We start from the raw sequence: 72,089 nt of genomic DNA, 5'->3' as shown, positions 1-72,089 counted from the left end.
CTAAATTCTGTCATCTTTGGGTGTGTCTTGTTTCTACGGTGTACATGCTGCTACAAAAATGACCTGATAAATTTAGTATTGTAGTATTCATAGTGACCCATAGAATATAGTTTTTCCTTTTTTGCTGTACTTAATTTTTTTTCAAAGATATTTAATTTTAAAAAATTATTTTCTGCTGCCAACTTCTGACAGCTATAACTTTATTTTTTCGTTGACATACCTATGAGATGTCTCATTTTGTGCAAGACGTCCCGTAGTTCCTGGAGTACATACGACTTTTTGATCGCTTTTTATTGCATTTTTTCTTGTAGACAAAGCGACCAAAAAAGCGCAATTCTGGCGTTTGTTTTTTTTTCTGAATTGAGGCCAAAAAATTCAATCTTGGTTACATCAGACCAGAGAATCTTGTTTTTTTCCATTAGGTGCTTTTTGGCAAACTCCAAGCAGGTTTTTAGGTGTCTTTTTCTGGCCACTCTGCCATAAAGCCCAGATTGGTGGAGTGCTGCAGTGACGGTTAACCTACTGAAAGTTTCTTCTATCTGCACACAGGATCTTTGAAGCTCAGCCAGAGTGACCATTAGGTTCTTGCTCACCTCTCTAACCCAGGCCCTTCATCCTCGATTACTTAGTTTGGTGGGACAGCCAGCTCCAGAAGTCCTGCTTGTTCAAAACTTGACCCATGTAAGAATTATGAAGGCCGCTGAGCTCTTGGGAGCTTTCAGTGCAGCAGAATTTTTTTGTAGCCTTCTCCAGATCTGTGTCTCCACACAATCCTGTCTCTGAGCTCTAGCAGCAGTTCTTTCCTCCTGATGGCTTGGTTTTCGCTCTGATATGCATTGTGAGCTGTGAAACCTCATATAGACAAGGGTGTATATTTTAAAATTATGTCCAATCAACTGGATTTAACAGAGGTGGATTCCAAGCAAGGTAAACGGGAACCCCCCAGAGTTAAATTTTAATTGTCATACCAAAGGGTCTGAATCCTTATGTCAATTCACTGGGAAAATGTCCTGCAGTACAGATTTTAAATTTAAAGCATGTCATTCGTTTGTTGGGGATTTTCACAGTGAAAATCACCCCTTTAAATGAGCATGGTGAATTCCGAGGCAAATCTGCAGCAAAATCCACAACAAAGCTGCAGGCAACACGTGGATTTTGTTTTGGATTTGATGCAGAATTGCAATAAAATCTGTGATGGAATTTCCGCTGGTGAGATTTCACCACGTGTGGCTGTACAGTTATACCCGGTTCACATGACAATATTATGTGGAATAGATTTTGACTCATTTGTATGCGAATCCACGGCAGCTGCAATAGAAATCCTCAGATTTTACCAAGAATCTGATGTGGATTGGAGACATTTACTTCTACTGAGATGTGCATCAGATTTTTCTGATGCGGATCTTAACCCTTAGGCTGTGAATCACAGCCCGATTTTCCGCTCGCAAACATGCATTTTCCCTGCGGATGCGAGGAGTTGGTTTTTTTTTCTCAAAACAGTCTTGTATTACTTCGGGAAGTTCCAATCCTCTGCCACGGCCCTATTGAAAACAATGGGAGATGCAATACAAGAGCGCGCACAAAGATAGGACATGCTGCAATTTGTTTCCCGCACTGCATCGCGGTGTGATGTGGAAAACCCCCCGAAAAATGCTGTAATCTGTAAGGCCGTGTGAAGCCGGACTTAGAGAGACTGTAGTGCATCATCAGTCCATTTCAGTCCACTAAAAAGATGCCGGGTTTTCTGACACAATATGTGTAAACTACAGTATCTATTCACTACTAAGTGAAAACTATAATAAGGTCGCTACCACATGGCCGAGAAAAAAAAAAAAAGAAGGGAACAAAATCTTGCATGAATATTAACCCCATTATTTTGAATGGAGTCATATACATGATCAGTTTTCGTGTTCCATAGAACGCATCGCCCACTGTTTTCAATGGGACTTAGCACGGCCTGCAATGTGCACGTGAGTGCGATGTGAGATTTCCCATTGAGAACAATGGTAAACAGTTGCCGATCCTCCGGCGTCACTGAAGTGATGGGAAGCCTTTAAAAAAAAAAAAAAACAACAAAAAAAAACGCCTCACATCCACGGGCAGGTCGCACTTTGGCGAGCACATCGTCGGCCCTAGTTTCACGGTAAGACATCGCGCTCGCCCTTGTGTAGGAAGCCTTAAGCTGAGAATCACTGCTAACGTATCATTATGGTACTTTTAAGTAAGAAACCCCATCATTAAGAAAAAGTCTTAGCATTAAGCTTTTAGAATGAATGCTAATTCATATACCTTCCAAGTCTCGCTGTCATGATGTTCTCATACTCTCATTTTCCAGAAAGCAACACTGAAAATGGAATTCACGGTAAATAAGAACAGAGTGATGTTACAATTCAAGTCAACCGGGTAGGTGTGGATCTTAAGACGGATTAGCTAATAATGACCATCTTCATCAACGTCTTCTCTAAACCTATCCACTGATGCAGCCTACATTGCCAGCAATTAGCCATTTGGATCAAGTTCTAGAAAAGATGGAAGAACTCCTTACTACACCTTACAGATGTTCTGTGTGGCTGTCGTTGGTGACCCGGCACATGTCAAGTTGGTAGTCCAGTTCTGCCCAGCATATCCTGTATTATTGACGGTACTGCAGTGGAAATGCATTGTTGGGTGATCCAATGTCACCAATGGTGCCCACATCGAATATTTGTACTGGGCATTAAAAAACTTGAAGAGTTCTTCCATGTTTTTATGCCATTCTGGCTGTTGTATGTCAGTTCATGTATGCATAAATCAGCTATACTTTTGCATTATTCTTTTTGAATCGCCCTCTATATTTTGTGGTGTGATGATTCTGTAGTTATCATGACATGTCTATATATACATTTTGATAATATACACTTACGGGCTTGTATTGGGACTGAGTGGCGTGGCTTGCCTGTACTGCCCCCTATGATGCACATTAGCAACAGTTCTATGAAGGACCTATTACTAGTTGCACATAACACAGTCAAAGGGAGTTCAATTTGGGATATTTCGGTCCTTCCGATCACTAGTCACTTCTAATCATTTTTTTCCAAGTTAAGTTATATTGATTTCAGTGCATTCTTGTATTTTAGAGATCAAGTTGTACTGAGCTGGAAAAGCAATATTGGAAAGTCTGGAGAACCTGATGTAAGTGACAAATGTAGGATGATGGCATTAAGCCAGTTTCACACAGGCGTGGAATTCACGCGAGTTTTGCACAATGCAGGAGGGAGTGAAAACGCGGAATTATGAAACCAATGATTTTCAATGGTTTCATTCTCATTTGCGATGCTTTCACTCATGCGATGCTGCGTGGAAAAAAGAAACTGCAGCATGTTCTATGTTTTTGCAATATCACCCATTGTTTTCAATGGGGCCGGCGAAAGCAGCACTGGCTCCATTGAAAGCAATGGGAGAACTCGGCGATCCTCTCTCTTCATCCCTGTGGGAATCCCTTCAATCACAGGGGGGGGATCCCTTCATCACATAGGGATGAAGAGATTCCCCCCCATAGGGATGCGAAGCGGTTTTCACATAAAAACTCCTTACATTCATGGGGCTTTTACATGGTAGAAAGTGTGATATTGGGTCGTGAATCACCTTCACCTGTGTGAAACTAGCCTAATTCAGAGCATTCAGTATGTGTCCAAGTTAGGACCACCCCATTTCTTGTCCTAGAAAAGCCATTTGAGATTTCACAAGGTGAAATACCCGATAATCATTCTTCTTTTCTTTTCTAAAAGCTATTTTAACCCCTTCTTGTAGCAAGACAAATATATAACCTCAATGGGAAGCAGTTCCCGCGAACAGACATACATTTATTTCCTATGGATAATGTGGACTCAAAAGCCAAGCCCACACCATCCTTAGTCGGAACCGGCTGTGACTGACAGCTGGCCTCAAACAGCAACAGTGAGGATTGGTAAGGACACCAATCCCTATTGTTAACCCCTTACATGCCGTGACCCATGTTGATCACAGTGAAGTCATTGGCCCTCTGACATGTCATCGCGGAGGGCCAATGGGTTGTCCGGGTCTACTATGGCTTGTGATCGCTATCAGTAGCGATAATGCATTGGAGTATTCAAATACTGCAATGTATTGTCAATGCGATTACAGCATCACAAGTTTTTTTAAAAAAAGTAAAATAAAAATAAATGGTATAGAAAAACACGCAATAGTTAAAAAATAAATGCTGCCCTTTTTACTTTTTTCAACAAATTCTGCCCTTGTTGAAAAAACAAAAAAGGAAAATTAAAAACCGGTATGTTTGGTATCATCACTTTCATAGCGACCCGCACAATAAACTGAACACACTTTGTATAGCATGGCAAACCCTATTGAAAAAAAAACTGAGCCAAAATATTTTTTTCTTCATTTCGCCTCTAAAAAAACACAAACAAATTAATCAAAAAAGCCATATATATCCCAAGATGGTACCAATAGAAAATGCAGCTTGTCAGACAAAACACAAGGGCTCACAGAGAATGGAAAAATAAAGTAGTTATGTGACGTTAAATGCAGCAATGCAAAAAATATATATCTTCCAAATAAAAGGGTTTTTATAGTGTGAAAGTAGAAAAACCCAAAAAAATAATAAATAATTTTGATATAGTAGTAATCGTACCAAAAGGCTAAAACAATTATGCTGCATAATTAACACCGTAAAAAAAATTGCAAAATAGATGGGGTTTATTTGGAGGGCAGATAGATAAAAATTATACGATACATTAGGTGTACACAAAAAAGGGTACCAATAAAAACTACAGCTTGCCACGCAAAAAAAAGCCCTCATGTAGCCACATCAACAGAAATATAAAAAAGTTATGCTTTTGAAATGTGGAGATGAAAATCTCCCCAAAAATCGTTGTGACCTTAAGTCCAAAATAGGCCTTGTCCCTAAGGGTGGACACCCACTGGCGATATTTTCTTTCTTGCGCTACGAGAGCACGGGAAAACTCTCGCCTCGCAGAGCGAGAAAGACGCCGGAATAGAACCGGCATATCGCTAGTGCTTTCAATGGGGCCAGCGGACCCATGGGGGCAGCTGAGAATACTCACCCCGGTCCTCCACGATGTCCCCTGCTGATCTGGTCCTCTGGGACCAGACGCCGGCCTTCTATGCATTCTGCTCTGGTATCCATTCTCGGGTGAAAGTCTTCATTTATATGTGTGCTGTACAAAAAAAAAATGTTTTTAAAATGACACAATTGCCCAAAAAAAAGAAAATCATATTTATTTCCTTCTGCTTTGCTTAGATTCATTCAAAAACTGTGGAGTCAAAATACGCAGTACACCCCTAGATAAATTCATTAAGGGGTCTAGTTTTCAAAATGTGGTAATTTGTCGGGGTTCTCCATCGTTTTGGCCGCTCAATGGCTCTACAAGTGGGCAAAGGGGCTTGGAATTTATTCAGTTGTGCCCTGAAATCCAACGGGTGTTCCTTCCATTATAGGCCTAGCCATGTGCCCTGTAAGTAGATTAGGGCCACAATGGGTACGTTTCTGATCACGGCACAAACAGGGGTATCCATTTTGGGGTACAAGTCTTCATTTATATGTGTGCTGTACAAAAAAAGCTGTTTTTAAATTGACACAATTGCCAAAAACATGAAAATCGTAATTATTTCCTTATGCTTTGCTAAGGTTCATTCAAAAACTGTAGAATCAAAATACTCCTTAATAAATTCGTTAAGGGGTCTAGTTTTCAAAATGGGGTCATTTGTGGGGGTTCTCCATTGTTTTGGCCGCTCAATAACTCTACAAGTGTGCAATGGGGCCTGAAACACCTTCAAGCAAAATGTCTGTTTTGAAAGCCACCGGCTGCTCCTTTCATTTTGGGCCCCGTTGTGCATACAGATATAAAATTAGGGCCACAATGGGGATGTTTCTGAATACTGGACAAACGGGGGTATCCATTTTGGGGTGCAAGTCTTTATTCATGTGTGTACTGTACAAAATAACAGTTTTTAAAATGACACAATTGCCAAAAAAATTGAAAATCGTAATTTTTTTCCCACTGCTTTGCTGAGATTCATTCACAAAAATGTGGGGTAAAAATATGCAGTGCACCCCTAGATGAATTCATTAAGGTGTCTAGTATTCATAATGGGGTCATTTGTGGGGGGTCTCCATCGTTTTGCTGGCTCAAGGACTCTACAAGTGGACAATGGGGCCTAAATCACCTTCAAGCAAAATTGCTGTTCTGAAAGCCAACGGCTGCTCCTTTCATTTTGGGCCCCGCTGTGCATCCAGACATAAGATTAGGGCCACAATAGGTATGTTTCTGAACACTGGACAAACAAAGGTATCCAATTTGGGGTATACGTCTTCATTCATATGTGTGCTGTACAAACAAAACTGTTTATAAAATGACACAATAGCCAAAAAAATAAAAATCACAATTTTTTCCTTCTGCTTTGCTTAGATTCATTCAAAAACTGTGGGGTAAAAATACACAGTACACCCCTAGATGATCTCATTAAGGGGTCTAGTTTTCCTTTCGGTTTGGGCCCCGTTGTGCATACGGACGTAAAATTAGGACCACGATGGGTATGTTTCTGAACACTGGACAAACAGGGGGATCCATTTTGGGGTGTAAATTCTCATTTTCATGTGCACTCTAGAAAAAAAACTGCCTGTAAAATGACATATTTGCAAAAATAGGAAATTTTATTTTTTCTCCTCTAAATTGCATTAACTCCTGAAAAAAAGCTGTGGGGTCAAAATACTCATGAGCCCCCCTCAGTGAATACAGTAAGGGGTGTAGTTTTTTTTTAAAAGGGTTCATTTGTGGGGGAATCTATTATTTTGACACCTCTGAGGCTTTGCAATCTTGGCTTGGTGCAAATAAACAAAGTGTTCCTTAAGATGTTGATAATCAAAAAAACACAGTGATATCCTGTGAAAAAGACACGCCAAAAAAAATGCAAGTGTGTATTCACCCTAAGGGATTAATGTTTTTGCCCAAACTTTGTTTTCACGTTGTCTGGTTTTACATGATCCCCCACACGCTTTGTGTTTACAGTATGGTAACGTTCACACATTCACAGAGAATTTCACCAGTGAAACACTTGTGTCCACCTTGAATGGTAAGTTTATAAACACATTCTATAGAGTTTTTACCCATTTAGAATCCAAGTGTCTCCAAAGTTATTGTGGTTCTTTCTACAGATTTACGACTGAGTTTAGGGATACCCTATTGGAACCTTCCATCAACTCTATCTGTTAAACCGGTAAGAGCTAGTTTATATTGTTAGGCGAGAATTTATACTGAATGTATTTGATTGAAGGGGTTGTCCGCCTGTAAACTATTGATGGCCTATCCTTGGGATCGGAGAGGGTCTGCCACACAGGACCCCTGTCAATCAGCTGTATGCTGGACTGATGCACTCATGCACAGAGCTGTTGTGTTCGCAGACAGTTCCGATCCCGCTGCAGTGGCTTATCTTGGTATTACACGCAAAGTTTCCATTCGTTTTAATGGGAACTTTGCATGTAATACCAAACTGGGCCACTGCAGCGGGATCAGAACTGTCCGCTTCTGGCAGAAATCGGCTCCAGTCAGTAGCACTGATCGCTGGGGGCCCTAGGTGGCGGAACCCTGCTGATCTACTATTGATAGTCTATACTGAGGCTAGACTATCAATAGTTTACAGCTGAATAACCCCTATAAACAAAATATAATCCTTAGCAATATTTTCCAGCTCAATAACTTGATAAAAAAAATAATCAATTCTTGTGCTATACTCCACAAATGCACGCATTTTATCTACAAAATGGGGACACTGCACCAATAAAATACAAAAGCAAAAAGGATTACAAATTGCTCTTTAGACAAAGTTCACATTAGATTGAGCATTAGACTATGACAAGTTAGAGAAAGGTATCTTCACACATGGCAGAATTGGTGCCGACTCTCCACAGTGGAATATCTAGACCAGGAAAAATAAAAATAAAAAAAATCGGCATCACAATCAGTGCCAGAACATGCACCATTGGTGTGGATTGACGCAGATCCACAGCAGACTTCATCCCTTCAACTTGAATCTACTACAGACCCACATCAAAATCCACCACGTGTAAACGCATTTTGGTGCGGATCTGCACAAAAATCCACTAGATGTAAATGCATCCTAAAGGGGATGAAGTAACTTTAAAATATATCCACAATCACTAAATTCATTTATGGGGACATGAGACCCTCATTTTTGTGATCCTTTGAAGTCCCAGCTGTCAGATCCCCACCAATCAGTCACTTATCCTGTGTCCATAAGGTAGGGGAAAAGTGTCTGATCAACGGGAGTCAAACAGCTGGGACCCTCACAGATCACAAGAATGGGGGTCTGGTTTTCCTCCTAAGCCAAAAGAGCAGCCGTTAAGCATGCACATTACCACTCAATTCATCGCAGTGGTTGGGACCCCCACTGATCAGATACGTAAGGCCCATTTAGACAATGATTATTGCTCAAAAGCCATCTTTTGAGCGATAATCGTTGCATGTAAATGTGTGCCCATCTTTCACTTTTCTGCCAAACGATGAATTTCAGTTTGGTATGAAATCCATCATTTGGCAGAACAGCTGATAAGCAAGACCGCACGCTGCGTTCTACCTGGGAAGGGCTGATTACATTGTCTCAGCTGTCAGCCCCACGGCAGATCAAAGGGAATGTAATCAGGGAAGCTGGTGGTTTCTTCCCTGAATACAGCTCCCAGCGGCTTACATGATATTAATTGGTACTAATAGGCATTAGGCCTTGTTCCCATGGGCGACAAAGTCGCGCGATTTTGTAGCAATGCTACAAATCACATGTATGAGTAGCCCATGCTTTCCTATGGGTTACTTCACACATGCGATGTTTTGTAGCATGTGACAACCGGACACAAAAACCTCATGAGTCCGGCGATATGCAAGCGATTTGTGAGGTTCTGTAGCCCATGTTTCCCCATGGAGCCTTCCACTGTTGCATCGCACGAAAATGCGGTTTTCGCACAGTGCATTGCATCTTTAACATTAGGAAATCCTACTGTCATAGCAATAACTTATGCCCTAACTGCAGGCAAAAATAAAAAAAAAATTCACATACATCATCTCTCCCACACTGTCAGCCCAGCCGCATCTTCTCCCCAGGTCCCGGGCACTGATCATCTTCTCTTCTGGCCAGGGATTCAAAAATCCCGGCCTCCTGGAAGCGCTGACTGCGATCGGCTAATGCTTAGCCAATCACAGCCAGCACCTAATTAACCAATCACAGCCATTCTGATGTCATTCATTGAATGGCTGTGAATGATAGACTGCCAGCTGCAATTGGCTGGTGCTCGATCCAATCACAGCGCTCACTTATTGAAGTCAAGGAAATTCAAAGCCCCGTTTACCATAGAAGGAATTCAGTAACAATGGGGAGGATTACATAGTAGCCTGCCGCATCGCCTAGGAGACAGTCGCGGGCGACATAGATGGCGGTTGCGAAGAGAGTATTATGTTTTTTTTTTTCCACCTAGTGTAGCTAGGGCTTATTTTCGGGGGAGGGCTTATATTTCAAGCCCTCCCCACTTTAGTACTTAAAGATTAAGCAATGCTAGTTTAGTATTTTACCCCTCCTTTCCTTCGACATATGTCTATGCCTACGATGTTTATTGGAGATTGTATACTAGTGTGTATACCGTATATACTCGAGTATTAGCCGACCCGGGTATAAGCCGAGTCAATAAGTTTTACCACAAAAAATTGGTAAAACTTATTGACTCGAGTATATAGTATGTAAAAAAAAAAGAAGCAATACTCACCTATCAGCCGGCATCTGTGTCCCTGGCGCGATGCTGTCCCCAGCGGTGCAGCTAGCTGCTGCAGTCTTCTCCCCGCTGTCTTCTCCCTGGCTTGCTTTTGAAATCCCCGCCGTCATTGCTGTGATTGGATCGAGCGCTGGCCAATCACAGATGGCGCTCGATAAACCAATCACAGCCATTCAGAATGACATCACTAAATGGCTGTGATTGGTTTATTGAGCACCAGCTGTGATTGGCTGGGGCTCGATCCAATCACAGCGCTGACGGCGGGGATTTCAAAAGCAAGCCAGGCAGAAGACAGCGGGGAGAAGACTGCAGCAGCTGGCAGCATCGCGCCGGAGACACAGACGCTGGCTGATAGGACAGTATTGAGTTTTTTGTTACACCTTACTTGAGTGTAAGCCGAGGGAGCTTTTTCAGCACATTTTTTTGTGCTTAAAAACTCGGCTTATGCTCGAGTATATACGGTATATTATAGATCGTAAAAAAATAATTCTATATTACATGATTATTTCCTTCTGCAGCAAAGTGTTCAGATTCAAATGTAGAAAGAACGATGTGCAAATCAGCGGACTTATGGAGTTCCAAACTACTGAAGAAGAACCACAAGATATTGAAGTCCCAGATATTAACCCATGAATTGTGCATTGATGCTTTTACTGAAATTACAACTGAGTAATAAAAGCGATAATTATAAACTGTGTCATAGTTTGGTGAACTATGGAGGACACTCGTTTGGCGAATAGACTTCTGGCCCATTTACTGGCATGATTCCTTCAGACTAGTCCAAGTTCCCACAGGAATGTGAACAATATTGACCTCTGTAAATGCATGCAGCAACTGAATGAGAATTGTTCAGGCGTTCAATTCTGCATGCAGAAAACTGAATGACGCACCATTTAGTGTAAGCAGCAGTCATTCACTTCTTAACAACTGTCTAAAGTGAATATAGGAGGGCTGGGGGAGAACTCTTCCCGGCCTCTTAACCTCTATTCCAGCAGAGCTCCGAGAAATGCCAACGATACTCACTCCTGAGCAACAGCACAGTAGCGAGCATCAATGGGACTAGCTGCCGGGAATTGTTTGGCAGCAGGTTGTCCCATGTAAATGGGGCATTAGTCATGTTGGAAGGTTCAAAGGGTTGGTCATTGACTGACCAAGTGTAGCTCTCAGGGATAGGTGGCACTTGAGACAAAACTTTGCTTTTCCTGCAGATGAGCTAATTTGAATACCTTTTATCTAAAGGAGCATTTCTTGAGCTGAAAGATTCCACTTAAATTTTGTCAGTAGACAGGGGCAGTGTGCAGCACACACTGGTTTAACTCCTTGAGTGGCACGCCCGAAAATTTTCTGGGAAGAGCTCCACTACCCATAGTGATATAGCCTGAAAGATTTATGGGCTATGTTTCACTATGGGACCTGCAGAGCACAATGCCATAAGCTGTGGCATTGTGCTCTGCCTGCAAAGTTTCACACAGAACAGTACAGGACTTTAAAAAAAGAAGCAGGAAGATATTACCGATCTGCCGGCAACTTGCCACTCCTGTACTTTATTTACAGGTTGCCACGGAGACCATCGGCTTGTCAGAAGCTGGCCGATGATCCCTTTGGCAGGGAGAGCTGGTGATTGGCTGTCAGAGGATAGCCAGGCACCAGCTATTACACAGCAGAGAATGGAGAAAAACTCTGATCTCTGATGTTTAACCCTTTACATGCCGCGGTCTATGCGACCGCAGCATGTAAAGGGCTGACACCATCGGACAGCAGCAATGTGATCAGGGGGTCCTGATGGGTCTCTGTGGAAGTCGCCTAACGGCACAAAAATTTTTAAAAAGTCAACAAAAAAAAAAAAAAAAATTATAAAAAAATAAAAATTCCTTTTTCCCTTTACTGTGTAAAAAATACAAAATTACACATGTGGTATCCCTGCGTTCGTAATGACCCAGAGAGTGAAGTTAGTACATTTAACCCCTTAATGACGCAGCCCCCTCCCCCCCCCCCCTTTTCATTTTTTCCTCCCCCCTTTTAAAAAAATCATACCTTTTTTGTTTATTCATCAACGTCGCTGCATGAGGGCTTGTTTTTTGCGGAGCGAGTTGTATTTTTCAATGGTGCTATTTAAAGTACCATATAAATGTACTGAAAAACTTTTACAAAAGTCTAAAAGGAGTACAATGCAAAAAAAAAGACATTCCACCATCTTTTTAATTGCAATAGTTTTTTATTAAGATCATCAATACATTAAAAATATAAGCAGTGGAACAAGTAACCGTACAATGAGTCATAGATATTGCGAATAGTATACAAGAAAATGAATAACAAAAATAACTTGGTGCAACACCTAAAGTATCTGGTTGTTCTGACTATGGAAAATGCACTGGTAAGCATAGAATCGTAGAGGTACATAAGAATCCTAGCAGAATACAGTAGGGAAGCATAGTGTACTGAAGTGAATAAACGTATTTATGTCTATTAGGTGAAAACAATAAACATTGAACTTAAAACAATGAACATGGCATCTGTGAATATATTGTATTTTCAATGATCATTCCTGGATCTCCACAACTCCCACTGTGCGTCAAACTGTTTAATCGTATTGTTACGGAACGCCAGCCATTTTTCGCTAGCGTATTGCTCTGCCAATCGGTAATTGAACTCCTCTATCTCTGGGGGCTCCGGCCTCCTCCAATATTTTGCAATTATAGTTTTAGCTGACATTAAAGAATGCGCTAGCAGGGGTCTTATTTGTCTTGGGAGGTCTTCGGAGCCCACCAGTAGTAGAGCTAATTTTGCTGTTCTTGGTATAGTGACTGCAAGTGTATGGTCCAAGAAGTTGAATATCTTGTCCCAATATGTTTTCAGTCTGGGGCAAGACCAAAAAATGTGAGAGAGTGTTCCCTTATGGCCGCATTCTCTCCAACACAAACCGTCTCCTAACTTCGATCTGTTGTAAACTAGTGAGGGCGTGTAGTACCATCTTAAAGATAGTTTGGTTTGGGTTTCTAGTATACCCAAACCTTTTGTGGACTTGGAGGCCAGCGACAGTGCTCTAGACCAAGAATTTTCTGGTATGTTTGCTTTCAACTCTTTTTCCCAACTTATCATAAATGATTTTTTTTTTAAGGATGTGTTGTTAGTCATAATGTCGTAATAGGTTCTTGTTTCAGACTTTTTGTTTAAGCCCGAAAGGTTAATAGTGTTAATTAGTGGCGCCGGGAGGGCGATTTTATGTAAAGACGTGTCTTTCAAGAAGGAGCTTATCTTCAAATGGTTGAAGATTTCACTTGTTGGGAGGCCGTAAGTGAGCTGTAGTTCATTGAAGCTTTTGGTTTTATTTGAGGCTACCAGGTCCTCAATTCGCGTAATACCCCTGACTGACCAGGGCTTTAGATCCATGTCTGGCAAGTATAGGTATAATATTTCTATAGGTAGTGAAGGTCTGCACATATTGTCCTCCGACCCCAATTTGTCTGAAAGTTCCCCCCACATGTCTATTGAAGTACGCAGAGTCACGGAAGCCTCGGAAATTTGTGTTTTTAATTTTTTTGGGTATAGACGTTTTTCTAATGTGATAGCATACATTAAAGCTTGGCCTGGAATGTTTTTTAAAAATCCTCTCTCTATGGTAGCCCATCCCAAGTCACCGCTGTTAGGCAGCAACTGTCTAGATTGGTTCAAAATAGTAGCTTTGTAGTATGCGTTTAAATTGGGTATATCCGCCCCTCCATTTCTCCTGTGCAAGGACAGAACCGATAAAGCTATGCGAGGCTTCTTCCCATTCCATATGAATGCGTTCAACTGTCTTTGGAGTCTATTTAAGGTAGAGTTGGATATAGAGATAGGCAGGACTCTAAAGTAATATAGTATTAGAGGTAGGATTTTCATCTTATAGGCTATGATCTTTCCAAACCATGTCAAGTTTAGCTTAGCGAGGTGGTCTATCTCTTTTTGGGTAGTGTTTAGTAGTTTGGGATAGTTTTCAATTTCTATATTTTTTAGTAACGGTGTCAAGATTATTCCCAGATATGGGATGTTTTTTTCACGCCATACAAATGGGAATTCCGCTTGAATCTCCTCTCTTAGGCCTCTTGGCAAGTTCGTGCCCAATATGAGGGACTTGTCCACATTTAGCTTATACATGGAGACCCTACTGAAGTGCTCCAGTATCGCACAGGCAGAACGCAGGGACTCCAAGGGATGAGTCAGTGACAATATTACATCGTCGGCGAACAGTCCCAATTTGTACTGCCTGTGGTTCACCGGAACACCCCTCACATACGGGTCGACGCGAATCAGCTCCGCCAGAGGCTCTATAGCCATTACATACAAAAGTGGGGACAGCGGACACCCCTGCCTTGTACCGTTGGAAATTGACAACGGATCAGAGAGCACACCGTCCACCAGGACCCTTGCAGTTGGGGAGGAATACAAAGCCGGACAGCACCTGTGATTTTTTCGCCAAAACCAAATTTTTCTATCGTTTTAAAGATATATCCCCAATGGACCCTATCGAAGGCCTTTTCGGCGTCTAATGTTAACAAGATGGTTGGGGTTTGTGTTTTTTCTATCAAGTGTAACAAGTTTAGAATTTTTCGAGTGCTGTCCGAGGCCTGCCTGCCCTTTACGAAACCCATCTGATCCGAATGGATTATATGTGGGAGTACGTGAAGTATGCGTTGTGCAAGGATCTTGGCATAAATTTTGATGTCCGTGTTTAACAAGGATATGGGTCTAAAATTCTTAGGGGAGTTCGGTTCTTTCCCGGGCTTTGGTAGCACTACAATTGTAGCCTGTAACATTTCTTGGGGAAAAGCGCCCCTTTGCATGGCCTCTACGAACATACCCGTCATATATTTTATTAATGGCTTTGAGAAGTTTTTAAAGTATTCCGCCGAGTACCCGTCTGGACCCGGAGCTTTGTTATTTTTCATAGATTTTAAAACCTTGGATACCTCGGCCATGGTAATTGGTTCATCCAACATCTCCGCCTGTTTTTGGTTTAAAGATGGTAGATTCACCAAATTAAGAAAGTTTTGAATTGAGGTGTTGTTGGGCTGGATCGTTTGGGCGTCCTCTTTTAAATTGTACAGGCTTCTATAGTACGACGAGAATGCATTCGCTATTTGCGTTGGGTGCGTCAGTTTAGTTTTTTTGCTTTGGTGGCTCCAAATGTAGGGAATATTAGCTTTTATGGTTTTTTTCTTTAATAGGTTGGCCATCCAGCGTGTGGGTCTGTTTAATGATGTGTATACGTTAGCTCTTTGAGCGTTTACTTCTTTCTCAAAGTCGCCCAGCAGGTATTTACGGAGGTCTAATCTAATTTTGTGCATGTCGTCATGGTTTTTTTTAGAGGGGTTAGCTTGGAGTTCTCTTTCTTTGAGGTGGAGGTTTGTAAGCAACTCGTCTATTTTCTTTGATTTGTCTTTTTTATATTTTGACCCCAATTTTATCAGAATGCCTCTTATAAACGCTTTATGGGCGTTCCATAGGATAATTGGATTCGTCTGTGGGACATCGTTAAATTCAAAATATTCCGATATAGCTTCTTGAATTTCTTTATTGTATTTTGGAATGGACATCAGGTATACATTATTTCTCCATGTTTTGTTAGGTTTGTTATGGCCATCTAAATTTAAATGTAGGACTTGTGGGGCGTGATCGGTCCACACAGCAGTACCAATTTCTACCCTTGCAATTGATGACAGAAGTGGCTTCTCCACCAAGCACAAATCAATTCTGGAGAAAGTCTTGTGTCTCGGCGAGTAGTACGAGTACTCTCTCGCCGAGGCATTGAAGCATCTAAATGAGTCGTATAACGCGTTTTTATACAACCAGTTATTTAATGTGGCGTGTCTTTTGACTGTGGGGTTGGTAGTATCCATGACCCTATCTGGGATTAAGTTAAAGTCCCCCATCATTAGTATTGGCCCTTGAGCTAGTTTGTTTGTTTTTTTCATTAATTTATTGAGGAAACTAATCTGCTTTGTATTGGGTACGTATGCATTGACCAAAGTTATTTTTTGACTTTTAAAGGTACCTGTTAGAATAATAAAGCGTCCCCTTGGGTCACAAATTTGTTTTTCTATGATGAACGATGTGCCCTCTTTAAATGCTAACATCACACCCGCATGTTTTTTCTTTGTGCATGCAAAGATAATCTGTGGGTAGGATCTATGTGACATTCTACTACAATCGCTATCTAACAGGTGCGTCTCCTGAATACATACAATTTCGGCGTTATGGGTAGACGCTTCCTTCCAGACGCTTCTTCTTTTGAAGGGCGAGTTCAAACCGTTGACATTTAACGACAATAACTTCACAGTCATGATGATGGAGATTGGAGAAAATGCTGTGGGTGTGGGGGATCCAGGAGAGCGAAGATGCCTGAAAAAACAAAACACAAAACCAAAACAGGTCCTCCAAGTATGATGGACTGCAGAGTAGCCACGAAAAGTAGCTGAAGGTTGCAACGTGGAGAACCCAGAACAGAAACATAACGAACAGGTTGCGGCAAGATAGAACTTGCATGTTTCGTGGGGGAGAAAGTCCAGCTTCAATAGGCAGGCACTACAATGAATGGTAAGATAAATTTACCGGCGGCTTCTTGAAACGTTTCATTTCAGGACGTGGGAGTCTTGTTTGTTGGCTTGTTGGCGCGTTTTTGGGTCCCGTTTGGGCAGTGGATTTGATGTTTGGAGGGGTACTCCCCATGATGTCAAGGCGTCTGTGGCGGCTTTGGGGGAGAGAAAAATGTGGTATTTGCCATCTTTATTTGTAATAATTTTGGTAGGAAAACCCCATTTATAAGGTATTTTTGCTTCCCTCATGGCAGCGGTTATTTCTGCATATTTTCTTCTTTCGTCTAGTGTTGCCTGTGATAAGTCAATGAATAGTCGTAAGTCGGAATACGGGTGCGGAAAAGGCTGGACCCTTCTTGCTGCGTTCATAAGCTCCTCCTTTGTCTTGAAATAGTGGATACGAACTATCGCGTCCCTGGGGACATTCTCATCCAGAAATTTTGGGCGCGGCAATCTGTGGGCCCTATCAATTCTTAGATCATGTTCTGACATATTGGGGAGAAGAGATTGCATGAAATGCGTGATGTACTTTGCTAAATCTGCATTAAGTATTTTTTCTGGTATGCCTCTTATCTTTACATTATTGCGCCTGTTACGATCCTCCAAGTCTGTCAGTTTGAGCTGGAGTTTGTTTACTTTTTCTTCTAGCTGGTTGTGCGCATCGATTAAGGAATTGTGTGAGGTGACAATCTCCTCCATCTTCTTGTCACTTTTTTCTATTTTGTTATTGATTTCCTGGACTGAGGAATTGACTTGCGATGTTAACATTAGCATGTCATTTTGGATGGTGTCCCTGAGGGCCATTATTCCCTCCTTAATGTATATCTCGGTGACTGGCCTGTTGGTTGCTGCAAGGCTAATTAACCCTCCTTCTGCTATATTAACACTAGCAGGGATTGTATCATCAGCACCTTCAGTGACAGCAGACATTCTCTGCTTTTGCTTAGCGGGGCTGCTAGTTGGGGTTCTGGTGCTGGGAAGCGGCATGGCCGGCGCCATTTTAGGTGGGGGCACCTTTACACAGTTCTTCCCCCCCTGGACTGACCTTGCAGCATCTGAAGGGCTGACGCTGTGCTGGGAGCTGTCGCTTGTTTCCTCCGATGGCTGCAGCTGTCTCCCTGCCTCATCGTCCTCCGCTGGGGCTCCGCTGCTCTCTCTCCGTTCTGACTCCGATATTGCAGGGCCCGGCGCTCCCCTGGCGGCCATTACAGGAGCGGAGCCGCGCGCCGCAAAAAAGGACTCCAACCTCACCGGAGTCTGTTTGGAGTCTCTCCTTCTGGGCATCTCCGGTGTCTTGGGATCCTCCTGCAGCTATAGGATGTAGTGAAGCCTCCGGTAAGTGCTACTTAAGCGGTGGCAAGTGCCCTAGCCGAACGGAGCCTAGGGATCAGCTGCCGTTTCGGTGCCTTGTTAAGCCACGCCCCCCACATTCCACCATCTTTCAGTGCGTTTGGTTTCTATGGCACACAAACCGCAACAAAAATGGCATAACTTTATTCTATGGGTGAGTACGATTACTACGATACCAAACTTGCATAGTTTTTTGGGTTTTTTTGCTGTAGCACTTGTATTTTTTTCAAAGACATTTAACTTTTTTAAATCATTTTTTGCCGCCATCTTCTGCGCGCAATAACTTTTTATTTTTCGTCAACATACAATGAGCAAGGGCTCATTTTTTGCAGGATGTCCTGTAGTTTACGTTAGTACCAATTTGGAGTACATACGACTTTTTGATCGCTTTTTATTGCATTTTTTTTCTGGGAGACAGGCTGACTAAAAAATTTCTGCATTTCTGGCGGGTTTTTTTTCGGACTACGTTCACCGTGCGGGGTAAATAATGTGCTACTTTGATAGATTGGACTTTTATGGCCGCGGCGATACCAAATATGTATTTTTTTGTTTATGATTTAGATTTTATTATAGATATGGCAAAAGGAGGGTGATTTAAACTTTTATTACCTTTATTCTTTACAATAAATAAAACTTTTTTGATCTTATCTCTACTTTTTCTTTTTAAGCCCCTCTGGGGCACCACAACTAGCGATGCTTTGATCACTCCTGCAGTATGACGTAATGCTGTAGAACTGCAGTTATTGTCCGTGGGTGTCAGCTGTAACAAACAGCTGCCGCCCGCGCTGTATAAAGCGAGGTTGCGCCGCAATCTCTCTTCATACATATCCCAATGCTGCAGGACGTAAATGTACGTCCTGGAGCGGGAAGGAGTTAATCTACAGGGTGCACAGCATGGGAAAAAAATTAAAACGTGGCAAAAATAGCTAAATTAGCCTATCTCACCATACAAAAAAAACGGAATAAAAAAGTGATTAAAATTCTGCACAGATCAATAAATGGTACTAATAAAAAGTACAACTCATCCCGCAAATTTTTATTTATTTATTTTTTTTAAACTGTGAAAAACTAGCGGAAAAGCAAAAAACTATTACATTTTGGTATTGGCATAATCGTACTGGCCTGTAGAATTACGTTAATATTTTACACTGCACAGAAAATGCAGTGAAATATAAAAAACATGCCAGAATTACAGATTTTGTTAATCTTGCCACTAGAAAAAAAGGGAATAAAAAGCAATCAAAATTTTACATGTTCCTAAAAATTAGATAAATGAAGACTAGAGTTCATCCAGCAAAAAACAAGGCCTTCTAGAACTCTGGCAATGGAAAAACAACATTAATACGACTCTTGGAATATGACGACACAAAAGCAAACCTTTAAGAAAAAAATGTTTTAAATGTACACAAATAGCAAAACATAAAAAAACTGTATAAACGTGGTATCACCGGGATCGTGCTGACTCGGAGAATAATGTTATCACACTATTTATTCTGTGCGCTGAACGTCGTAAAAATGACATCCCAAAAAACTAATGGCAGAATTTTTTTTTTTCCCCCCAATCTCCCTATAAATGTTTCTACAAACGTTATGCAATACATTATATATACCCAAAAATGATGCACTTAAAAAGTACAACTTGTCCTGCAAAAAACAAGGCCTCATATGGCCGTGTATATGAAAAAAATGAAAAAGTTATGGCTCTTGGAACACGACTGCAAAATTAGTTGAAATTAAATGATTAGACCATTTAAAAAAGACCTGCCCTGGTGGGTCTGACAGGGATGTAAGAAACCCGCCACTCAAGGGGTTAAACCTGCTGACAAGTAGAAGCTTCAGTCAACCTCTTCCTGCCCTGAATCATATTGTTAGTACTGATAGTACGGCGCAATGATGGCACGGGCTCAAAATCTGTGCCTACACTATCACTTGGAAATGCCAGCTGTATTATTCAATTGAAGGTGTGAAATCTGCTGCCAACCTGCACCAAACAGCACAGATTTCAGTGCAAATCCACCACATATGAACATACCCTTAAAAATTTGCATTTGCAAGCAATTCTGGAAATCTTCAACAAAATCCACAACAAGGTTTTGTTACAGATTCTCACTGAGAAAATATGTAACAAATCCATTATTAATCCACCCCAGAAACGTGAAAATTCAAACCGCACATCAATGTCTGCATGGAAAGATTTCACTGGATGAGATTTGTTAACATCTAATCCACATGGTTGGGGATATAATCCGCTGCAGATTTTGTATGTTCAAATCTAAACAGAAAATCTGCAGCATTTCCAGTACAACTTGATTTATCCTGGGGGGCATGGCTAGCTGGCAACATGGACGGACGTCTGTGAGATGAGCTCCCGAGGGACACCTTGTAATCCTGCAAAATCCTGAGAAAAAAGGCTAAGAGGGCCGTCGGAACGGCAGGATATCACTGGCTGATGAGCTCCTGAGGGTTCCGGTGGCTAATCGAGACCAACGAGCCGCTGGAGAAGTCTCCTAGCGGCGCCCAAGCTGACGACCTAGTACACCCTGGTTACACCGCGGCCTGTAACCCACCGCTGGCAACGTGGAAGTGCGCTGATTGCCTTCTGTGTCTGGCTGGGAGAGGACGCTGAAAAGTGTACGGGAGACGCAGGGTGCCTGAAACAATTGTGCAGAGAGGGACCCCTGCAGCTTCTGGGACCAAAGGCGCCCAGGTGCGGAGAGCAGTGAGGGGGAGAGGTGGTGGAGATAAGGGTGTCTCCCAAGACCACATATCCTCAAATTGCTGCTGCCCTGCGGCTCTAAAAATCAGAGGACTGCAGGTACAGGCTGTACACAATCCTGCAATCTTTTCATTGTGTTGCACTGGTACCTGGGGCTGGCGGTGATGTGAAGAGAGGAGAAGCCGCCATTGCCACGTGCTCCGCGCCATGCGAGCCTGTCATATATACAATAAACGCCTCTGGTGCCCGGTCTACGGGGGGCAGTGCAGTGTACAAATCAGCTAGCAGCAGTCAGAGAGCAGTGGCAGAGGGGAAATAGCTCTTTTGGCATTTAAGTATTCCATTTGTGAAGTGAATAAAAAAAGATCCAGGTATGAAAGGTGTTTGCACCATGTTTATACACATCTGGTTATGGGTGTAAATCAAACAGACATTACTTTCTGATTATGGCCTCCATTCCTTAGGTTTCCCCAAATCCCTATTTTTCAAGATTGCTACTGCATCCCTACTGATATGTGGCTTGAAACTACATTTCATACAATTCCCCACTCTGTACTTTCTTCCTGTATGAAACCTTGCTAAGTGCTGCCCTGCTATTGGTCAGAAATCTGTTATTGAAAGCTGAAAAGAAAAAAAGGCCATCCTTGGTCGTTCCTACTGAGCAAGCCTGACCCATAGCTCTGGAATGCCTGCAGGTTGGATCCAGAGACAACCTATCAACAAACATATCTGAAGGGCCAGGAGGTGAGGATTTTTAGTGCTGCAGACACAAAATTCTAAGCAGAAGCACACTGCAAATATTAATAACTTTTATCATTCAACAGCAACTTTGCATAACTGGAATACCCCCTTTAAATTTTCTATATATGGGGTTGTCAGAAACATTGTCCCAATAAACTACTGATGAGCGACTACTGGAATAAAATCGGTCCAGGTCCATATCAAGCCGATTTCACCAAAATCATCATGAATTGGGACGGCTGATTCCAACTCCCATTAAAGTCAATGGAAGTAAAAATCTGGTTTATTCAGTTTTCCTCCAAAAGATCTCTAATGCAGCCAAAACCCCCAAATTACATGGGAATACAGCCACACGTCTGGGAAACACGGTCCTCCTAAAATTGGTAAAAATAGTGTACAGTAGTGCAAGGGTCAATGCTAGTACAGGGGTCAAAAATTGTGCCAAGGAAGATAGAAGATGTGCTGATTGGTTTTAAAACCAATGTCATAAATTTTACAAGGAGAAATTCTGCCAGCTGAACTTCAACACTCAAGCATGGGCCTACTCCAAGGAACAGTTGTAGAGCTACCAGCAATCTAGTAATGATCTGATGTTTTGATGTGGGCTATGCAATGGTACTTCTGCAAGGATTGCAGCAAATACGTATTCAGGCATCAACAGTTCCTAAGCGTGATAGCCCACATTCCTCAGGGTCAGGCATAAGTGTGTCTTCTGACTGGTCCTGTCCTTCATGTAGAATAGCCGGGGTTAGTGATGAATGGAAGGAATGTTGTGTAGCCCTCTCCCCTGCCTCTGGAGCTATATCAACCCTCTTTTCCACACTTTCTACCTCCTCAATACTTTTACCATGGATGGAGAAACATGTTGGAGAAGACTCCCCCCTTTGTTGCCAAAGAGCACCCTCCCTGCTGTGTTGAGTAAAGGCAGACTGGTCAGATAGTTGGGAGATTGGTATCCCTTCCTCCTCTTGTAACAACAACACAGATGGCCATACTGATGAGTACATCATCATGATTGGCCATTTTGGTAGTTTCATCAAAGCATGCTTAAATGTCGCACACACGACTTTTGATCTGGAGACAGTCTACGGGCATCAAATGAACAACCTTCATACAGCAACTATTAAAGGCATAACACTTTTGGTACATCAGTATATATGTGTTGGTCTTCGACCTCAGCTTGTATAGACTTTCCGACTTCCCTGTTGACATCCATGACACAATGATCAAACAGCTCCTCAGACTGAGGGTGTCTTCACACAAGTGTGTTTGTGCGTACATAGGTGTGTATATAAGTGCGCACCCATGTACGTGCAAAAACACGCGTGAATGCAGGTCCGTGCATTGTTTTCAACGGAGGCGCGGCTGCTGCCGGAACACCTGCATTGTTTTTCAGGGAAGGACTTTACATATAAGCTCTTCCCTGAAAAACAAAACTTTTAATGTAAAAAAAATAAATAAAAAAAAACACTTTCCTGTCCGCCGCTGCTGTGTCCCCCACGGGGATGAAGAACACATCTGCGGCAGATGTTTTTTTTCTTCATCCCCGCTAGTAAAAAGCATTCCCTGCTGCCACATTTGTGACAGATGCAGCTGAGGAATTCTTCAATTCTCTACTGCAGCTGTCACACATGACAGCTGCGGTAGAGGATTCTGCTGCTGGCACCGCATCAATTGATTTCAGGGAAGGGCTTTAAATATTAGCCCTTCCCTGAGAATTTTGTAAAAGTGCTGTAAAAAAAAAAAAAAAAAAAAAAAAATAGATACTCACCTTGCTTCAGCTGCCGGGGCTCAGCCGCATCTTTTCCTGCTGTCCCCTGCTCTGTGGTGTCGATCTATTTAAAATCCCCGCCTGCTGGAAGAACTGAATGTGATTGGCTGAGGTGCTCAACCAATCACAAGCAGCTCTCGCCCGTCATTCACTATGGTGCACGCATGTCCTTTCTTTGCAGGCACACGCCTGTAAAGCACAGACATGTGCACACACCATAGGGAACGCATTGGGGGTAACAGACGCGTATTTTTGTGCGTGCGTATGCACGCACAAAACACACGCTCATCTGAAGCCGCCCTGACCCATGATGACTGCTTTGGTGTGTGCAGGGAATTTGGCATGGGTTGAAAAAGAGGCGGGATCTTAATGGCCAAGTGGTGTGACTGGGAGGAAAAGGAGTAGGTTGTGGTAGTTGAAGCATGCTGTGTCATCCACCTTACGACATGTTCTACATGCTGTGAATGTAACACAGACGGAACCACTTTTAAGCAATTGAGTGGGCTTGCCTAGACTTCGGCAGAAGGGTGGGCCGTTGCTTTAGTGGCAGCTGCTTGAAATGCCAACTTGGTGCATCCTCTACCTCATCTTATGACTACAGACACATATCCCTTGCCCTTTGCTTTCTTCACATTTTTTTTTCCGTTTAACTTAACTTTTGAGTTAACCTTGTAATTTGCAGTGCGAGAGAAGCTATATTTTCTATCCTCCATCTTGTTTTGTATTTTGCTCTGTCTTTCTCCGTTTCTGCTTCATTGGTTCTCGAACACTGCGGCTCAGACAATCAGAGCCAGTGCTTCCTGGAGGTGGGATTTTTGAAACCCCTGACCAGGAAGCAGTGGCTGAAGACTACAAACAAGCGCAGCAGGATTTCTGGAGAAGTGCGGTGGAGTGGACAGCACCCGTTAGGTAATGTATTGGGTTTTTTTTTTATACAGTTAGGGCTTATTTTAGGGGTAAAAAGTAGGAATTCCTACTGTAGAAGTTGCATCACATTGCACCGTGCGCAAACTGCACCTGTCCGCTCATGACGAGCAACACTACTAGTGACTCTTCTATCCTCGATTACTCAGATTCTTAGCTCAAGGCACAAGAGCAAGCTGGCTTAGAAGCTCTCAAATCTCACAATTAACCATAACCACATTAGTCTTAATGATGAGAGCTCAAGTTTATGACCTTCTCACAAAAGGGCAGCATAAAATTCAACATGGCAATAGGCAGCGTTCTACCAGGCTTATTAGCAGAGTTTATAGTTGCCACCAATTGTTTTGTAAAATTTGCTGATCTTTCAGGGTTTTATCATAATGGTTTGATAAAGTGCAATTCACATAGAGGCTCCATCTGTAAATTCACTGCACTCTGCAGGCTATAACGCTTCTTTATTCTCAATGTAACTCTGTCTTTTTTGCACATACATAAAGTATATAGAGTGTCTCTAAAGTAAGGGAACAGCTATAGAAAAATTAAACTAGTTTGGTAGATTGGGAGTGGGGGGTTAACCTGTTGGATCATCTTAAATGCCGCCATCTTGGATTCAACTTCAGTTTTGGGTTTTACTGGTATAGAATTGCGCCAGAAAAAAACAATGATGTGCTTCATAACTTTATTCATTCTTATGTAAAAAAAGTGATTTTATATGAAACCATAAAATTGATTTCAAGAACTACAAAATGTGTTCAATATGCTCTCCAGCATGTTCAAGTGTTTAGGCTATCCTTTTCGCTCATTCCTCACCAAAATACCTAGTTAAAGGTTAGCACAAGCATCAACAAGTCTGTCTTTAAGACGAACAACATTTTGCATCTTCATTACAGTAAACAAGTGCCTTGACATAACCCCAGAGACAGAAAAGCCATGGGCTTAAATCAGGAGAATATGCTAATCACCTAAAGGGGTTGTCCTGTAGATAAAGTAAATTTTTTTTCTGCAGAGGCCACCTGCAAATAAAAGCGCTTAAAAGATACATTAAAAGCTATTTAAATAGCACTTTCCACTTACCTGCAGCAGCCTTTTCTTTACTTTGTAAAAATTATTTTCAAAGATGGCACCGCGGGTCTTCTCCCATGGTGCACCACTGTATATGCTCTGACGTGTGCGCTCCCGATGACGCCGATGCTGTGTCCGTGCCTCTCGTTCAGCAGCAGTGGCAGGCACTCACTCCGCTCTGGTATCTGAAACCAGGAAGTATGTGTACTGTGCATGCGCCGACCGGCGGCGCACGTCCCCTGCAAGGCTTCCAGAAAGAGCGCGGTCCCGGCTGAAGAAAGAACTACTGCGCATGCGCGGATGAGAAGAGGCTCGTTCCCGCGCCGACGAGAGCTGCTGCTGGCCCGACAAGAAGAAGAGAAGAGTTCTTGTCGTAACCAGGGACGACCGAGGAGCAACACGGGGGGGGGGGGGGGGGGGGGGCCTACAGGTAAGTCAACAACTTCTGTTTGCATTATTTTCCATGCACAATGTATATTACAAAGTGCATGAAAATGGGCAAACAGAAGTAATGACATTTAATGTTTATGGCCAGACAACTCCTTTAATTGGACGAGTGATTACCACTACGGCCAATCCACTTTTAGGGAAGCTGCTCAAGATAGTTTCTGAGAATGCATCCGTAATGAGGCGGGGCACCATCTCGCTGGGAGAAATCAGGAAATGTTCCATCTTCTGACAATAAAGGAAATACGTCTTCATCGAACAACCTTGGATAATGGTGTTCTTTTAATGTTGAATCAATGAAAAAAGATATCCCACAATTCGGTTACCCCCTACCATCACTTTAGGCGAGGCAGTCATGTCAGATGGATTCGTCCAGTGAGGTTTGTGTCACACTAGTATCTGTGATTCTGTTTGTCTTATCACTTAACCTCACCTGATAAAGAAAACAAGGCTTTATCTGAAGTTACTGTGTCACCTGTTCTGCAAATTTTATCTCATAGTCTGGGACATCATTGATCAGACATTGCAGCATCTGAATTTTGTAAGAGTGCCATGTATAGGTAGACAAAATCAGGTATGGCTGAAATGAGGCACAGCTAACCCCCTATTCTTGAGACAGATGACGATTGCTACGGTTGTGGGCTATTGCTAAACGAGGCCAGAACGTTCGTTGTTGCTACACTTTGTGATTTTTGGTTACACAGGTCTTAAAGGGGTTGTCCCGCAACAGCAAGTGGGGTTACACACTTCTGTATGGCCATATTAATGCACTTTGTAATATACATCGTGCATTAAATATTGGCCATACAGAAGTTATATACTTACCCCCTCCGGCGTTGGCGTCCCCGTCTCCATGGCTCCGACTAAAGCCTTCTCCTGCCGCGATTAGACACGCTTGCGCAGTCTTCCCTCTTCTGTCTGGCTCCAGCGTGCTCGCGCTGCACAGGTCTTCTGCGCATGCCGGAGCGAGACAGAAGAGGGAAGACTGCGCAAGCGCGTCTAATCACGGCAGGAGAAGACTTTAGTCGGAGCCATGGAGACGGGGACGCCAACGCCGGAGGGGGTAAGTATATAACTTCTGTATGGCCAATATTTAATGCACGATGTATATTACAAAGTGCATTAATATGGCCATACAGAAGTGTGTAACCCCACTTGCTGTTGCAGGACAACCCCTTTAATAAATTGGCAACAGACCTGGTTTCTTGGATTTTGGCAAGAAGTTTGGCAACTGTACTGGGGTTAATGCTTCACTCATCGGAGGACATAGGGCCTTATTTACGAATACTGTTTAATAGATAGTGCAAACTTAGACTAAACAGTAGCTATGCTAAATAGTAAAATCAGTCTATTTTTAAGACTGTCCAGTGTAATTTTATACCACCTTTTAGTTGGCACTTTTTTGGTGCAGTATCTGGCACACATAAATTTTTGGTGCAATTTTGGCCAACTTTTTTTCTTCCTGTGTTCAGCACAGCAAAAACAATGCCCCAAAAAGTCTAAAACATGTACTAAATGTGGCTCAAAGCATGTAAGACAGTTTACAGGCTCACTGGAAAAATTATTGAATTTTCAATAGGAAATAAGCCTCATAATGCCTAAGAGAACACATCACATATGATGCATAAGGATAAAGGATAGCAACGCCTAGATAGGTCAGTGCGTATCCCACCTTTTAAAAGCCCCATCACCCACAGTTTTGAGAACCTTCGATAATTCCGTCCAATGACCAGCACGGGTATTGTGCAGATAAGTCAACTTGTGCTGGGCATGCACACACTTCAACATCCACAATCTCAGATACGCCATTGAACACGTACAGTGGAGACTGTAGTCATAACTCACCTGATCCCAATGCATCAGTAGGTGAGATTGGTACCACCAAGAGACACATAATGTCAGCTTTTCATAACTGCACCATGTCTTATATGTCACCGATTTCACACTTTCCAAAAAATAAAAGCCACGGTAATTGTGTATCCATACACGGTCCAGAAGTAACTCACTTTTTACGGAATAGGCATTATAATCCACAACAAATATGCCCAGTTGAAACATACCCTTAAAGGGGTTTGACTACAATGTGACTTTTTAAAGCTCTGTAATTTTCCGAGTCTTAGAACTTCTGCACTTTAGCTGCTTTTCTTGTCAGCTTTCATAATGCAATTCCTCTGTTGGGCTTGTTGTGTTGAGTGAAGATGCTGATGAATAGTCCTGCTGTGCGCTTCAAGTGACTGACCTATCCATCCAGATGCCGCTGAATGCATTAAGGGCCGTGATAAGTAGTCCTCCCATTAAAGGAATTAGAACAGGTGAACTACTTATCTATCATGCACTGTGCAATGTATTCAGCGGTGGGTTAAAGCGCTGACAGCAGGGGAACGGCACGGAAGGCCAAATATAGGAACCAAAAAATAGACACTATGCACTCCAGCATAGCCGATCCATCCTGTCGTTTCATCCCTGACAGCTGTTGTCCAGGGAGAGTAGGGGATCCCCCCCACACATTACATGTTCAGCTGATTTATCTTATGTGTATGGCCATCTGTAAAATGAGGTCACAGCTTTTCTGAAAATTGTGGTTATCTGGTTTAGAAAAAAAAATAAAGACAGCCGAGGATCGATCTCATAACTATGTATAAATATATCAGGGGACAATAATGAGATCTCTCCCATGACATATTTATACCAAGGTCTAACTAACAAGAGGGCACCCTGTATATCTAGAAGAAAGAAGGTTTCTACACCAAACTGACGCATTTGAACTCTGGTGCTGGAGGGCAATGCTGCGGAGACCTTGGACTGCCATGAAAACAAACAAGGTAGTGTTAGATTGCGTCAAACCAAAACTATCACTAAAAGGGCAAAATCAAAACGGCGCCTTTTTTTAAGCCATGTTGTGAGGGTATATATATATATTGCCATATGTGTTTTTTATACCTATATGCAAGTTTTATTCAATTCCAAATGAAAAAAACTTATATGTCGCCTTACATCAGATATTCCAAGAGAGATGTTCTAGAAATTCAGAGAAGAAGAACCAGACATGAAGGACGCATGTACTTGGCCGTTTTCCCAGAAGCCCATATCAAGATGTTCAACCATGTACATAACTTTCACTGTCTTAGGCCGAAATCCGGACTTCTTAGAATTGAGTGGGTGATTCTTTGTACTGGAGTTAATTGAATACGTGATTTTCTGTACGTAAGCCAGAGGCGCCAGTATCAAGATAATGACTTATATGATTTTCACTGTCTCAGTCCGCAAATCCGGACTGCCCATATATGGTTATGAGCCCATCACCCCCTAGTGGGGATGGGACAAAGGGTATAAGATCTCATGTAATCTGTAATAAAGTGCGCAGTTTTTTCTCCCGTGTGAGGAATGATACCAGATCCCTGTGTGGTGTCTCTTCTTACGGCCGGCAACGGGGCAAGTGGGGTGGGCCTGATTGGTGCTGTACTTAGAATTTTAACCCTGATAAAGTGATGCACGCTAACTCACTGGAAACAGTACTGATGCTTGGCAGTCAGTGGAAAGAGAAGATCAGGACGATAAAAAACAGAATGGCTAGATACAATCAAGGCACCAACATGTCATTCGCCGAACTGAAAGAAGCGGTGAAAGACAAACGCGTAAAGAACTTTGATCCATAAAGTGACCAATGGTTGGCTGCAACTAAACAGATAATCATCACCACACCAACATGGAAGTGGGTTCTTTACTGTAAGAGCAGTGAGACTGTTACTCTCTGCCTGAACACATGGTGATGTTAAACTCACTAAAGGAGTTCAAGAGGGGCCTGGACACCCTTCTTGAGTGTAATATTCAGGTTATAGTCCCCGATTACTTCAGAAGGGTCGGTGATCAAGTGATTATTCTGACTGCTAGATTGGAGTCAGGAAATAATTTTTTCCTTAAAGAAAAATTGGCTTCTACCTCTTTTTTTTTTGTCTTCCTCCGGATCAACATTGGGGTAATAGGATAAACTGGATGGACTTATGTATTTTTTTTTCAGCTGAACACATTATGTTACTATGTTTACTGTCATCATTATCCACCCTCTGCTTTCTATCACTGAGCCAGTTACTTACCCTCTTAATCGTGTATATAGGATACCTTTTAATGGCTAACAAAAATATATGATGTTATAACGAGCTTTTGAACCTACATAGGGTTCTTCCTCAGGCTAAATGGAATGGATCATAAAAGGCATCTATATATACACATGAACACGAATCATAGAATGGTAGAGTTGGAAGGGACCTCCAGGGTCATCAGGTCCAACCCCCTGCTCAGTGCAGGATTTACTAAATCATCCCAGATATTTGTCCAGCCATTGTTTGAACACTTCCATTGAAGGAGAACTCGCCACCTCCCGTGGCAACCTGTTCCACTCATTGATCACCCTCACTGTCAGAAAGTTTTTTCTAAAATCAAATCTGTGTCTCCTCCCTTTCAGTTTCATCCCATCACTTCTAGTCTGTCCTTGTGCAAATGAGAATAGGGCTGATCCCTCTGCACTGTGACAGCCCTTCAGATATTTGTAGACCGCTATTAAGTCTCCTCTCAGCCTTCTTTTTTGCAAGCTAAACATTTCCAGATCCTTTAACCGTTCCTCAAAGGACATGATTTGCAGACCGCTCACCATCTTGGTAACTCTTCTCTGAACTTGCTCCAGTTTGTCCATGTCTCTTTTAAAGTGGGGTGCCCAGAACTGGACACAGTATTCCAGATGAGGTCTGACTAAGGAAGAGTAGAGGGGAATAATGACCTCACGTGATCTAGACTCTATGCTTCTCTTAATACATCCCACAATTGTGTTTGCCTTTTTGGCTGCTGCACCACATTATTTACTTATGTTCAGTCTATGATCTATTAGTATACCCAAGTCTTTTCCACATGTGCTGCTGCTTAGCCTGATTCCTCCCATTCTGTATGTGCTTTCTTCATTTTTCTTGCCCAAATGTAGGACTTTGCATTTCTCCTTGTTAAATACCATTCTGTTAGTCGCTGCGCACTGTGCAAGCTTTTCTAGATCTTTTTGAATACGCTCTCTCTTCCCTAGTGCTAGCTATCCCTTTGCGTTGTCGGCAAATTTGATCAGTTTCCCATCAGTTCCCTCCTCCAGATAATTTATAAAAATGTTGAACAACACTGGGCCTAGGACAGAGCCTTGTGGTACCACACTTGATACATTCTTCCACTTGGACATGCAGCCATTTATGACCACTCTGAGTAGATCACTCAGCCAGATATTAATCCACCTAACATTTGCCTGGTCAATCCCCATATTTTTTCAATAAGTATGGTATGAGAAACTTTGTCAAATGCTTTACTAAAGTGAAGATATACCATAGCCACCGCATTTCCCTGATCAACCCAGTCGGTGATTCTGTCATAAAAGGAAATTAGATTCATCTGGCATGACTTGTTTGTCACAAACCCATTCTGGCTCTGGTTATTTACTCCATTTTTATCCAAGTACTTGCATACATGCTGTTTAATAATTTATTCAAAGATCTTTCTCGGTATAGAAGTCAGGCGCACAGGCCTGTAGTTTACTGGATCCACCTTCTTCCATTTTGTGAAGATATGGACAACATTTGCCCTTTTCCAATCTTCTGGGACTTCTCCTGTTCTCCAGGAATTTTCAAAGATTATGACGAGTGGTTCAGCAATTACCTCCGCTGCTTCCTTTAGTATCCTAGGATGTAATTCATCTGGACCTTGAGACTTGAATTCATTTAAGTTAGCTAAGTGTTCCCTCACCATTTTGCTGCATATAGATAGCCTGCATTCTTTAATTCCCCCAATAGCACAGGAAAGATCAGTTGATGTTCTATCTACTTTCTAAGAAAAAATGGATACAAAATAGGAATTTAAAAGATCGGCCATCTCAACATCATTCTTAACCAATTTACCATTTTCATCTTGTAAGCATCCAATAGCATCTTTGACTTTTCTTTTGCTTTTGACATCCCCCCAAAATCCTTTTTTATGACATGGTACCAAACTTTTTTCGTTTTACCCATTTACACACATTCTTACACAGACCAAGATTCTCATTTTATATACCAACCTTTTATGCAGCACAGTATCAAACACTTTGGAAAAGTCTAGAGACACAAGATCCAGTGACTCTACCCAGTCCAGTCTAAAACTTACCTCCTTTGTAGAAGCTGATCAGATTGCTTTGACAAGTGTGACCCCTCCTAAAGCCATGTTGATACAGTTATACAGCTCTTTTCCTTGAGGTCTACCCAGGATAGCATCTTAGAAACCCTTCAATAATTTACCCACAATAGAAGACTGACCAACCTGTAATTTCCAAGTTCACTTTTTGACCCCTTTTTGAATACTAGCATCACATTGGCTATGCACCAATCCAGTGGAACAGACCCCAAACCTACTACTTTTTATAGCTGGCATAGATTTATTTTCAGGCAGACAGCATGAGATGTGCCCAATGTATTAAAAGGTGTGTTACTATTCTTACTCCGGAGAGATTGATATTAGGACCCGTGTCTATTGTCTTAATAGTATTTTGTTAAAGGGTTTCCACAAGCGTGTAGACAGAATCTAAACTATCAGGACAAATATTCAAGTTCAGTGTATGGCAAATGTCATTAACCCAACCTTCCAAACCATCCTTCCTATTATTTAGTTACTCAGAAATGTACGTCCAAGCAATCAACATAAGGCTGGTCTCACACGGGCAAATATCAATTGTGGAATTCGCAATCGGCGTCTGCACGGAGGACCTTTAGCATAAAATCGTACAGAAAATCTTTAATGAATGACTGCAATGCAAATAACAGTCTCCAGTGCCTATTTTTCCATATAAATCTAGTATTACAGTAGTGCTCCCTAAAAGCAAAACCAAACATACAGTACTGTGTAGAAGTTTATGCATGTGTAGAAAAAATGTTGCAAAGTAAGAAAACTTTCAAAAACAGAAGTGTTGATATTTTGTTAATTGGCTAAAAAAACTATTATGTAAAGCCTGTGTCACACAAACGTATTTGCGAGCAATACGCAGGAAATAGAACCCATTGATTTCAATGGGTTTGTTCACAAGTAAGTAGTTTGCATGTGCAATTGCATCACGCAAAAAACAAAAAAACTGTATATTTACAGCTTGTGTGAAAGAGCTCTAAATGTAAAATATGTATCTTTATTAGTACAGAAAAAAAAAAACTCATTAAACAAGCCGAACAGAAGAAGGATCCGTATTTACATTCCAGAAAATCATTATACAGGATAAATAAATAAGTAAAATTTATATATTAGATATCTATATATGTATAATCCTTAATCAGCATGGCAAATTAAGTTAATCAAGTGCCAAATGTATCCAAAATAACATAACAGATAATAGTTATGTAGAATAGATATGCAGAGTATACCCTATACAGAATACAACAAACGGCTGAATACATAAAGGACTGCATCCAAATCAAAATGGCATAATAAACAAGTGGCATAGTAATGCAGTAAGGTAGGCGGCATACTGGTATAAAGTAGGTATGATATATAGTTAGGTGCCAAGGAGGTCAGAGCGGACCATGTTAAACAACACCACAACAAACGAAAGTGATCAGAGATCACAATTAATAAATATAATTCATAAATAACGCTAATTGTCATAGAAATAGCTTGCCTTAACGGTGCCAACAGAGGAATATCGTGATTAAATAAATGGGGTAAACAAGAGGGTTTCGTTTAGACCACAGGTGTGACAGCAATCAATGCGAAAGATCAACAACAATGCTTCAGGGTTATTGTTGTGAAACTCACAAATGTGATTAGCTACATGTGTATCCACTCCATTTGTAACATTGCCTATACGGGCAAGAACGCGCCTGGGAAATTACTGCACAGTCTTGTCCACAGTTTTTCGGACAGGTACAGGAGGCCATATACACCCCAACTGTGAACAGCAATTAATGAAATTTCGATTAAGCAAGGTCCCGCACTGGTGAATTTAGTGCTCTTTGAGATGTTCCTACAGGCTTTTCAACTTGAACCAGATTCAAGCCAAGTCTGTGGGCTAACAGCAGGGGCAAGATGGCTATGCACTAAATAATCTTTTCAACTCCGATACGGAGTATCTTTCAATCGTGCATAGAAGGTAAGTCCTCTCCTAGATCAAGGTCAGCTACGAGTATATTCCAATAATGGCCAACGATGTTTCACACCTGCTTTTCTTGTTGATCAAACGTCACAATTATACGGATCTTGTCAACCAATGTCACTTTATTATGTGGAGCTAAATCCTCTCCCTATTCTCAGAGCAAGCATGCTCATAGGCAGACCTAATAATATTACTGGGATAGCCTCTGGATCGGAATAAATTGGTCATCTCAATAGCTATATTTTGAAACTCCTGCAGGTCAGAACCGTTCCTCCTAATACGAAGGCACTGTCCCTTTGGGTTACCCCTACACAGAGATTTAGGATGGCAACCTTTCCAGCACAATTGGTTGTTAGTTGCGGTGGGTTTTTGATAAACAGTTGTAGAAATGGTACTATTTATCCTCTTGTTAATTGAAAGATCCAGAAATGTTAGAGGTCCATAATACACTGAGGTAAAAGAGGGGCCTATAGTGTTAGAATTAACGTGTCTAATCAAATCAGAAAAGGCCCCTGGATGTCCCTGAGCATTAAATCAGATGTCATCTATACATCTCAACCATAAAGATATACTACCGGTTCATAGTTCACTGCTCTCCACAAAAACGCAACATCTTTTCCACCAGCCCACGTACAGGTTGGCACACGTAGGGGCACACGGGCTTCCCATTGCTTTTCCCCTGAGCTGGTGGGACATTTTGCTATTGAACAAGAAAACATTATACTCGAACATGAATGAAAGAAGCTATACCATGCATTCATTAGGCCATCTATGACATAAACGCCTCTGACCTGGAAAGTAATTCACTGCATTCTAACCATCCTGATGTGGAATCGAATTATAGAAAACCCTCAATGTCTAAATTGGCCAACAGTCTCCTTAGTCACAGTTAACCCATCCAATGTATGTATAAAAGTCCATAGTGTCTTAAACAAAGGCGGCAAGGTTTTGGCAAATGGATGACTATAGATGCTAATGTCTTGTGTCAAACTACTAATTCCGGACACTATTAGATGCCCTTTTTTAATGGGGCTAGACCCCTAAGCACCTTTGGCGGGCAATAAAAAGTGTCCAACTGTGGCTTAGATGGTACCATGAAAGAGAACTCGTAGCTGATGAGGTCACGTTATCTGGCTTTGGACAACAACTCAGTAAGCTTCCTAGAGAGGTAGTTGGTAGGATCATGCGTGAGGGTCCGGTAGTTATCACGGTCATCTAGAATACGCAAACACATCTCTACATACTTGGGGCGATCCAACAGGACCACATTACCCCCTTATCAGATGATTTGATAATGATGTCTTGGAGCCAATCTAAATTATGTAGAGATATTGTTTTTTCACCCCTGTATTTTTACAAGGGGGAAGTCGTCTTAGTTCATCAATAACCATTTGTTCAAATATATCTGTGTGCGTATATTCACAAACTGGTAAAAGTTTGGTGCTTCTAGGCTTTAGATCCATACATCATCAGAATTGCCCCCCTACCACCACCATACTGGCTCACCTTCCCCCAGCGAAGTGATTGAGAATTGTGTAAACAGCAATCGAACATTCAGTTTAAACATTTCTGTAATTCCGGCCACCAGTGGCTGTGCAGTGAAAAATCAGTATTACTTTCTCAGCTATGTTTGACTGAGATGGAATACCCCATTGAAAGTATTATGTGCAGTATTAATAAAGAAAAAAAGACACCATCTTTTAAAGAATTTCATGGTTTGTAATGTACAATTCCTATGATATCAAAGACCTACAGTCAGGAGTAAGCTGGTGACGACTGAAGATTGGCTAAACCAAGAAACCTTCCCCTTAAGCTTTGTGAGCTCGACGAAATAATCTGCAAAATAAAAAGACAAGAGTTACATCTCCCAGAATTCCGAATCACGAGGGGGGCCAGGGCAACATGCAAACATCTATCTTGGCATTGAATTGTCTTTGCTTGTTTCTCTAGTAAACACCTTAGCAAGAGGGTTACAAACTGCATTATTGCGAAGCAATATACGGTTTAAGTGTGGATGAAACCCCAATATTCTGCATATATCAAAGTGAATACACAATTCTATTGAATCTGGGGACAAAGTATATCAACTCTAGAGCTTTGCCCATTATCAAACAACAGTAGTTGCTACTTTTAGGCAATACTAATAGTCTCCCTTTATATTATATTATCTGGTGAACTGGATGACAGGGGAATTGTCTGAGACTAATTCTAAAACTGTAGAAGAAGGGAGAGAGAGAAAAGGGAAAATAACGGAGAAACAACATTTATTATTAGATGTTTTATGTAGATCAGAATGGGTCACATAATATCTTTCTCTTAAAGGGATTATTTAGGCTCTGTGAGAATATTTAATAAATAAACGAGACCTCCTATTTTATCATATCAGCATAGTTATACTGTATCACTTTATCACGCACAAAAATTTTTCTTTTTCTTTTATCTAAATAAACTAATAAAAGTTATATTTTATCCTTTTGTGGTTCCCCACGGTGAAATACACTTTATTGACGGGAACTTAATTGCCTCGGTGATATAAAACTCACAAAAAAGTAAGCGTGGCAACTCGCAGTTTAACAGTTTTACTATAATTTCACGCCACAAATTGGCGTATATTCTAGCACAAAGCTACGCCAGCTTATAACTGGCATAGCTTCCACTTTTTGAGTGTACAGACATCCAAAGATATGCCAAATTTAATTAAGAGGAATGCACCGTTTCATAAGCTTCGTGCATCGTACCTCAGCATATTTTGTTCTAAAACCATGAAATGCCAGTCTTAATAAATCCCCTCCACCTCCGATATCTATACAATAGTTACCTGAAATTAACGATCAATGGTAAAAGCAGCAGAAAGAATAACATTTTCAGCTATAAGAGTCCTCAATTCCGACTGCATTTGTTACTTGCTGTTATAAACAAGAATGCATTACAAATAGATTACCTTCACTAGCACATAATCCCCTGGTCTGGCTCGGACATCATTCTCTAATGAATTGCTGGCAATGGAGTGATCATGGAAAACCACTTTAGTGTTTCCATCATTCCTTCCACAGAGATCGGAGGACGAGCGTTTACTAACCTGAAACACGAGTGAAATGAAAAGTATATATCATATTAATCGTTATATAGTTAGGTCTATATACTGCCACAATATTAAAAGTAGCAAGCAATGAGAGAAAAAAAATCCTACTTTCAAGGATAAACCAACTGAGAAACAGTAGTAATCTGTTGTGCTTCAGTGGAATAGCAGTGACATTGCAGCTTAAGGCCTCGGGTCAGCCAAGCGTTGTTTACGCGCTGCTAAGTAATTTGTGAACAACGGTGCTCACACGCTGAAAAAAGATTGCATGAACGGGCTGCCTCTAGCTCCATGATGCAGCGCGGTCACACAGCGGCATACCACAGAGCTGACATGGAAGTCGGCACTCGCTGTCCTAACTTTGTAAGAAGCGCAGATTCTGCGCTTCTACAGAGCGCCCATGTGAGCGCTTCCACAGCAACCTATTGGTTGCTGCAGCAGCTCGAAAACAACACTCATCTGACCGAGGCCTAAAAGATGGAAGCCAAAGCACTACCGTGCATCAAAGAAGATCTAGCATCACTCCTGACATGTCCGTTTTTAGTAACTATTTGTGTTCTTCATGAAACAATTCTGGAGCATCATTTCTTAGAACTCTGCATTTGTGGTGTTTTCTCTCCTATGCTCTTTTCATATAATGTTTTTTTAATCCAGCGCTGGTTCAGTCTTGGTTTCTGTCCTCCATGCAGAAAACTGCATGGGGACGGAAACCAGGAAGAAACCATAGAATGTGTTAAGAGATCTCTTTGGTCTCCGTCCATGACAGTCTTTTACACCGAATAAGAAAAAAAGTTAATGAAAGCCAGCTAAACAGTAGGGCAGGTTCTTGCTTCGGCGGCCCTAAGGCCTCATGTCCATGGGCATGCATGGATTGCCAGTGACAGCACACATGGAGGTTGCTCCGCCTGTGATCCTTGGGACAGGAAGAGGAGTTCTTTAAAGGCAACCTCCCACCGCTTGACTCCAATGACTTCCAAATTATCACAACGGATACGAGGTCCAACAGTTTTTTTTATTAGCACTGAAAGACATCAATAGTATGTACACGTATTATAAATCGTACAAGGGTGGGAAAGTATGTGCTGTCATGGACTCCTGGAAAAGGAATTATCGGTAAGAAATAATTCTTGTCTTTCCATCACGTCCATCCTGACAGCACACATGGAGGTATACCAAATTATCAGATTTTTAGGGGGGGCGGGGGGGGGGGGACCGGGGGGGGACCACTGCCTGGAGCACTTTCCGCCCAAAGGCCAGCTCTCTATTTGAGTGGAGATCTATAATGCCTTGTAAATGTATTTATATTAGACCAGGTTGCTGCCTTGCAAATCTGATCTATCGAGGCCCCCCTGCGTTCCGCCCAGGAGGTGGCGAGAGCCCTGGTGGAGTGGGCCCTCGTCCCCTCTGGAGCCACCAAACCTCTGCTTTTGTAGGTCTCCTGGATCGCTAATTTGATCCATCTAGCTATGGTATCCTTTGAAGCTGTTCTGCCCTTATTGCTACCTTGGAACTGTAAAAAAAAAATCTTTCTGATTTCCAGAAGGTTTGAGTAATTTGCAGGTAGGTGTTTACTGCTCTACGGACATCTGGACTATGTAGACGCTCTTCTTTAGTGTTACTGAAATTTTGACAAAAAGAGGGCAGTATTATCTCTTGATTTATATGAAAGGGAGACACGACTTTTGGTAAGAAGTCTGGGGTGTTTTTAAATATTACACGATCCTCTAGGACCTTAAAGGGGTTGTCCCGCAGCAGCAAGTGGGTCTATACACTTCTGTATGGCCATAATAATGCACTTTGTAATGTACATTGTGCATTAATTATGAGCCATACAGAAGTTATCAAAAGTTTTATACTTACCTGCTCCGTTGCTAGCGTCCTCGTTCCCATGGAGCCGACTAATTTTCGGCCTCTAATGGCCAAATTAGCCGCGCTTGCGCAGTCCGGGTCTTCTGCTGTCTTCAATGGGGCCGCTCGTGCAGAATGCCGACTCCGTGTAGCTCCGCCCCGTCACGTGCCGATTCCAGCCAATCAGGAGGCTGGAATCGGCAATGGACCGCACAGAAGCCCTGCGGTCCACAGAGGGACAGGATCCCGGCGGCCATCTTCAGCAGGTGAGTATGAAGACGCCGGACCGCCGGGATTCGGGTAAGTACTACCCGGTGTGTTTTTTTAACCCCTGCATCAGGGTTGTCTCGCGCCGAACAGGGGGGGGGGGGGGGGGGGGGTGTTAAAAAAAAACAAAAAACGTTTCGGCGCGGGACAACCCCTTTAAGCAGGGTTCTCTACTTGATAAGGCTTGTAACTCGCTGATTCTCCTAGCCGATGTGATGGCGATCAAAAAGGAGACTTTCATGGATAAATTTCCAGGACTACATTAAGCTCCCATGAGGGTAACGGTCCCCTCACAAAGGGTTTTGATCTATCTGCCCCTTTCAAGAACCTTTTTATCCATTTATTTTCCATAAGTTTAATATCAAACAAGGCACTAAGAGTTGCTGTCTGTACCCGCAGTGTTCTGGGGCTAAGGCCTTTGTCTAGCCCTGCTTGCAAAGAATCTAGAATTTTAATAAAATCTGGGCAATCTATATCCGGACTCTCTGGTTTATACCAGGTACAAAATATTTCCCAAATTCTATAATAGATTTTTGAAGTAATTAATTTCCGACTTTTGAACGGTATCAATCACCTTGTCGGAAAGCCCGTTAACTTTAACCTCTGCCTTTCAGCAGCCAGGCCGTCAATTTTAGCCAGTGATTTTTCTGAAACAATACTGGGCCCTGGGATAGAAGATCCTCTCTGAGGGATAGCGCTATCGGGGATTGTATTGCCAACCAGTTTAACATTGGATACCACGGTCTTTTCGGCCATGCCGGGGCGATGAATATGACGGTAGTGTGACTGCGTGAGATTTTTTGTAGGCATCTGGCTATCAACGGTAAGAGAGGGAACGCATAAGGCCAGGGGCATTTCCCATTCCTGGGATAGTGCATCTAATGCTAGTGGCTGGTCCGCCGGATCTAGGGAGAAGAAGTCCCGGCATTTTGTATTTTTCCTTGATGCGAAAAGGTCCACTTGTGGTAGACCCCCACTGGTCCGTAAGATGTCGGAATACTTCCAGGTTGAGGGACCAGTTTCCCGGATCCAATCTTTCTCTGCTCAAAAAGTCCGCCACCTAATTTTGAGTCCCTTTTAGATGAACTGCCGAGAGGGATGCCGTGTTGAGCTCTGCCCACGTTAGTATTTTGCTCGCCATATGCTGTTAGCGAGGATGCCGGGTGCCTCCCTGGTGACGGAGAAAGGAAACCGTAGTCATATTATCTGAAAATATTTTTACGTGTTTGGCTCGTAATATGTCTTCCGATCTAATCAGGGCCTCCCAGACTGCCCTTAGTTCTCTGAAGTTTGAGGAGTGGGCGCTAGTGAACCTAGACCAGGAACCCTGCAAAGCTTCACCTGCCACTTGGGCTCCCCATCCTGTACCGCTGGCGTCCGTATTTACTGTGACGCACGGAGATAGTGACCACTAGACTCCTTTTCTCAGATTTGATGGTACAAGCCACCAATCTAGGGATTTTTTTTTACCCATAGTGGTAACTTGAATTTCTCCTCCATGGACTCCTGGGAGCGATCCCAGGTTGCCAACAGTTTTTGTTGCAGGGACCTGAAGTGAAATTGAGACCAGGGTACTGCTGGAAGGCAAGACATCATTAGGCCTTACTGACACCTCTTTCTTTTTAAATTTCCGTATTTCTTCCGAGATGTGGGAAACTTTTGGTTCGGGTAGAAAGGATCGATTTTTACTTGAATCCAGGAGGATCCCCAGAAATATCTTTTTGGATTCTGGGACGAGACTAGACTTCTCGTAATTAACAATCCAGCCCAGTTTTTCGAGTAGATATAGCGTCTGCTCTAAATGGGACCTCATGTTTTTTTTGTCGCTCGCAATTAACAGACGATCATCTAGATAAGGGACAATTTTGATGTTGTGTTCCCGAAGGAAACTAAGTGGTTCTATCATGACCTTTGTAAATATTCTCGGAGCTGAGGATACACCGAACGGTAGGCAGATAAATTGAAAATGGCGAATAGTGCTATTTATATAAACTGCAAACCTTAGAAGTTTTTGAGATGTCGCATAAATGGGGATATGAAAATACGCATCTTTTAAGTCTATTGTGCACATAACATTACCCCAATCTATTAGTGGGACCGTCGAGCGTATCGTTTCCATTTTAAACGTATGGTTATTCACGTACGCATTCCAATTTTTGAGATTCAGAATAACTCCAAAAGTGCCGCTTGGCTTTGGAACTAAAAATAAACGGGAATAATAACCCCGGCCCTGCTCTACCGCAGGGACAGGAATAACTGCTCCTATATTAATTAAATTAAATACACCCTCCTCCAATCGTGCTTGGAGGTCGGGGGGCTGCAGAGGTGTTATGCAGAAATTGTCGGGGGGCTTCGAGTTTAGTTTGATTTTATAGCCTGAAGAGACTATGTTCAGTACCCAGGGACTTTTTGAGATCTGCAGCCAATGTTCTGAATACTGGAGAAGTCTACCCCCCACAGTAACTTTTTTATCTTGGGTCAGACCTAGAGGAAAACCCCGAAGTTCTCCCTCTACCCCCTTTCGGGTAGGACCACCTACCCGACTTCCCCTTTTTTTCCCCCCCCCGGGATATAGTCTCTTCTAAAGGGTACGATTTTCTTGGAAAGGTAATCAGTCGGAAAGCCTAGCTTTTTATCCGCCGCTTTCTCCAAGATCTTATCCAGAGTTGGTCCGAAGAGGTATTCGCCCACGAGAGGAATCGTACACAATCTGGATTTGGATGTTTTCGTCTCCTGCCCACGATCTGAGCCATAAAGTCCGTCTAGCAGAATTTCCCAGTCCTGCACTTCTTGCAGCGAACCTAACGGACTCCCCAGATGCGTCCGCTAAAAAGGCCGTCGCTTTTTTAATTAGGGGTAGGCACTTGAGGAGCTCTTCCCTAGAGGTTTTCAAGTGTAGGTGGGAATCCAGTTGGTCAAGCCACAGGTGTAGAGATCTCGCCACAGATGTGGCCGCTATGTTGGTCTCTATAACTGTAGAAGCTGACTCGCATACTCCCTTTAGAAATTCTTCCATTTTTTGCTCCATTGTGTCTTTCAATTGGGAGCAATCCTCAAATGGGAGCGCAGTCCTCTTTGTTAATTTTGCGACCGGCACGTCTACTTTTGGGATCATCCGCCATAGAGAGGCATCTTCTGTGGTGAGAGAGTCTCTCTCTAAAGTCTTTTTCGATGATGGAACCCCGTCTGGCTATTTGCCACTCATCCAAGATCATGTTCTGCAAATTTTCATTAACTGGAAAACATTTCTTATGGCGGGTCCTGAGGCCCCCAAACATTTCGTCCTGCACTGATCTAACTTGCGGTGTATCTGTGGGATTTTCGCAGTTTGAATTTGGCGCCTTTAAGCGCCCGCGCTGCGTCTGATGTCACTCCGCCGACGTTTGACGTCATCGCGCACGACACGGCGCCGCCCCATACCCGGAAACTGGCAGCCGCTAGACGCCGGGGAACAGGAGCGCAGAGCAGTCGCACCTGCCGCTGCCTCCCCACAGATGGTGCCGACGTCCGGATGGAGCCGTGGAACTGCCTGCCCTGGCCGGATACCCCACGCCCCAGTGAGTAGCGCTCTGCAGCCCATCGCTTCCATCCTCAGCACGGAGAACTCCCTCCTGTTTCCGTTTGGGACAGGAAGACACTGGAGTCAAGCGGTGGGAGGTTGCCTTTAAAGAACTCCTCTTCCTGTCCTAAGGAACACAGGCGAAGCAACCTCCATTTGTGCTGTCAGGATGCACGTGATGGAAATTATATTACTCACCTGTCCAGACGTTGTGCGGGTGTCCTCCATCACCGCTGGATCTCCTTTTCTTCTGCACGGCGAATGTGTTCAGGATGCCGTGCCTTCTTTTATTTTTTTTTAAACTCCTGCTTTCCCGCAACACAGCCACAGTGTCATCCGCGGCTTTGTCGCGGATCAGACGGCTTCCATTGGCTTCAATTAAAGCCATCCGTGCTGGAAAACTGCAGAAAATGGAGCATGTTCTCCCACGCGTGCAATTCGCGTGCCAGGAGAAAATGACATCCGCAGGTATATAATTACCTGCGGGTGCCTAATGATTCCCTATGAGCGCGATAGCACATGCAGGAGACCTGCACAGATTTTCTAATTACATTTTTGTCGTGGACACGAGGCCTTAGGCTACTATTTTTGCAACCTTTGAAAAGATCTGGCCCTCTGAGCAACTTCTTACTTAGAAATATGGCACTATGACATATTCATGTCTACTGCTATTACACCTAACAAACCAAAAATTAATTATCAGAAAACAGCAGCCATGCTGAGGTGTCTAGACTCTTTACATTTTTTTAATGCACCGATTCCTAACAGCTCATGTGAAAGTGGTTACCTTAGTGTAGGTTGCACGACTGCCTTGTACTGGAAGTTTGGCTACCAACTTGGAGGACCAATTTAAACCACTTGATGTCTCTAGTAAAATGGCTCAGATAACTGATATGCTACTGTGAAAAAAAGTGTATTCTGCTCCTGCATGAAAACCTGGAGCCTTACTCCTACTGCAAAAATAGTATTTTGAACCACTGCTTTCCATAGTCACAGAGTCCTATTAGTGACTTTCCAGTAGCACACCTTTCACAATATTCTAATGCAGGACATTACCACGTCAGATACTCACTCCCTCCACAAGCACAAGCTGTGTACTTCCCACTGCCCTTTGATTGACTTTTTCTGCCTCTTCTCTGAAGACCGCAATGAGTTCCTCCAACCTCCTTTTCTTCACTTCAGGTGGGACATTGTCATTCATCCGATGAAAGGCTTTTGTTTTCTTATGCAGAGAGAGGTGGTTATAATTTTTTAACTTGATAAAAACAGTAAATGCAAGTACTAAAACCTGCGAAAATGCATCTAGTCACCTTCCTCATACTGTATGCAAACAGGAAAGCTGCATTGTAGGATACTTCACGTAACAGTGACAACGTTTGCTGGTGGTCTTCCTCTGTTTCTTGGCAGAAGCCAGTTATAAAATCACTGCTGAGACTGACACCTGTGAATAGCAAAAGACACGTCCATTATAATTCAGAATCATCAACTACACTTTCCTTATACTGATCATTTTATTGCTAGTAATGCAAATTTAACTGATCAACCAAGTGATAACTGTGCTCACATCACTCCTACAATGTTTTCCAATTCTGTGTAACTGAAAACCATTTATCCCATTTCAAAAGCGGCTCCAGGATGCAAGAATATTAGAAACTACTGGGCTACAGCATTTAGACAAAGGAGCTGGAAAGAATATGCTTAACAGGAAACACCCGTAGAGCCCTGAACTTGTAGCTCCACAAGCCACTATGCCAGGTAAAACACAAAAGAAACTATATAGAAATCAGCAACAAAACGGCACAACTTTAAGATCCCCAGGCACATAGACAAATATATAGAAGATATTTTTGCTCATGACAAAAAAGTGCACATAACTTTAAGTGTTATGACAAGGCAAGCTTTTTATCTGTGTCTCTCTAGGGTCTTGGATATCATTAGTACTGATAGTTTCGATAATACATTGCAATACTTCAGTTTTGCAGTATATTATATTGGTCTATAAGACTCTACCTCGGGCTAAGCATCAAAGGTCACCATAAATGGAAGACCTTGAAGGCGTCATCAAGCCTCTGGGTGCCATAGCAACCCATCAGAACCCGCAGTCAATCTTCTGCATTATGTGGTTACATTAACCAAATATGTTTTGGTCCTGTTAGAGCTGAAACCTTGCTGTCATCAGACAGATAAGCTCAGGCTCCTATCAGGACCAAAAATTTTCTGCTTCTAGTTCAAACTTTGATGACTTCTTTCATAAACTGAGAGTAAACATGAGTGTTAGGATGCATTCCCTCCAAATCTTAGAGAACACTTCCACCAGGAGATTAAGACCATGGAACACATATCAAGGCACATTAACAGAAACATGATGGCAGACTACTGCTGGTGTTTGCCGCATGACAACCCTGATATCTATTCCAGAAAAATCAAAAAAAGATTTGTGCCAAACAGTTATTTACAGAACCATTGATGTATTCTTTCATTTCAAACTTATCTTTTTGTACTTGAACAATATTATGTGTTCTTCATGAGTTTGGTAATTCCTAGTTTAAAATATTGTGTAAACCTTTCTCATTTGTAAAAAAAATTTGATCTGATGCATCATTTCTGATGTCTTATCTGGAGTCAGCACCTTCAGATTGTATAGGATCAGCACAAAATAAAAAAAATAAAAATCATGTAAACTAGTTTAATCAGCCTGGTGACTGCCAAAATGTCATTATGTTAGCCTCCACTGAGTGAATATGGATACGTCTGATGTATGTGCCTGAACATTCCCATTCCCTAACTTATGGTATACAGGCGAGCTGAGCTCACTGGAGAGTAAATGTATTACATGGAAGACAAGAAACCACAAGTGGAAGGCACCACAAACCTGGGATGTGTTCTCGCATATTTTGTACAAGATCTATGTAAGCTTCTCGGGTGTAACTGGAACAAAATAGGGAAAAAGAAGGTCAACACATTATAATGCATATCCCACTATATAAAATGTTATACCTCAAGAGGAAGTGCTGGAGGAGAAATTTAACCCCTTAACGACCGCCCCATCGGGAAACTACGTCCTGCTGTTGCAGGACGTGTATGGAGGGAGGTAGTGCCGCTATCTCCCTCCATACAGCGCGGGCATCAGCTGTTTATTACAGCTGACACCCGCGGGCAATAGCTGTGCTCGGCCGGTCGCGGCTATTAACCCTTTAAATGCCGGTCAATTCTGACAGCGGCATTTAAATCCCCCGAACGCTGTTCGGGGGTCCCGCACGGCCCCCCCCGCGGTGAGAGCGGGGGAGCCGTGCAGGTGTCACGGCAGCCGGGGGCCTAATGAATGGCCCCAGGGCTGCCTTAGCAGACTGCCTATCAAGCCATCCACACAGGGTGGCTTCATAGACTGCCTGTAAAAAAGCAGAATGACGTAATGCTATAGCATTACGTCATACTGCAGGAGCGATCAAAGCATCGCATGTTAAAGTCCCCCAGGAGGACTTCAAAGTAAAGTTAAAAAAAAGATCAATAACAAGATTTTGTAAGAACTTACCGTAAAATCTCTTTCTCGTCTTGTTCATTGGGGGACACAGCAAAGACCTTGGGTATAGCTTCTGCCACTAGGAGGCGACACTAAGCACAAAAGTGTTAACTCCTCCCACTAGCTATACCCCTCCTGCAAGCAGCATGCTAGCTCAGTTTGTGTGCAAGCAGTAGGAGCAGCCAGTAGGATACAACATAGATAATAAACAACAATACTCACGAACTGTAACTCATTCCAACACCGTGTGCGGCAGCACCGCGGACCCTCCCCTAGGGAGTATACGTCACAGTTCCAACACCAGACTGGGTGGGTGCTGTGTCCCCCAATGAACAAGACGAGAAAGAGATTTTACGGTAAGTTCTTACAAAATCTTGTTTTCTCGTCTGTTATCATTGGGGGACACAGCAAAGACCTTGGGACGTTCTAGAGCAGTACCCAAGGGGGCGGGAAAATATAAGGCGTCGCATGTGTAAGGACGCAATCTGTCCTTCAACTGCGACCAGCGTTAATGGATGGCTAGGTATCCCGCATGCTCAGACAGAGCCTAAAGGGGCCTAAATAACAGCCCCATCCACCCTCAGAGGGAAGAAAAAAGAACAAAACCCAGACACGGAGCTTCCGACGAGGCACACGCCTTCCGAATAATACGGCCTGAGAATATGACCTTGCTGGCATAGTAGCCCTGAATTGCTGCAAGGCAGAGTCATTGTAAGGAGTCCACTCCGGAAAAGCAGGGATCCAGTCGGATTTGCCGGAATTACCGGCAGCGCGCCAGCGTGACTGAAGCATGCTACCTGCACGAGGAACTCCGGCGTAGTCAACCGAGAAACCTGCCCTGGAGCGTTCCCTGGAACTACCGAGAAGGTGCCCACCGATACCTCACCGAAGTGGATCCTGATACCGGCGGTAGGCCATACCACAGGTAGATAACGACCGCTTCCTGTACCATCCGTACCCAATAGGCATCCGAAGATGAAACTGTGGAGCCATAGGCGCCGAAACATCAGGGTTGTGGACCTTCTACCAGGCGACTTAGTTGTAAGTCAGGTCCCATATACCTCCAGGTATTTAACCTCATCTCCACAATCCCTCCGTGATGAAGGGACCTTCGACTCCAGACGCCAGTGGAGAAACGACCTGTTGAGATATGCAACCGTCTCATGCTGGACTCCTGTGTTGACCACGGTTGGAAGGCCTGCCGTATGACCTTGATGCTGTATATGCTGACAGCCTCCGTCCATGGCGTCGGCTGTCTGATTAGCTGTAACTTGAAAAAGGGGTCGTGAGAGGAAAAAGTTTGGTTCCATGATTCTGCAACAATGCCCACGGCGTCCGCCTCTGCATGGCCCCATGGGCTAGCCAGGACTTCTGCCCATTTCGTGATCAACTAGGGCTGGCCCCGTGCTGGGATGCAATGTAACCGTGTGACTCCACTGAGTACAGAAAAATTGACCGCACAAGGCAGCAAGGGTACACTGGTCCGAGACTCACTGATCCCTTTGAGGAAACCTCCACAGTAGGGATGGAGGAACCCTAAAATTGCAGACAGTACAAGTATGGACTGTCTTACGCTGTCCTGCAAGTTATAATGCAGGAGAGTCGCAGCGAGTCGCTGGATCTGTCAGTCTTAACCCCATTGGACGTTTTAGCTTCCTATACGCAATCAGTCTCGCAAGCGACTAGGCTGGCCTAGTTTGCTGAGGATCAGCGCTCTACACCTGAACCGACACTAGCGACCGTTTAGAATACCGAGCACTCCTACGGTCAGTCTCCCTATCCCCAATGGGAGAAACGTGGCCTGTTCTGCACCCCACCAGGGTCCGCAGGAGCCGTCTCCTGCAGAGAGCTAGCCACGTCCTACTGACACGGCTGTAGAACTAGCGGTCCATGATTCCTAGAGAGTACATATGCCTTGTAGTTCAGAGAACGCCCGAAAGAAACGAACTCGGCATTACAAAGTGCCGCCGGAGGGGCGCCCCGCGTCACTTATGTCTGTGGTGGGGGCCTAAAAAGTATGCGGCTCTTCTGTCATCGTAGATCGCCCTAAGTTGCCTGTAGGAAGCTGCCGGTGGTCACTCCAGGGAGGCTAGCCGTTATGAAAAAAGTCTGGAGCGTAAGCTTCTGTGGGGTGGAGGTGAATACGACGTGTTCACCGAATTCCTGAGAATAGTATATTCCTCAGAAGGGTACCACAAGACTTAGTCAGACCGAAGAAAGCCCAATGGCTGTTTGACTTCCTTAAGAGTTTTGGCCTGCATACTGCTACCTTAACACCTTGCTCCACACAAGGCCCAATACATGTTGTGCAACTCTCGTACAATAGCGAGACCCCATACCGATGTGGTACTAGCCGGACCCTGTCCGCGTGCTATCCCGGCATCGGACATAGCGGTCTGGTTGCCTGCAGGAAAAAGCGGGGGGCTAGCTGTAAAGCCAGGGCAACCCGGTCAGGCCTAACATCAAGGCCGGGGTACCGCTGATAATCAGCTTGTAGACCAGTACGGCAGCAGAGAGCGCCCTTGATATGCAGCTCGGTCCCAAACTGCGACTCAAGGTGCAGGAAACTACTGAGGGGACGAAGCTGACCCCTGCTCAAACCAGTGTATGCGCTGTTTCGGGCATGGAAGTACCCCCGGTCTCAGCCACCCGGGGTACTGCCGACAAGCACCTTGAACCCTGTTGTACGTAGGGCAAGATATTCTCCAGCTGGATGTAGTCTCGTTCCTTAACGAGAGCGCACATAGTATGTGACCCTTGCCGGCCGCTGTCATCGTGTCCTCCTGGACACGGACACTGTAATGCGATTGTCTGTAGAGGAGTTCAACCGGATTCAGGACAGACGTGAGGAAAAAGGAGTCCAGAGACTCCCTGTGTGAGTACTGACAAGGGATCGCATACTGTTATCTGTAGGATGAGATTCTCTCCGCTTAATCTCGAATTACAGCGCGGGCGCACTTGGTATGTGGCTCTGGCCGCCCCGCCAGCATGTCCTCCTGGACGCGGACACTATGCTACCTGTGACCGCGGGAGGAAACACAGGGGAGCTGCCGATGTGGAAGGCTCAACCCGGTGTGGAGCCGACATGGGGAAGGATGAATCCAGTCAGCGAGCCCAGAGTAATGCTGACAAGAGTTCGCACACTGTTGTCAGTCTATATAGAGCTGTAGCGAGAGCGCACCTGGCATGTGGCTCTGGCCGCCCTGTCCGCGTGTCATCCTGGACTTAGACACCGCGGTACTGCTGGCTGCAGGGAACTGCAGGGGGAGCTTCCGTCAGGCAACGCTCAACCCGGTCCGGAGCAGATATGGGTAGCTGTGTGGTACTCCTTCTGTTATGGAAGGGGTAATAGGGGCGCTATCAGCGACCAGGGAGCCACCGATAGTCTGTGTGTAGTACGGAAGGGGTCCCAGCTACCTCCCTCAGTCTCACAGAGAGGATTGCGTAAGGGGTGGTCGGCTGCTGCCTACGGGCAAAGCGGGTTGCACAGTAGCATTATACGCCAGCCTATGGCAATCGAACGCCCGAATGTCGCGAGCTACGCAATCTGTTCAGCAGCAAGGCAATGGTGGCCGTGCGATACGGTTATCCACCAGCTGTCCTGACCGGCGGCAACGCATGCAGGAAACATGTGACCAACGCTGCTGTAGGGGGCGATGCTGGTGCACAACCTCTAAAAATCTCGCTGCTGCGCGTGGCGCCGAGAGCGTGGCCGCTTGGAGGCGATTCTAAAATGTCCCTGCGCCGACACGGAGAGTGGGGCCGGCAAACCGGCTGTGCGGCGCTACAGAAAGAGGGACGCGGGGCACCACGGGTAGTCGCCCGCTAGGCGGGGAAAATACACACGCCCGCTAGGCGGGGAAAATACACACGCCCGCTAGGCGGGGAAAATACACACGCCCGCTAGGCGGGGAAAATACACACGCCCGCTAGGCGGGGAAAATACACTCGCCCGCTAGGCGGGGAAAATACACTCGCCCGCTAGGCGGGGAAAATACACTCGCCCGCTAGGCGGGGAAAATACACTCGCCCGCTAGGCGGGGAAAATACACTCGCCCGCTAGGCGGGGAAAATACACTCGCCCGCTAGGCGGGGAAAATACACTCGCCCGCTAGGCGGGGAAAATACACTCGCCCGCTAGGCGGGGAAAATACACTCGCCCGCTAGGCGGGGAAAATACACTCGCCCGCTAGGCGGGGAAAATACACACGCCCGCTAGGCGGGGAAAATACACACGCCCGCTAGGCGGGGAAAATACACACGCCCGCTTGGCGGGGAAAATACACACGCCCGCTTGGCGGGGAAAATACACACGCCCGCTTGGCGGGGAAAATACACACGCCCGCTTGGCGGGGAAAATACACACGCCCGCTTGGCGGGGAAATTCACACGCCCGCTTGGCGGGAAGATTCACACGTCCGCTTGGCGGGAAAATTCAAACGCCCGCTTGGCCAGAAAATTCAAACGCTCGCTTGGCATCTGCATGCCCGGCCGACGGTGCGAGGAGCCCCTGCACGAAACGAGCAGCAGGCACGCGCTGAGACCACGGCAACCCCAGCCGCGGGCGGCCGGCAGCGCAAGCCGCAGCCGTCCTCAACAGGCGCGGTCGGCCGGTGGCACATCAGCCGCGGGCGGCCAGCAGCACACCGGCCGCTCCAGCAACCGTGGGGGAGACCTCGTGCCACCGGCCGCCGCATCAGCCGCACACCAACCGCGGGGGGAGACATCGCTGTCGGCCAGTGGCACATCAGCTGCGACTGCCCAACAGGTAGACGCGGGCGGCCGGCAGCACAGCAGACAGTACGGGCGGCCCAGTGGCACATCAGCCGGGCGGCCCAACACAGCAGCCGCGGACGGTCCCAACAAAATGGCCGCGGCCGGTCGGTAGTGCCTAAGCCGCAGCCGCCCTGGGAGCCGGCGGCCGCCGACAGCACATCAGTCGCGGTCACACTGCGCCAAGTTTAAAAGGGCCGCCCACCATACCGCCGCGGCACCTAAGCCGCGGGCGCCCACCAAACAGCCGCGGGCGCCCACCAAACAGCCGCGGGCGCCCACCAAACAGCCGCGGGAGCAGCATAAACATCGGCGCTGCGGGGCATAAGCCGCAGCCGCCCTGTAACAGCGCAGCAGGCGGCATAACTAGCAGCGCAGCTAACAAGCAGCGCAACGGGAAACAAAGTAGCGCAGCAGGCGCAATGCACATCGGGCGCAATAACAAAATAAACCCACATACTTACCTCCTTCGTGAGGTAGGGTGGCTCCCGGGCTCCAGCAGAGCTTCTCCCCATCATCGCCTGCCTTTGGTGGGGCAGTGGATGCCGGACCATAAATAAGGGGGGGGGGATCTATGGCTGGCGGGTCACACTCAGTTTGGTGGCCGAGTGTGCCTCCTTTTCTTCGGAGGGGGCCCGGCAGACAACAGAGGGTTACATATCACCTCTGTTCGCCGCCCTCGGTGGGTTAACGGGGAGAGTCCTGCCTCCGCGTTATGCCCTGGCCTTCCGGGAAAGATAGGAAAAATTGAAAAATGCAAAAGAAAGAAAAAAAATAGTCTCAGCAGGAGAGACAGTCCTGCCTCATAGACACTAAGCAAAAAACTGAGCTAGCATGCTGCTTGCAGGAGGGGTATAGCTAGTGGGAGGAGTTAACACTTTTGTGCTTAGTGTCGCCTCCTAGTGGCAGAAGCTATACCCAAGGTCTTTGCTGTGTCCCCCAATGATAACAGACGAGAAAAAGTTTTTTTAATTGCTTAAAAAAAAAAGTTCTAAAAGTTTAAATCACCCCCCTTTTGCCATATCCATTATTAAAAAATCAAAATCATAAAATAAAAATATGTATTTGGTATCGCCGCGTCCGTAAAAGTCCGATCTATCAAAGTAGTGCATTATTTTTCCCGCACGGTGAACGTCGTGTGAAAAAAAAAAAAAAAGAACGCCAGAAATACACTTTTTTAGTTACCCTGTCTCCCAGAAAAAACGCAATAAAAAGTGATCAAAAAGTCATATGTATTCCAAATTGATACTATCGGAAACTTCAGGACATCCCGCAAAACATGAGCCCTTGCTCAACTACGTCGACGAAAAAATAAAAAAGGTATTGCGCGCACAAAATGACCGCAGAAAATTGAAAAAAAATTAAATATCTTTAAAAAAAAAATAAAAGTACTACAGCAAAAAAAAATACTATACAAGTTTGGTATCGTAGTAATCGTACTGACCCATAGAATAAAAATAGCAGGTCGTTTTTGTTGCAATTTGTGTGCTGTAGAAACAGGACGCACCGAAAGATGGTGGAATGTCGTTTTTTTCCATTTCTCTCCGCTAAGAATTTTTTAAAAGTTTTTCAGTAAATTATATGGTACAATAAATAGTGCCATTGAAAAATACAACTCGTCCCGCAAAAAACAAGCCCTCATACAGCGACGTCGATGGATAAATAAAGGAGCTACGATTTTTTAAAAGGGAGTTGGAAAAAACAAAAATGGAAAAAAGCAAAAAAGCTCCGTCACTAAGGGGTTAAGGTGGTTTGGTCTCACTGGGCATCTCTGAACAGAACTACATCTTAAGTAGCAGTTGTACTAGAGGTCATGGAGATCGGCCTGGTGGCATATTTTCCTTGGCGGCATGGCGCTTGATTACCAGAGTGTGTACTAGGTGTATTAAGGCCCATTTAGACACAACAATTATCGCTCAAAAGCCGTCTTTTCAGCGATAATCGTTGTGTCTAAATGCGCCCATCTTTCACCGGTCGGCCGAACGACGGTTTTCAGTTCTGCTTAAAAACAGTCGTTAAGTAAAACAGCTGATAAGCAGGACCGCATGCTGTGTTCTGCTGGTGGAGAGCAGATTACAGCCAATAACACTGTTACAGCTGTTCTTAGCCCAGCTGCCAGAACAGCTGATTAGCAGGATGCAGGCTGTGTCTGCTGTCCATGGTGCTGAATTCTCCAGGGGAAGCCTGTGGCTGAACAATGGAGTTCATTACAGAGCTCAGACCTCCTACTGAGTTCTGTAACAGCTCCCAGAAGCTCATTTGTACTTCATGCAAAACAATCACTAATCTTTCAAATCTATCTGTGTGTGTAAGTTGACCTTTAATGTGGTGCGCGCATGCAAATTGAAGGTCACTCTGTTTCTGATATTACAGTTGACACACATTAATGGCAGTACAGGCCTAGTTTTTGGGACATAACGTACAGACTATGATTTACGTGTCTCTTCAGTTCACTACAGCTATACGTTGCTGAAGTCTACTTTAACAAATGAGCAACACTGTTTGTTCTTGTTTATTTTTATTGCAAAACCTGAAGCTCCTTAAAAAATAATTTTGTTTTAATGTATTTTTACAAGAACTGAGACAGCTTGGCAGTAATCAGTCAAGAGGAATAAATGATATTTGGGGTTTACATTCTGGGTATATTTGGAGGATTCAGACATAAAATTACTATCATACTACAGTTGGTCACGACCTGTTAACACTGCAAACTTCGACTGGTTTCACATCTGCGTTGTAACCTTTGGCTGAAGGTCCCGTCACAGAACTGGCTGCAAATACTGGGAGAAAAAGCGCTACATGCAGCGGGGTTTTTTTCCCATCCCAAAACCAGGCAACTGGGCAGAACTCATTATAGTCAATGGGGTCCAAGCGGCACTTTTTGGTTTTGTCCAGAGACTGAAGCATTTGGTTGCGGAGATTCCCCTTTCGTGCTCCTGAACGGAGCAAGAAAGCAGAATTCACAGTACAGATATGAAGCCACCCTTACAAGAGTACTGCAATGACAACAGTCACATAACTATATAGGCTGAAAAATACAAATGTCCATCATGTTTAACCTTTCTGAGAGCAATGTGCATTGCACCTTGTACATTACCTTCAGATCAGCTCTCCTATACATCAAACCCCATATCCCACACAGTCTCCGATCTATCAAACTCTGTTATGTATACACATTGCTCCAGACCTCTCCTTTGTAACACACTTAACTGTTCCAAAGCTCTAGTCAGTTTAATGGCAGCACTGAAAATTGCAGAGTTCAGACACTTTCTGGACTTATTTTGTTTAATCACTGTCTATTTCTAGGTGAGGTCTCCAGCACTGACCATAGTATTGCAGATATGGTCTCACTACAGTAGGATTACAATTTCCCTTTAGAATCACCAAGTAACAGAAAATACCAGGGTTCATACAGGTTTTCCAAAAAAGGGTTTTCCATGACAAAATCTTGATTTTCAATGACACTCCCAGAACTCAAAATACACGGAATCAAAGGTTAAGGGCTCCTTTACACTGGCAATAGTGATATTGCTGTGTGACAATTAAAGGGGTTGTCCCGCGGCAGCAAGTGGGTCTATACACTTCTGTATGGCCATATTAATGCACTTTGTAATGTACATTATGCATTAATTATGAGCCATACAGAAGTTATAAAAAGTTTTATACTTACCTGCTCCGTTGCTGGCGTCCTCGTCTCCATGGTGCCGACTAATTTTCGGCCTCTGATGGCCAAATTAGCTGCGCTTGCGCAGTCCGGGTCTTCTGCTTTCTTCTATGGAGCCTCTCGTGCAGGATGCCGGCTCCGTGTAGCTCCGCCCCGTCACGTGCCGATTCCAGCCAATCAGGAGGCTGGAATCGGCAATGGACCGCACAGAAGAGCTGCGGTCCACGGAGGAAGAGGATCCCGGCGGCCATCTTCACCGGTAAGTATAGAAGTCACCGGAGCGCGGGGATTAAGGTAAGCGCTCCGGTAAGCTTTCTTTAGGTCCCTGCATCGGGGTTGTCTCGCGCCGAACGGGGGGGGGGGGGTTGAAAAAAAAAAAAAAAAAACCCGTTTCGGCGCGGGACAACCCCTTTAATTTTTCAGTGCCAGAACTGCTTTTTCTCGCAAAAACATGGTTGACATTTGCGATTTTGCTGCGATTTTTTAGCACGAAAGTCAACAGGACATTCTAATGATAAAAACACATCGCATGAAAATGGCAAGTTCCTGCTTTGCAATGCGATAAAGGGGAGGCTCCATTGAAAAATATGGGAGATTTAAAAAAAAAAAAAAAAACGCAAAATGCAGAAAGATAGGGCATGTCGTGATTTTTTTCTCTCGCAACATCGCAAATGCAAGGAAGTAGGGAAACCAGTGATTTCATAATTCTGCTCTTTCACTCACTCTCGAATCGCTCAGAAAATGCACAATTTTCTCGCAAGTGTGAAGGCACCCTTATTGCTTTTTTATATACAAAAAAACATATATATATATAATTTTTTTTTTAATTAAATATTTTTCTATTTTTAGGACTGAATATTAAGATTCATGTATGTTTTTAGTTTTGTTTATCCAAAACAATTTCTTTATTCCTTTGGCCTATAGTGTTAAACACAATACTGGAGAGTAATGGAATAAAGAAATTGTTTGGGACAAACATAACTAAAACACACAAGAATGTCAGAAATTATTATTTAACTCTGAAAAAATTCCATGACAAAAACAAAAATCCATGACAAAGTAAAAAAAACTCCATTACGCGTATGAATCCTGAATACATGAGAACACTACAGGGGGTACTTACCCACGACGCATGGCTTCTAGAACTCTGCTACTTCCACTCTGAGCTGGAATGTGGATTTGTTTGCAGATATTATGGCGCTCTCGTATTAAATGAAGAACCTTGAAAGAGTAAACACACTGAATATCATAGCCTGTTTCCCTAAAAATATGACAGGGTCTTATATTAATTTTTGCTTCAAAAGATTTAACTTTTTTATATGTATAGCTGTCTGGACACTATTTTAGTTGACTTTTTTTCATTAACTGTAACTTGGGCTTATTTTTGGAGTAGGGCTTATATTTTAAGCATCCACAAAACCCCTTAAAAATCATGTTGCATCCTCAAAATCCTTGAAAAAAAATCATGCTAGGGCTTATTTTGGGGTAGGTCTTATTTTCAGGGAGACGGGGTACTATGCAATGAAGTGTAGAGTGTTACTGCTGTTATGTTAGTGTAGGGCTCTTTACAGGGTTGAAGGAATGGGTGCCTCAAACACTTGACTGAAGGGCTACAAACATCCACTTCCTACTCCAGCTTACAAAAGAGGTGGTAGTTAAGTGGCCATAAAAGCCAATTCACACACTTGTGGGCGCCTTTCACATTAAATATTACAAGATACGCGATGCACAAAACACCTTTTTTTCATACAAACATTTTCTGCAAACATTGCATATTCATGAAGCCCGCATCCAACTATAATGAACGTAAGTGCTGGAAATATTTTTAAGGTCATCGCTGAACTGCAGATTGCCTATGAGTGCTATCATTTGAGGAGTTTTATATAAAGCACATTGTCCTACTAGTACCTGCTTACCGAAACTCCTTTTTTTTCCCATTAAATGATTTTTATTGAATTTTTTTCTTCAAAAATTTAAAATATCCGTCAATACAATAATAGAACTCCGTAAGGACATCAGTTTCCATCTTATATCATCGGGCCATATCTGAAACTCCATCTTTAACATCAAGTCACATATCCCATCATTAACTTTTCATTGTATTTACTCATTTTTCAGGTTTCTTTTTACTCTGCTTCTAGGGAGCAACATGAGATTAGTATAGTACCTTGAGCCAACATGCTGACCCTTATTTACCTCAATTTAGTGGTTGTAAAGCAGCAGAAATCGGACGTGACGTAGTTTCCAGATCTTGCAAGAGCACAGAAGTGGTTGCATTCAATGTAAAAAGGTTTAGTAAACCAACGAGCATTTCTACTCCCCATCAAAGTGAATGAATAAAAAGATAACCACTCCCTTTTTGTCGATAATAGGTTTTTCTATACCACTTCTCCCCCGTAACCAACCTCGTCAGGGAAATCCTTAGGATGTGGTGATGTAAAGCGTATTCTCATTTCTGGGTCTATTCTGGAAACCTGATCCAGAAGGTCTACAAAATGAAGTCCGCCTTGTCTTGGTTTGTAGATTGTACTAAAGCCACGACTAAGGGGTGACGTTTCAGTAGTAGGAAACTGAACCGCAGACGTGTCACAGTAACTATTGACATTCTGACCAAGTAAAGTCACCTCCTTAACGCCCTGCAAGAAAAAAAGCATGGATTTACAAGAAATGTTTAGATCCTTGCTAAAAATTAAAGGAGCAGCTGTAAAGAATCATTTTGAGGAACAGCTAGGGTAGTCACTCGCTCTGCAGCCAAATGCAATGCTGGTATTCCAACAGTGTCCGAACACACAACTCATCGTTTATTAGCAGGGATGGACTAGAACAGCAGACAACCAATTCAAGTGCCACTGCTGTCTACAACAAACAGAAAGACTCCAGTGGGCAAAAGTGCAAAAACTGAGCAGTGGAAAAGCATCACTTGTCCAGCTTTCTGTTGCACTATACAGATGGGAGGGTCAGAGACTGGCATAAGCAGCAAGAATTGATGAACTCTTCCTGTCAGCTGCTCAGAACATGTCAGTACTTCCATCTAATCTGCAGCAACTGCACGAAGCTCTCCTGCCCACAGAGGCCAATATCCCTGCAGAATGATTTCAATGCCCAATGGAATCTATGCTGTGATGAACTATTCATACCTGGCTGGAGAGCATTCGAACTTCCTCCAAAATAGAGTGGACGGGCCGACTCCTCTCTCTCCCACGTGTGAACGGCACAATGCAGTAGGTGCACATGTTATTACAGCCACGCATGATGGAGCTAGAAAGAGAAAAAAAACCACTAAGTAATAGCGAGGACATTGTGATTTCACCTACTTCACTCCCGGCTTAACTGCTTGTGCAACCAGTCGATTTTACCTTAAAAAGATCCAATGTAGTTTTAGGAGGCCTCGCTATCTGCAAGAGTTGTTGTTCTTTAAGTGCCATCTTCTGGCACATATACAGTAGAAGTCATTTTTATTTCTTATTACCCCATCAGGGCTGTAAGATGACCGAGAGTCTGAGGGGCAAGCCTCACTTATGCTACAGTGTGCAGGACTTGATGGAAAATTTAGGGCTTGTAAAGAAGCCCTAAAAGTGGCATACAAAAGAAATGACGCGTGCAGGGATTGCAGGTACTAGTAAGTACAGGTTATTTTCACATGAATGGGCTCATCAGGAAACCCACTTTAAACGAGTATCCCCATCTTTCGCATTCATGACATATCAAATGGATATGCCATACATAGGTCAGGTCTGGGTTATATGCTAAATGGAACCTAATGAGCTCAAATATGCTGTCCAAGCAGCATGCTATAGAGCAGGAGGAGCTGATCAGATTTATATATATCCAAGTTTTACGAGGAGTGTATGAGTGTACATAGAGGCTGTCAATCACTGATAGGACCACCCATTGGACCATTAGACTCAGAATGTGCGGACGTTTAAATAAATCTTTCCCCAGAAAAATATATATCAATCTACTCTGCTCCTCCTGCTCTATATGATGCCCACCGTTCGGGATAGCATGTCTGAAATGACACATCACCTTTAAAGCAAAAGTAACCACACGGCGCTCTTCATTTAGTTCCAGAGGAGTTACAGAATAAGCTAAGCACTGATTGTATGAGGCAATCTCATTACTAAATGCAATGATGTCAAGAAGAGTACAAAATCTCTAATTTGGGTTGTGGATCCCCTGGCTTCCAGACAGATGATGGTTGCAGAACCGAGAACTGAATCCATCATGCATTTATTTTGTGGATATGTGATAAATATGTAAGATGGGAATATTCCTCTATATACCTTCATAAGATCAAGGAAGCTTCCCTTCGTTTCTGAAGGGACTCTTGAGATGACATACTGTTACAGTGATGTTTGCCAACACTTCATATTATTCCTGAGACACAATCACCCAAGTACTAACTTACTTACACGAAGGATGAAATACTGTTGGAAGAGGTCTGAACTGGCATGACGTCAGCATAGGTCTCATCTAGTGAAAGAAGCACGTTAGCAGCTTGTTGACCACTCTCTGCGACAGAAAGCAGTCTTGGCAGATCACGATACGCATCAGGGCCGGCCAATATATCCACCGCCTTCTCCCTCTGCAGGATCTCCTCTTTCAGCCTCTCTGCCATACACCCTTTGTAAAAGCAACACAAAGTATTGAACATTACAGCAGGTGTTATTAGCTATACTTGTAGGATGTGTATTAAAAGTCATTATACAGACTTTAGTTTTAACAGTAGAGATTAACCCTTATAATGCCGTCTATTGAGCAAAGATACTGTATGACATACCTAATAAACCAATCTTCAAGGGGCCTTGGGATTTTCCTCGCTTCTGTTTCATGAAGGCAAGTTGCTTTAAACGGTTCCAAATAGTCTGTTCTGCCTTCTCTCTGTAGATTAATGTTACTGTTAGTTCTATCATGTAGTTGACTTCTCCCTGAATTATATACAATGACTTCTGTGTTTAACTGGGACAAAAGTAATTATATTACATTATTACACTTTGCAGAAGATTTCCTTTAATCTGGCCTTTAATAAACAGGCAGTTGTAAATGATCACAGAATACAATATAATGTGGAATTTCACAAGATCAGAATCAGGAGACTGAGAAGAAAGTAGAGCTAGGAAGCTCCTCAAGCTAAAAACCAAGTTACAGCAGGATATTTAGAGTTAAAACTTTGGACTTTTTTTTCTAAAACAATGGTGGACAACCTTTTCTGCCCTGGGTGCCACATTGTCAGACTGTAGCACTCCCAAAGGCCACAAAAGAACTTAAAGGGAATTCCAAGTTTTACAAACATGCCTAGGGGGCTGATAAGTATGTCTCGTGGGTCCAGCACCATCACTCCGGTCCAGGAAGCTGCTGCAGCAGTTGTGAGCTGCTCATCATTTATGTTGACCACTGCAGCTGGGGGTGCTGACGCAGTGGGACAATTGAAAGGCAAGTTAACTTCAAACTTGGCAGCAAGACCCAGTTACAGCCATGATCCTGCTATGGTTACTGCAGGTTCAGCTTCTGTGCCCACTTGTAACCTATCACCATACACATACAGCACGGTAGGCAGGTAGTTCCGAAAAGCTGCTGAACATCTACAGAGCTTGTTGGGAAGGGGTTAACTGTCTCTGTGGAACTTGTCTATATGTGCCCTTTGTAGCCTATATATAGCTTTTATACAACCACATACAGTAAAATTTTGCTAATCTAACAATCTGGGATTCTTCTAACCAGATATTTGACAAATATAATTCAAAATTCTGGATTGCTAGGAAATTACGGCACAAGTCCTGCACCAGAAGGAAAACTTGTCAAGCATCACCTGTCTCAGAGAGATCAAGAATGAGGGCTCATGTCTACAGATGGGTTTGAATTCCAAGATCTGTGTGGGGCACCATAGAAGAGATTACGGGCGTCTGCAGCTTAATTAAAGCATGCAGATTTGCTTTGTGGACCTTCTGGTGCAGAAAACAAATCGCAGCATGCTTTATTTTGCCACGGATCCTGCAGGGACGGCTTCCATTGAAGTCAACGGAAGCCGTCTGATTGTCGGATCCCACGGGAAAACAGGAGATTTTTAAAAAAATAATAAAAAATATTTCCGCTGCGAATGTGCAGTGGACGTGCTGTCTGGCAAGCACGCCCCGTATAGCGGCGCGCTCGCCCACATGCACAGAGGAGAAGACTGACGACCCGCAAGTATCCGGACAGGCAAGTAATGTTCTCATGCTGCAGGCGGTGTGGAATTCCACGGCAGGGTTCCCGCCCCACGGAACCTGACTCGCCCATGTAGATAAGGCCTAAATGTAACAGATTATATTATTCTTCAATTTTCTTTCATCCCATTTTCAGGCCCATTCCCCCCCTCTCCCCCAGCTAAACTGTTGACTGACAGCAGTAATGTCTGATCCAGCATTTTAATATACGGTACACAATCAAAAACATATTAACATTACCTGATAGAACAAGTGACCAAGAGTATGGCATCTGCCTAAAAGAATGAAAGAAATTCAATTAACATATGTAAATCAGCAGTAAAAGCTAACTCTTCAGATCACCCCCATAGCCCATAGTAATATAGCACATGGAGTTTAAATATGGATTTCTTTACTTGCATACACTCATGCTAAATATAAGAGGACTAGACCTCTCAATAATGTGAGTCAACAAATACAGTCCCCTCTATGAAGCAAATAGCCAGTCTGTGTGCGCAGAGGGAGGACAAGAGGGAGTACAAGTATACAAATTACACATTTGAACTTTGTGTCCTTTCTACTATTCATTCATTAAATTTATGTTATGGGGTGGTCAAAGGTGAGAGATTCCCTTTAAAACATATCCGTCACCAAGAGAGATAGGGGGGAAGTTAGTGTAGACAGTGACCTGCAACTAAGTAATGGAAATGGGGGTGGATCGGTGCATGGAAAGGCAGAACAGTTAGTAGCATTAACTCCTCTCTTTGGTGGGGGCTGACAGCCCATAGATCCAAGCAAGAAGATCTTCTCTGAAGGGTCACAGAAGAGTTGGTGTTTTTCTGTGCCACCTTGTCTTTGGGAGATAGGACATCAGCAAGGAAGTTAGTGGCAACCCTGCTGTCCCTCCTCAGTAGGATAGTAGGGGAATTCAGTCACCCTGTAAACCTAAGTCATCCAAAGAACTCCAGGATCTTGAAGACCTGCAGAAAGAAGGTCTGCCTCCTAGGGACCGCAAGTTAATACTGATTCAGTTGAGTGGCTACAGGAGGATGATAGCACATAGGAAGAGTTAACTCTTCCTTCGCTTAGTGTCCACCTCCTAGTGGCAGAAGCTATACACAGACTTTTCGCTGAGTCCCCCAATGACTAAGCCGAGAAATTAGGGCTATTTAGTTTATTAAAAAGATGGTTGAAGGGCGACCAAATAACTATGCATAAATATATCAGGAGATAATACAGAGATCTATCCCATCGTCTATTTATACCCAGGGCTGACTGTAACAAGGGGGTGCCGTCTACGTCTAGAGAAAAGAAGGGGGTTCTTTACTGTAAGAGCCGTGAGACTATGGAACTCTCTGCCAAAGGACATGGTGATGGGAAATTCACTAAAAGTATAAGAGGGGCCTGGACGCCTTTCTTGTGCAAAACATTACGTTATAGTCACTAATTATTTCAAAAGGGTCGGTGATCCATGGATTATTCCAATGATCAGGTTGGAGTCGGGAAGGAATTTTCTTCCCCTATAGGCCGCCTGCACACGGGCAGAAATCCCGCGGCGGGATTTCTGCCACTGAAAGCCTGCATAGGAGTGCATTACAATACGCACTCCTATGCAGATGGGTGCGGTTTGGCCGCGCGGCAAACCGCGGCATGGCCTATTTCTGTGCGGGGCTCGCAGAGCCCCGCACAGAAATGTCACTCATCCGGCCGCTGGCTCCGGTCTGCGCATGCGCCGGCTGCCAGCACATGGAAGAGCCAGGGCCGCCGGGCGCGGGTAAATACGCGCTCCTCCCTGCAGGCGCTGGGGTCGGGTCCCGCTCGTCTGCAGGCGCTGGGGTCGGGTCCCGCTCGTCTGCAGGCAGTCATAATCAGAAAAATTGTCCTCTGCCTCGTGGCATTTTTTGCCTTCCTCTAGAAAGATCAACACTGGGAAAGAAGGGGGGTGGCCGGGGGAATATATAGGCTGACCTACCTGGACAATACATTTGTCTTTTTTCAGCCTTACACACTATGTTAATCTAAATCAGTTCCATATTTGCAGAAAACTGTTTTAACACTGACTAGAGGCCAGTGTTATGTGCCATGTTCAAAGAGAAGACTCTACTGGGTTAAATCGCACAGCAGGTCTGCAAGAAAAAAAACACAAAAAAACATGTCCAAATCCACATCATCTAAGTGCGAATTTAGCCGCTACAGTCTTTCAGCACAATTGTTGCATGCTTTCCGTTGTGGAATGCCTGCGGAGATTATGCAATGTGTGAAGCAGCCATAACAGTGCATTCACACAACGCTGATTTTCTTGCAAATATGTAGTAGATTTCACCAAACCAGTGATGTGCCAATGTACCCAAAAAATGTAAGTGTTCAGAATGACAAAACTGCACAAGTTACCTCTGTAGCTGAATTAACTCTGATGTACCCACTCTTCTGTAATATAGACCAGGCAATTTCAGTATCATTAACGTTCATCTGACAGCCGTAGGTCTCAAAGTAAACTAAAACATAAAAATGGTATATTGAACAAAATTATTCATACAAACACGGAATTGAATGATTCAATGGTTTTAGTCATAATAATAATTCACATATACCATCATTAATCTGGAAAACAGGAATATAAAAAGGTTAAATGGAAACTGACGTTTTACACAACTTCTGCTCATCTAACAGTCTGTGTTTCATCAATCTAGAAATATACACATTGTCTATATAAAAATAAATCAACCAAGCACCTAGAAGGCGTTCTCAGAATCTAATGAAATTTTATGCGTGCGATTGTAATGTTGATATAGCGTCAGAGCAAAAGGACAAGGCTGTCATCAGCGGCCAAACTAAACCTGGATTCACCGCTGAAGACAACCTGGTTCCATTCTGTAGCATCCAGTTTTGTCATTCATGACACCACTGCATATGGAGGCGATGGTGGGTGGTTGGCCAGTACACATAATAGGCGCCGTGAGACCATATGTTTTTCAGCCAAGCACCTGGAAATAGTCCATACAGGGGCCTGTAACGATGGTGCCAGTTGTCTCTGGATGGCAAGACTGTTCATTTAACCTCCCCATAACGCTAATCATTTGCATATCTGCCTGAGGTGTAACTGTATGACGAGTTTTGTAGAAAAACAACTCATAGGTTTTTGATTTATCTGACGAAGTGTACTTGCAGTAAAGCTTTTACGTTTTGTTGAAAATCATGTTCCTGCTACTAGGGCTCTTCCTTCCAGCAGCTTTGCAATTCACTGTCTTTCGTAAGGCCTTTGGCTTCTCTAGTAACAGGGACATGGGGACACTGCTAGTTGCTACACACTGCAGAGGGGTTGGCATTCAGATGCTGTCTTGCGGCTGATTGAAGCAAGGGCTAAACAAGGCAGCATTGGAAGTATGGGAGGGGGAAGTCCCAGCCAGTACAGTGCTGGCAGAAGTACTCCTTAGGACATGTACCCCATGTAAACGGATTACCAACAGCAGGGCAGCAGAAAAGCAGGAACATTTAAATTGGAAACTGAATTGACAGCATCTACTTTGAGCTTTAACCCTTTCCAATCCACTGTCTGACCTCTGAAGACATTATGATTTAAGGCTGTACAGCTCCGATGTTGGAAGACGTCCGTCGGGGTTCTCTTACTGTATATTGCCAGCCTCTCTGCTGTCGGAGCCTATCCAACGTGTGACTTCATGCAGTACTGGCTTTAGCCAGCAGATAGCGCCGTTGTACAACGGCAGAAAAAGGGTAAGCCCCCTAGGAAAACCGGGATACAAATTGGATTGGAAAGGGTTAAAAGCTGCAAAGCAGCAGCAATGGAGACCTTGGCCGTTTTTGAACACTCAGGTAAACATATGTTTTTGATATCAGAAATACTTAGTTAACATAAACAACCGAAAATTTAATTCAAGCGTGTCTCATATGAGAAAAGTGTAAGGGAGGAGATTGCAATAAAGAGGTAGCCAAGCGCTCACTCTGAAAAGCCGATTGGTGCAGATCTATTGAAACCAGAATTTCCTGCACATCTTCACCATTTAATCAGCAAGTATACACCATATGCAGCGCACTGAACTATTAGCACTAACTGGGCAACTTTTATGTAACCATTAGGTTTACTTCGGCATTATTAAAGGAGTTTGCCATAACAGAAAAAAAGAAAGGCGGTCAGAAGAGGTGTCGTGTCTCCTTAAGGAGAGCACCCAGAAGGCACGTGGAGACACCCAGTAGGTGAGTGAGTTGAAAGGGGGGGGGGGGGCGCGAGGGAATGGCATAGTCTCTCCCCAAGCAGAGCATCCGGAAGGGGTGTGGAGACACCTAGGAGGTGAGTGGGGAGACTTACAAGAAACAACTATCTGCGTAGGGTTTTCTGGCTTGCTTCCCCTTTCCCAATCATTGTTTTAAAGACTTTTAAAGTCGTACACTAATTTGCAGGAATGCTGCCATCTAATAGGTGGCGCTACAGAGGTTTTGTTCCGTCTTCCTTATTTGCATTAAAAAGAAAAAGAGAAATTAAAAAATAACAAAAAATGTCAGCTTCACAAAGCAGTATTCTAAATTTTGCACTGGACATGAAGGTCCAAAATACTTGATTATGGGAGGATTAAAGGGATTTTCCTATGTTGAAATTTATGCCACAGCCACAAGATGTCAAAGTGTGATAGATGAGGATCCCACCTCTGGGCCCTGCACCTACTACCAGAACAGGTAGTCACCAGACCCCCTTCTGGCTTATCTCGGCACTGGTAACACAAAAAGCCAAACTGGCTGCTGTATTCTGTTTCTGTTCCTCCAATAGGAGTGAATGAGAATCATGAAAACAGCATAGAAGAGCCAGCTTGGCTGTAATCCAAACTACCTGTGGCGTACGGACCGGTATTCCCATCTCAGTCATATGTGTTTGAGATGGGAATACCCTTTTATATAGCATATGAAAAAAAGCAGAAATAGGAATCTACTCATAAAATGCTAATATTGGAAGTGTAGACAGAGGAATTCAGATGATCTGCAGGGATAAAGGGAAATTTTAGTAAGATACCAAATAAAGTCTCCCTTCTAGTTGTACAGTATGTATGTTTCCTAATACATGGGCAGACGGAGCCTGCATACAGGCATATGGAGGAGAAGCAGGAGAACGGATTGCTTAGTTCCCCTTTCCCAATCATTGTTTTAAAGACTTTTAAAGTCGTACACTGATTTGCAGGAATGCTGCCATCTAATAGGTGGCGCTACAGAGGTTTTGTTCCATCTTCCTTATTTGCATTAAAAAGAAAAAGAAAAATTAAAAAATAACTCAAAAAATGTCAGCTTCACAAAGCAGTATTCTAAATTTTGCACTGGGTGTGAAGGTCCAAAGTACTTGATTATGGGAGGATTAAAGGGGTTTTCCTATGTTGAAATTTATGCCACAGCCACAGGATGTCATAAAAAGTGTGATAGATGAGGATCCCACCTCTGGGCCCTGCACCTACTACCAGAACAGGGCGTCACCAGACCCCCTTCTGGCTTATCTCAGCACTGGTAACACAAAAAGCCAAACTGGCTGCTGTATTCTGTTGCTGTTCCTGCAATAGGAGTGAATGAGAATCATGAAAACAGCATAGAAGAGCCAGCTTGGCTGTAATCCAAACTACCTGTGGCGTACGGACCGGTATTCCCATCTCAGTCATATGTGTTTGAGATGGGAATACCCTTTTATATAGCATATGAAAAAAAGCAGAAATAGGAATCTACTCATAAAATGCTAATATTGGAAATGTAGACAGAGGAATTCAGATGATCTGCAGGGATAAAGGGAAATTTTAGTAAGATGCCAAATAAAGTCTCCCTTCTAGTTGTACAGTATGTATGTTTCCTAATACATGGGCAGACGCAGCCTGCATACAGCCATATGGAGGAGAAGCAGGAGAACGGATCGCTAAACTGGATGACGGAGCAAAAAGCAAAATATCTGTGAAATTGCAATCCAAACCTTTGTTGTAGATGAGTGAGGGACTGTCTGTGATATAATGAGGGAGATCATCATCATCTTCCACAGAGGAAGGGTCAGGAGCTACTGGGACAGGGTTCACAAAGTCTTTAAGGTGCGGCCCCGCAGCCACCCTGGATCTGAACTCTTCCTTCCTCGCCGTGGCTCTCTGAGATCGTGCGATGCTGGAACTTAAACTGCGACAGGAAAACCACAGTTTGGCCCGACATAGTAGGCGAGATAATTTCATGGACTCCATGGAGAGTAATACCTGGAATAAAAGAAAATAATCAGAAAGTTGTATATTTGAACATGTATTCCCATCTCAGACATTTATGGCATACCCGAAGAGCTCCCCACTGATCGCCAGAACGGGGGTCCAGCTCTGCTGCCTGAGGTTGCCAAAATTACCAAAACTGCCAGTCTGGCATTCTTTGCCATTTTCATATCTCCCTTGGAATGGAATGGCACAAGTAGAGCAGCATAGCCGGTTATGCTATTTCCGTAATCCCGACTACAAAAACACAAGAAGCTTCAAAAACCCTAATGGAGACCCAATCATGGAGCTTGGCTCTATCGGTGTCTCCCAGTCATTATATAAAGGAGTACTATGGGGCATGATTGGCTATGCCAGGATTGGGGGCCCAAGACTTTTCAGGATCATTTCTGGTCCCCACGGTCCGACCCCACTGATCAGACATCCAATCTATTAATCATCAATGTCTGTGATGGGGAGCAGGTACTTCCTCTCCACCAGTAGGATATGTCATAAAGGACGGGCGTCCGACCTCAGGAATGGCGCAGGTTTGTAGCTGCCTGCACAGCCGACGGCCAGGACCATCACTATGCAGAGAGCAAGGCCTTGAGGTTCCATCACTTTGTACAAGATGTCACTGCCATCTACTCTTAAGAATAATGGCGGTGGTTACAAAATAGATGTAAGGGCTAAAAGTTATTTGAAAACCATGTTGGCTTGTAGTCATCGCAGCCCTTCTTCTACGTAACGCAATCAGGCCCCTGGAAAATACAACGTGTCGCATTAATAAAACAACATGTCCTCATACGGCCACATCGCCCAAAGAATACTTATAAGGAGTTACGGCTTCCGGAATGAGACCATGGAAAAAAAGAATAAAAATCTCCACGTACTCAAGGCCATACCGGTAATAGGCGGCATCCTTAAGAGTGAAGAGGCGTGTAAATATGCCCTTCGGCTTTATTCACACGGGCGATGCGTTATTCCGCCAGCCGCATTGCAAACAAAAACGCATAAACGAGAGAAAGCCGCGACCAAACGAGAGAAAGCCGCAGCTAAATCTTGAAGTTTCCTGCCCGTTCACAAGGCCAGATGCGACGTGTGTGTGTGTGTGTATATATATATATATATATATATATATATATATATATATATATATATATATTCTGTCAGCCGGGGAGAAATCCTTCAACTGGCTTAACAGAGCTAACTGACTTAGTCTGGCCGCGCTACAAAGGTCCCTCCCCCTCTCTCTGGCGGCAAGGCCCGGCAATAGAAGCTCCCATGGAAACCTATGGGAGCTGCCAGCAAAGGGAGGGAGAGTTTAGCAGAGCGAGCCACCACTAAACTCCCTCCCCCCTTCCTTTTCTGATGGCTCTCATAGGGGTCTATGGGAACCGCCAGCGTATTCGGGACAAAAGACAAAATCTATCTTTGCCGGCTGCGTGTATAAGCGGCCACCGGAAACGGCGGAGTAGTGACATCTTTTCCCACCGGCCGGTTTTACGTGGCTAAAAATCCACCATCTGAACGAATGCATTGACATCCAACGCTTCAGACGGCGGCGATTTTTAGGTGATGTTATCACAACAAAATAGCCGCGATAAAACCGCTCGTCTGAATACGGCCTCACGCGTTGAATCGGGTGTAGAGGGACTGCTGCGGATTCGCAAAGGGTGAAATCCACATCACGATCCGCACGTAGATGGGATAAATAATAGAGATGAGCAAGTATACTCACTAAAGGCAATTGCTTGAGCGAGCATTGCCTTTAGCGAGTACCTGCCTGCTCGAGACGAAAGGTTCGGGTGCCGGTGGCGGGCGGGGAGCTGCGGGGGAGAGCAGAGATCGCTCTCTCCCTCTCTCCCCCCCTGCTGACTGCCGCTACTCACCGCTCCCCCGCGCCGGCACCCGAACCTTCAGTCTCGAGCGGGCAGGTTCTCGCTAAAGGCAATGCTCGCTCGACCAATTGCCTTTAGCAAGTATACTCGCTCATCTCTAATAAATAATCAATTTTCACTCTATGCGAAAGTGAAGAAAAAAAAGAATTGGACCGCACTCGCATTCCACGTGAGCGTGAAACATTTTTTTTTTCACACATGAAAACCGTATCTGCAGCGAAGCGTATTGCGCATTTTTAATGCCTAAATGCATCAAGATCACAGAGGGAAAAAAAAAAAGGCCTGCGCTGTGGGTCGGCCTTCACTGACCGCATCACACTTGTCCGTGCGAACACAGCTTTAGGACGCCTGCAGACGTGCGGAAATTCTGAGGCCGGATTTCCCGCGGAAACTTCTGCCCGTGGAAGCTGCCACAGGATTGTGTTAGCAAACGCAATCCTAGGCAGACAGCCGCGATTTGGTCGCGGGGCTCGCAGGGCCCCGCACTGAGATCTTACTCCCCGGCCGCCGGCTGCGGTCTGCGCATGCGCCGGCACATCAAACAGCCGGAGCCGCAGAAGGAGGGGAGTGCTGCTTGGATGGGGTCCCGCTGCGAGAATTCTCACAGGCAGATCCGACTGTCTGCAGGCGGCCTTAGACATGCAGATTTTATGGCAAGTTTTGCGCCACTTGTGAAATCCTCCCAGGGTCCCGCTCGGACGGCCGTGTCCGGTCAGCATACAGAAGAGACGGGCGGCGATGTACTCAGACCGCCGTGTGAATGAGCGCTAAAGCCTGAATCACGTGCAGCGCGTACAGCAGCCTGGCTTCTGTCTACAAACGTCTGGGCGACTACAATACACGCCATCATAAATGGCGCTGCACCGCCCATTGGACCCGGACTCCAGGGCGGACTTGAACCGTGCTGCCTGGAATCGGTTCTTCCATGGTTACCGCCGTACAAGCGTGCGGTCCTGCGCCGGTCCGTGTGAGGCCAATCACAGTCTCGCGTGAACGTAACCAAACGGATGCCTGATGCAGAAGCAGCCGGGGTCAGCGGCGGCCATTACCGGGGAGATTCTACTGAGCTGTCTCCTTTGGCGCAGCAGCGGCCAGCGCTCACCTCGCCTGTAGCACAACATACCAGGGTTACGCCATATTTACTCTGCGTCGGAGGATCACTTCAGAGCCCCCAGCGCGGGCGACAGACCATGCTGGAGACGCACTGGGTACGATTACACACAATGGCAGCGGCGTTACCGGTATTTTAGTTGTTCGAGGCGAAAACCATAAACATTACTGAGACGCGAACCTGGTGTTAGCACGGTGACCCTCCGGTGACATAAATAACCGGGTGAGCTGCAACACTGCAGGGTGGGTATGGGAATATCACAGCAAGCAATATACATGGCGCACCACAGCCTGAGAGGGGACGAGCACCGCGCATGCGCAGGCTGACTGACTGACTGACTACCCGGAGTCCCTCCTCACACGGTACCCTCCCGGCGAGAACTACCGTCAATGACAAGTCCCGCCCTGACAGAGGACATGCTTGCCGGCACAACACTCACCGGCAGCAGGAAGCATGAGCCACGTGACCGGGGAAAAGGGGGAGGAACCCAGAGGGAACGTAGAGAGGACTGAGCCGAGGCGTAGTGCGAGGTGTTATACAGCTTCCGGCCACTGGGTGGCGGTGTAGAATGCAGTGAATTAGACAGATAGTGACATGAGATTCCCGCCAAAACAGCGTCTGAGTGCTGGAATGTCCTCCGTGTAATGTCCCCTGTTGTGTGAGGGGGAAGGTTGTTTTGGGGCAGCCAGGCTTCCCGCGTTTATAGCCCAGCGTCAGTCCATTTATTAGCATTAAGAGGGTTGGTCACACTTTGTTTAGTTTGGTCTGCGCTGAATTCTGCTGCAAATTCTCCACTTTGGAGCAAATTAGTACCAAAAAATTGTGTCAAAATCGGCACAATTTGATGGTGGATGTTGAATCAGCTTTTTGAGTGTGACCAGATGCCCCGATTACGGCGGGACAGCCCCACTTTGGGACCCTGTGACCCGCTTTCCCGTGGGATCCAAACTAGACAGCCATGTGTCCCTCTTTCGGGATGCAGGGTCACCATTAAAGAGATTCCCAGCGAGGGTGCCACGGTTCCCAGCTGATAATCACTGCTGCTCTAAGCACACGCTGACGGCAGGGAGTTCATCCGGCATCTTCCTTCCCTGACCGCCATTCTGCAAGGAGAGGAGAAGGGAGGAGGCAGTGCAGGCGCACACCATTCCGCCTGCAGCAGCGCTGAGAAGAGGAGCAGCAGCACTCTAAAGACAAGGAGAAGGTAAGTATGTGGGGGGCCTCTTACTACTGGGGCTACTGTGGGGATCACTATTACTACTAGGGCCGATATAGGGGACACCATTACTACTGAGGCCACTGTGGGGGTCATTATTACTACTGGGGCAGATATAGTGGATACTATTACTACTGAGGTCACTGTTACTACTGGGGCAGATATAGGGGACACTACTACTACTGGGGCTACTGTGGGGATCACTATTACTACTGGGGTCGATATAGGGGACACTTACTACTGAGACTACTGTGGGGGGTCACTTACTACTGGGGTCGATATAGGGACACTATTACTACTGAGACTACTGTGGGGGTCACTTACTACTGGGGCAGATATAGGGACACTATTACTACTGAGACTACTGTGGGGGTCACTTACTACTGAGGTCGATATAGGGGTCACTATAACTACTGGGGCAGATATAGGGGACACTTACTACTGAGGCCACTGTGGGGGTAACTTTTACTTCCGGGGCAGATATAGGGGACACGTACTACTGAGACTACTGTGGGGGTTACTTACTACTGGGGCAGATATAGGGACACTATTACTACTGAGACTACTGTGGGGGTCACTATGACTAGTTAGGCCACTGTGGGGGTCACTTACTACTGAGGCCGATATAGGGGTCACTATAACTACTGGGGCAGATATAGGGGACACTACTACTGGGGCTACTGTGGGGGGTCACTAGTACTACTGGGGCAGATAAAGGGGACACTTACTACTGAGGCCACTGTGGGGGTCACTTTTACTACTGGGGCAGATATAGGGGACACTATAACTACTGTGTCGGCCACTTACTACTGAGACTACTGTGGGGGGTCACTATAACTAGTGAGGCCACTGTGAGGGTCACTTACTACTGAGGCCGATATAGGGGTCACTATAACTACTGGGGCAGTCACTACTGAGGCTGATATAGGGGTCAGTAGAACTACTACCACACCACCCTCAGTCGTGCCCTGGATGAAGCGGCACCACCCGTGACTCGAGCTGTCAAACGCAGACCACGGCAGCCTTGGCTTACGTCCCAAACACGCTTCATCCGGCAATGCTCTAGGTGCGCCGAGCGGCTGTGGAGAAAGTCAAAGCTGCCAGCAGACTTCAAATTCATGCTAAAAACTTATAACCTAGTCCTTCACCATGCCAGACAAGTTTATTTCACCTCCCTTGTCTCCTCACTATCCCACAACCCCAAACAACTCATTGAAACCTTTCACTCC

At 44.3% G+C, this 72,089-nt stretch overlaps 1 protein-coding gene across 3 annotated transcripts; it reads right to left on the bottom strand.

Annotated features, from left to right (window-relative positions):
* Window positions 1-35,232: 35,232 nt before the first annotated feature.
* Window positions 35,233-70,142, bottom strand: CDK5RAP1 (CDK5 regulatory subunit associated protein 1). 3 transcript variants are annotated; one of them, XM_066586274.1, is made up of 14 exons: window positions 70,084-70,142; window positions 66,380-66,647; window positions 62,818-62,921; window positions 60,688-60,722; window positions 59,025-59,125; window positions 58,657-58,867; window positions 57,382-57,502; window positions 56,650-56,880; window positions 55,368-55,465; window positions 45,160-45,215; window positions 43,598-43,728; window positions 43,360-43,509; window positions 36,476-36,613; window positions 35,233-35,370 (listed from the first exon to the last, which is right to left on the bottom strand). In XM_066586274.1, the coding sequence occupies exons 2-14, from the start codon at window positions 66,633-66,635 to the stop codon at window positions 35,290-35,292; spliced, it is 1,713 nt and encodes a 570-aa protein (XP_066442371.1). In that variant the 5' UTR covers window positions 66,636-66,647; window positions 70,084-70,142; the 3' UTR covers window positions 35,233-35,289. The 3 variants fall into 3 exon arrangements, with proteins under 3 accessions (XP_066442371.1, XP_066442373.1, XP_066442372.1); XM_066586276.1 differs by lacking the exon at window positions 70,084-70,142 and adding an exon at window positions 70,029-70,047; XM_066586275.1 differs by lacking the exon at window positions 70,084-70,142 and adding an exon at window positions 69,825-69,969.
* Between the last annotated feature and the right edge of the window lie 1,947 nt (window positions 70,143-72,089).

Source organism: Eleutherodactylus coqui, chromosome 13 (genome assembly GCF_035609145.1).
Source record: "Eleutherodactylus coqui strain aEleCoq1 chromosome 13, aEleCoq1.hap1, whole genome shotgun sequence".
Taxonomy (NCBI): Eukaryota; Metazoa; Chordata; class Amphibia; order Anura; family Eleutherodactylidae; genus Eleutherodactylus; species Eleutherodactylus coqui.
This window is presented reverse-complemented; position numbering and strand designations above follow the sequence as displayed.

Coding starts and splice junctions, on each gene's coding strand:
- CDK5RAP1 (XM_066586274.1), bottom strand. CDS start 66,635: ATGGAGTCCATGAAATTATCTCGCCTACTATGTCGGGCCAAACTGTGG. Junction 59,126..60,687: donor TTGGTCACTTGTTCTATCAG/GTAATGTTAATA, acceptor ATTAATCTACAG/AGAGAAGGCAGAACAGACTA. Junction 57,503..58,656: donor AACAGTATTTCATCCTTCGT/GTAAGTAAGTTA, acceptor TTCTCTTTCTAG/CTCCATCATGCGTGGCTGTA.